Genomic DNA, 72,089 nt, shown 5'->3' with positions numbered 1-72,089 from the left:
GGCTAATGCTGCTACAGCGATTCTTACAAAGCTCTGAATGTCATCGTTTGTTGAATTTATAATGTAAAGATCAGCAGCAAACCCAAAGCGCAACGCCTACGCACTGGAACTCAGAAGTCATAAGTAACTCTGTGCATAATCAACTGAGTGATATCCATCAAGGAGTCCATTCATTAATTTTCATAATAACGCGCGGCTGAGTTAGCCTGCGGGAGTGGCTAATTAGTTCTCTATCAGTATCTGAACACAAATGAACCATGGCATGGTTTTTAAAGCAGCAGTGAAGAGCTGAGATGCAAACTTTCATCGGCACCTGTCACTCTTTCCTGAGCGGCACGGTGGATCGCAGTGACGTCAGTTTGTCTCAGCCCAGCGGCTGTGGAGTTTGGGACGTGGGGGGGGGCGGGGTGGGATGAGATTCTGTTGCTAAATTAGAACGTGCTTTCCTTTAGCGCATTAATAATACATGATGCAAAGGCGCGTGTGAATTATTGAGGAGGTGGTAACGAGCTGGGCCAGGTGCCGCGTTTCAAAGGTAAAGAGGGTGAGAACTCACATTCAGAAGCATCTTCGGATCCGCAGGCATTTGGACGGTTTCTGTGATGCAGCCAGATTTCTGGAAAACAAAACAGAGCGATAATAAGGTTAATAAGAGAACACTTCTTTCATTTTCAGAAGAAAAATGATTCTTCTACGTGCAAAAAACCCCCAAATGGCATTAGGATGCTAGGATATTTTGGGTGGTTGCCTGGGTATTGCTGTATGGTTGCTAAGTGTTCTGGGCTTTTCCCTGGTGGTTGCTATATGGTTTCTAAGAGTCTTAGACTTTGCATGTTGCTATGTGGTTGCTGAGGTGTTTTGGGTGGTTGCTATGGTGTTCTGAGTGGCTGCCTGGTTGATAAGGTGTTCTGAATGATTGACATGCAGTTGTTTGGGTGGACACTGACACTGGCATTTTTTATATGTAGTTTTTGTGGTTGCTTGGGTGTTCAGAGTGTTTTTGAACGTACATATTCAATTCAATTCAATACAATTTTATTTCTAAAGCATATTTAAATTCAACCTTTGTTGGCCAAAGTGCTGTACAAAGTAGAAAAATTTAATACAGTAAGGTAACAGCAAGTAAACACATACACAATACGGAGAATTAGAAGCATTAGAAAAAATATGCGTTTTTAACCTGGATTTGAATTCGGTGGTTCTGCCAAGTAGTACCAGGTTATTCCATAGCTTAGGACCAGCTACTGCGAAGGCTCTGTTTCCCCTACATTACAGGCGGGACCGTGGTATTCACTGAAGATGGCCATCTTGGGATCTGAGTGACCTAGGCGGAGAGAGTACATCGCAGAGATACCCACGGGCTAAGTTGTTAAGAGCAGAATTTTGAAATCTATTCGATACCGGATGGTAGCCAGTCCAATGTACATAAAATTGGTGTGATATGGTCTCGTTTGTGAGTACCCGTGAGTAGGCGGGCAGCAGCGTTTTGGACCATTTGAAGAAGAGATATGGAAGACAGAGGTAACCCAACATACAAATAGTTACAATACTCAAGTCGTGTAGAAATAAAAGCATGAATAGCGGTTTCGAAGCCTTTCTTGGTTAGGAAAGATTTGACTTTGGCTAAACGACGAAGATGATAAAAACTGGTACTAACTATTATTGTGATTTGTCTGTCTAATTTGCGAAAATAATAATGGTACTAAAATTGATCCCTGGGGTACACCACGAGCAAGTTGATCCACCAAGGATGAAAAAGCACCTTGGGTAATGGAAAAACTTGACAGGAAGGATTAAAACCATTTCAAAACTGTGCCAGATAAGCCAATCGAACATTCAAGTCAGGATAAAAGAATCTTGTGGTCTACAAAGCCAAAGGCTGAACTCAAGTCTAACAACTCTAAAGCCATGGTTTCACCAGCGTCGGTGGTCAATAAAACATCATAAAAAAATTCAAGAGCGCAGACTCAGTGCTGTGCAATGTTTTAAAACCAGATTTAAAAATGTCAGAGATGGAGTTGCTTTGCGAATTATTTTGCAACTGATTGAAACTGCTTTTTCAAGAATTTTGGATAGGAACGGCAAATTGGAGATGGGTCTATAGTTTGCATAATTGGCTGCGTCAAGTGAGTTTTTTTTTTAGAACTGGAGTCACAGTGATGAGTTTAAAGCAGGCTGGGACTGTTCCTGTCAACAGAGAATTATTAATAATACATAAAATGTCTGGACCGAGTTTCAAAGATCTATTTTAAAAAGTGTGGTGGAAGGATGTCATGGGGAGAAAAAGTGGGTTTTAATTTTAACACTTTTTCTTTACATGTCTGAATAGAAATTGGCGTAAATTCGCTCCACTGTGAGCGGGAAAAAGAGAGATCAGATACAGATTGTAGCGAGGTAAACATTTGCGTTCGAGTAGTATTGATTTTGTTGGAGAAGAAATGTAGAATTTTTCACACTCTGAAAAAGAGCAAGCAGAAGACGACTTAACAGAAGAATTAAGAACAGAGTCAATAGTTGAGAATAACGTTCTAGAGCTATGGGAGTTTGTTAGAATAAAATCAGATAAGAATTCATGCTTAACGGTCCTGACAGCCCTACGAAAATTCCATAAGGAAACATTCAACATTTCAAATGAAATGTGAAGCCTGTCTTTCTTCCATCTACGTTCAAGCCGTCGACATCGCTGTTGTAGTAAGATCGGATATCGTCATTGACCCAGGGCTGTGACTTGTTTCGACGATGAACGAGCTTTCGAGGTGCAGTAAGAGCCAAGATTTCTGAACATTTGCTATTGAAAGACTGAATCTGCTCATCAACATCTGGATATGATGAAGCAAGATCAGAAACAGGTTAATATTCATCCCCAATCACATTTCGGAGAAGACGTGATTAGATGTGAGAAGTCAATGAGCGAGGCCACATATGTGATTGCTAAGCTGTTCTGAGTGTTTTTTTTTTATTTTGTCATGCAGTTTTTAAGATGTTCTGAGTGAAAGTATAATGAACAAACTGTATAATTAATAACATTTAAACATGTGACGACTTGAACCAATCAGACATTTATCTAAATAAACAGGATAACAGTCTCAGGCTCTCCTCTTGAACACATTGTCAGTGAGACTAAAGAATCACAAACAGCATTAGCAAATGCGTGGTTTACAGAAATAAGTCCTGGAGAGTCTCAGTCACAATCTCCATTCAGTTTAAATGGTTCATTTTTCTTCTAGCTGCTGAAATCAAACGTCTCAATTAGGGAAACGGTTCACGTGGAGTTCAGGTCTGTCTCTCGGGCTCCTGAAGCTTGTTTGGGCCAGAGGCCAAATAACATCGCTAACACCAGCGAACCCCAGAGGAGCGGAAATAAACCCGCTTCAATCCACCAGCAAATCATTAAAATCTTGATAAAACACACCTAATTGTGTGCTTTAATTCAAGGACGGTTTCCCTCCACTTCGTCTGATGTGCTCAGATATTTCAGAGAAACCAAAGCAGGTCAAGATGATACTAACAAAAAGAATGATAGCTGGTTGATTAAAGAAAGAAACAAGAAAAAAGCGCTTTGAAAACCAATAAAGGACCGTCCTTCATCTCATAATGATGGTTACATCATGTCTGGTTGTATTTTTTAGTCTTGAAAGTAATTCGTTTGACTCAAGCAGCTCTAAAACATCAAGAGAAACTCTTCCGTTAACATTAAGTATGAAAGCTGGCGGCCTTTTCCTTTGGAAATTCGTCAGATCATGAGGTAAATGTTGATGTTGCACGTGTCGCATGAGTCTGAGACTTTATACCAGATTCTAGGCTTGTGTTTTTGTCAGTGGTCAGTTTTTTTTCAGTTCAAAGACGTCTTTGAAATCTTCTGCGTGCGTTATTAGCATTAGCGCTTGTTTGTAGTGCAGTACCAAAACAAAGGAAGAGATACCAGTGTTTTCTTCTCGTTAATAAAGCATTTGGGCATGTAATTAAAGATTAAATGTGTTGATGTGGCTCTGCTGATGCCAAGTTTGATAAGATCATGTTGTGCTAGCAGAAGAAAATGTTTCACTCTACATTGCTCTGCAATTTGAAATCTTAATTAAGAAACACACACATACAAAAATGTGTATAATATATGTATAAGAATATGTATGTGTTAAATAATTAATTTTAATAATTTTAAATTGTATTTTTAAAATGATGCCTTTTGCATCCATAATAATATTTATTAAATTAGTAATATAAATAAAATAAGTACACAATTCACAAAAAATAGATGTATTTCATTAAAATATTGAACGGGTCTTCCCTGTGTTGAGTTCTCTGTCCTGTGTGGTTGTCTCCTTGGTTCTTGAATAAACTCCATCGAAGCGTTCTCCATCGAGAGTCCTTGACAATTACTAACATTAACATCAATAAAATATTGTATTGTTATTTATTGAATAATTAATTAATTATTTTAATTTGAAATTATAATCACACAAGTTTCCAAAAATACACATTATCGTGTGATTATTTAAACCACATTTTCTAATATAATTGGAGGACTGGTTAGCACATAATTTATCCCCTGATGTACACACGTTGGCCTACAGGCATTGATCGATATCAGCACTTCGGCGCCTTCAGGAATGCCAAATGGCCCTTTTGTTACTCAAGATAGGTTTGGGACAGTCTTTGATTATTTTTGACCATACAAAGTCCCCCCTTGGCACCGTTGGCCACACCTAAACAGACAGAAGGTGACACAGTCCATGTAAACATGCGTACTGTACTGTGCAGATCATCTTCAGTCTTCTGGTCCAGACTTGTTGCAGTTGGAGCTGGTCAATCTTTGTTGTCCCTTCTGTGTGAGAGATATTTCTCAGATGGTGTTGTACCCTTCATAGATATTCAAATCGTCCATCGAATGCTTCACACCTCCACAGGAGCAGGCACCAAAGTGGGGTAGAACCCCAATGTTCCTCTTCCTATGGCAGAACACAGGATGTGTACTTGTGCAGCTGGGACCCTGTTATTTTAAAAGAGCATATGGCACAACAAACTGCTAAGATATTAAAGAAATGTGTCATTGGTCATAGGTGTGATGTGGAAACAATATCCTTTTTGTGATGTGCTAGCAGGATGCAGCCTACTTTAAGATATTTAATCGCACTGTATTCTCTGAGTAAGACTGGGACTGGTAAATTTGTGAATTAAATCAGTATTGCTGAAGTAAATCAGTTACATAAAAAATACAACTGAAAAATCCTAAGCATTGCTTTTTGGCTCATTTGAGATAATAATTTGACTGAACGACCATCCAGCATCATTTTAATTACATGTGACTGGGTTTGTGATTATTCAGCATGTTTTACCCACCTGATTTGACCAATTAGGCCAGTCGTGATGATTAAAATCACAAAGACCTGAGAGAAAACATCACAAGGTCACGTTCAGTACAGCACTATATTTGATTCTCCTCCTTTAATGCTTCTGAGTGGAAAAAAAATCAAAGCTGAAGCTACTTTTGTGCACTTTACACCTCTCAAAATGAAAAAGAAGAGCATTTGAGAATAAATTGCTCTCTTTGTCTGAGCTTTATTGTTGTTTCTGTGTTTTGTGCCGCTCATAATTGTGTTTTTCTTTGCTTTGGGCCTCAGAAAGCAGTGCAGCACTCCAGATTTGACTGTTTAATTCAACAGCTCGCAATATAACACAATGCAGGCGAGATTTTGTCTCCATAACAGACGTGATTTTACCCCAGAGAGTTGCGTTATTGAAATACATAACGATAAAATTACAGTGCAAATATAATTCTGTTCAGTTTAGCGTTAGCATTGGCAGATGTGCTACAGCGCAGATGTGCGGCGGCCGTGTCAATAAAACTCTGTGCTCACTGGAACGACTCCCACAGTGAAGTTAATTATTCCTTGTTTGAATATCTGTGGGAAAAAAGCAAGAGAATAAAAGTTTTAATTAAAATCTCTCTCACTCGCCCATTAGCATTACCTCCCTGCTGACAAAAACAGCTAAAGGTGGTTAGTGGCTGGCCTAGCCTGGCCTAGCTGAGCTGTTTTCATCATTCAAGAGAGATTTCAGCTGCTGGTTAAACTGGGAGAACAACTCAGGTAAACTAGCTAAAACCAGCTAAAACTAGCAAACCTTTTACCAGGGAATACTTAACTTCAGTCTAACTCAAAATTAGTCTATTACCCCTGACATGAAACATTAAACAACTTACGAAGTATATTTTATATATGCAAACATTACAAGTGCTTCAAAGAAAAGTGCAAAAACCTACAGTATGTTAATAAAAACATTGCTTATCACTGATTTAAAAGTCTGTTTTAAATTATTTTACAAGATGTTTTTTTTTATATTTCTTTTCATTTTCTTGTTGCTTAAAAATGGCAATTTTAGAATTTCACATGCTTTTATTGTATATTTTCATATGTATAAAACATCAATAAAATATAATTTATATGTCTAAACTATTTATATAATATTTATATGCATTTTATAATTTGTATATAACAAAATAATTATAAAAGCTAATAATAAAAATAAAATGTATATACACACAACATTAAATTAATGTTAATATAATATAACAAAACTTTTATTATAAGTTTATTAACATTCATTTTAGAATAGATACATTTTGTCTTTTCATGAAATCTGTGCTATAGATACACACAATAATTCGACATTTTCATAACACAACTTGTATATATAATATGAAAGGATAGTAAACATGTATAACTACACACATATAAGAAATTACACACTTCACTTTTAAGTAAACACTGTTGTTTGTGCTAGTGTGAAACTTTAATTATGAAAACTACATGCAGCTTTAATAGCCTCGGTTTTCCCGCGAGTTTTTAAACGTAACGGCTGTAACGGCTGAACGCGCGCTCCTCTTCTCCTCATCAACACCTTCCCTGCTCCGTGATCCGCCGTTCTCCGCTGGCGGGATGATAGAAAGGTCCAATATCTCAAACGAGCCCACTCATAACACCGGACGGCCCGCTGGAGAGAGATCCTGTCCGTGTGTTTCTGCTTTATTGCCGTTATTCGGTAGTAATTCAGCACGCCTCAGACACCCGAGAAATCCTATTAGAGGTGAGAGGAAAACAATAATGTTTTGTCGCTAGGATCCGGGGCTGCTGCTTATTTGGTTTGTGTTGATGTGACAAACTACAGGCTGACATTATCCCGCGCTTCAGGACATTTCAGCATCTTAATGCCGTGTTATGCCGCTATTAATGGAGCATATATGCCGCTGAGGCCCATGTTCCTACACTATAATGCTAATACGCCTAAATAAATCATAGAAAGTTCATTTACAGCGCTGTATTTTCCCGCTCTGCCTCCGTACAAGAAGCAGACTTTACGAGTCTTTTCAAACCACTGCAATTTGTCTATTAAAGACTAATGAGATTACGGCAGGTTTTGTCTATCAAAGGCGGCTAATTGCGTAATGCTGGTGACTCAGCGCGCGCTGCTTTCACGCGGTCTTTGCTTCAATTAAGTGTTTTTAAGAGGCGCGTCGTCAAAGAGTCTGTCGACTTCAGGAGCCAAGAGATTTCAAATTAATGTAATTACACACCACCTCAAAGAATGAAACGACAGAATGTGAAGTTCAGGCTTATTAAACATTACAGCCAAGCATGTGATGGGGATATATACGAAAAGAGAAAAGTTTTACCATAATGCTCTTTATTTGTGAATCTATCATTTTCAGCACTGTTAATGAATTGTGAATTTAATTAGCTAGTATTGTATTTTATATGTTATAAATTATGTTGTGTACACACAAATATAAATAAACTATATATATATATATATATATATATATATATATATATATATATATATATACATACAGTATAATATATTTTAATAAGCTTAATTTATATACAATTTAGCAATTTGTCACATTTATATATATATATATATATATATATATATATATCAAATTTAAGATAATATATGGAAACCCATTTGATGCTGTGTACACACAAATATAAATAAACTATATATATATATATATATATATATATATATATATATATATATATATATATATATATATATATGTATGTATGTATGTAATATAAATTTTAATAAGTTTAATGTATGTACAATTTATAATTTTTTCCATATATATATATATATATATATATATATATATATATATATATATATATACAGTATTGTTCAAAATAATAGCAGTACAATGTGACTAACCAGAATAATCAAGGTTTTTCGTATATTTTTTTATTGTTACGTGGCAAACAAGTTACCAGTAGGTTCAGTAGATTCTCAGAAAACAAATGAGACCCAGCATTCATGATATGCACGCTCTTAAGGCTGTGCAATTGGGCAGTTAGTTGAATTAGTTGAAAGGGGTGTGTTCAAAAAAATAGCAGTGTGGCATTCAATCACTGAGGTCATCAATTTTGTGAAGAAACAGGTGTGAATCAAGTGGCCCCTATTTAAGGATGAAGCCAACACTTGTTGAACATGCATTTGAAAGCTGAGGAAAATGGGTCGTTCAAGACATTGTTCAGAAGAACAGCGTACTTTGATTAAAAAGTTGATTAGAGAGGGGAAAACCTATAAAGAGGTGCAAAAAATGATAGGCTGTTCAGCTAAAATGATCTCCAATGCCTTAAAATGGAGAGCAAAACCAGAGAGACGTGGAAGAAAACGGAAGACAACCATCAAAATGGATAGAAGAATAACCAGAATGGCAAAGGCTCAGCCAATGATCACCTCCAGGATGATCAAAGACAGTCTGGAGTTACCTGTAAGTACTGTGACAGTTAGAAGACGTCTGTGTGAAGCTAATCTATTTTCAAGAATCCCCCGCAAAGTCCCTCTGTTAAAAAAAAGGCATGTGCAGAAGAGGTTACAATTTGCCAAAGAACACATCAACTGGCCTAAAGAGAAATGGAGGAACATTTTGTGGACTGATGAGAGTAAAATTGTTCTTTTTGGGTCCAAGGGCCACAGGCAGTTTGTGAGACGACCCCCAAACTCTGAATTCAAGCCACAGTACACAGTGAAGACAGTGAAGCATGGAGGTGCAAGCATCATGATATGGGCATGTTTCTCCTACTATGGTGTTGGGCCTATTTATCGCATACCAGGGATCATGGATCAGTTTGCATATGTTAAAATACTTGAAGAGGTCATGTTGCCCTATGCTGAAGAGGACATGCCCTTGAAATGGTTGTTTCAACAAGACAATGACCCAAAACACACTAGTAAACGGGCAAAGTCTTGGTTCCAAACCAACAAAATTAATGTTATGGAGTGGCCAGCCCAATCTCCAGACCTTAATCCAATTGAGAACTTGTGGGGTGATATCAAAAATGCTGTTTCTGAAGCAAAACCAAGAAATGTGAATGAATTGTGGAATGTTGTTAAAGAATCATGGAGTGGAATAACAGCTGAGAGGTGCCACAAGTTGGTTGACTCCATGCCACACAGATGTCAAGCAGTTTTAAAAAACTGTGGTCATACAACTAAATATTAGTTTAGTGATTCACAGGATTGCTAAATCCCAGAAAAAAAAAAAAATGTTTGTACAAAATAGTTTTGAGTTTGTACAGTCAAAGGTAGACACTGCTATTTTTTTGAACACACCCCTTTCAACTAATTGCCCAATTGCACAGCCTTAAGAGCGTGCATATCATGAATGCTGGGTCTTGTTTGTTTTCTGACAATCTACTGAACCTACTGGTAATTTGTTTGCCACGTAGCAATAAAAAATATACTAAAAACCTTGATTATTCTGGTTAGTCACATTGTACTGCTATTATTTTGAACAATACTGTATATATATATATATATAATATAAATTGATAAATGTTATATTTTACTTTAAACATTTTAAATGATTAAAAAAATACTGAATTATATATTTCTGTCTTAATAGTAGTTTATGGTCATATCTTATAAGTATGTTTTGATTTACATTTATTATATGAAATGGACTAGTATTTTATATATGATTAAATAATGAAATGCATATATTAAATTGTATTAAATTAAGTCATAAGTTAAGTCATGCTAATTCGACTGCATAAAAACACGAACAAATACCATTTCCTGTATGCAAACAAACATTTTTAAGTATCAAATTATCAATATTCATAGGAATATTTCTCATTTATTTCTCATATTTCTCACCCTTATGTTGGTCAAAATCCATCTTTCTTTCTTTGGGGCACAGAAGGAGATGTACAACGAAATACACAGTCAAACTGAGGAAATGAGGAAGCTCTCCAGTGACAAAAAGGGATATTTTTGGTCTGTTTTGTCCTTTAACACAATTTAAATGTTTTATTTTTTGATTTATAAATATATATATATATATATATATATATATATATATATATATATATAAAATGAAGTATTTCAGTGTATTTGGGTGAGTAATTACTCTGCATTCATTCATGAAACTTTGTATGTAGTATCTTAATGTAGATCTCAATCATCTCCTGCATATTTTAAAGCTTCTTTGCATTTACAATGATGATTGGTCTCGTGCTATTTATAACCAGCAGTCTTTAAAATCTCAGCCAGACAAAAGCATTGAATCAGACACAATGCATCATAAGCATGTTGAAGAAACAAGGTCACATGTATTATTTTTTTTTACTGTAGAAGCTCTGAAATATGTTTGACCACAATTGAATCAGTGACTGCATTTAATCTAGTTCATGCGTCTGTGTGTTCAGACCCAGTCCAAGGCACAAAACGTCTACAGCGATTGAAAGAAAAAGAAATCAATGTTTCCCTTCATAAATAAGTCAGACGGACCATTATGCTAATGCTCCTGGTTCGACCTTTGAGAACAAGAGCAGCAAAAGAAGCTCCTGAGCTCTTCATGTGTCTTCAGCTGGAGCTGCAGTTCACACAAATACACCAACTGGTACAGATTTGTTTATTTATATATATTTTTATTAGTATTATAATTTTTTAAAATATAGATTTACATTTTATTATTCATATATTATAATATTATATTATATATTATATTGTGTTATTCGTATACAAAAAACAATTGTCGTCGCTTCATAACGTTACGGTTGAATCACTGATGGCAGATGGACTACTCTAAAGTCTTTCATACTTTTTGGACCTTGACAGTATTATTTTACTTGGCAGTCAATGGGACAGTCACAAGCCTCCCGGTATTCATCCCAAATATCTTCAATTGTGTTCTGAAGACTAGCATACGTTTTATGGGTTTGGAATGACACAATTTTCGTTTTGGCGCGGAGTAACCCTTTAAACCAACTATTTATTCATTCATTGTTTGATGCATTCATTCATTACATTTGGGAAAGACCGTTATTATTAAAACATTTTAAATATTATAATTGAAGTATTTATTTACCTACACTATTAAAGAAATAACCTAAGAAAAAGAAAAATGTTTTCCCCACACTGAATTTCCAGCAAAAATAACAATTTCATCAAAAACACTGCTGTGATATGAAATATTCATACTGTGATATAGATTTTGGTCATACTACTCACATCTAGCTCAGGCATTCCTGTATTTCTTCAGAAACAGACACACACACACACACACAACCATCAAATGCATGTGAATAGGGCAACAGTAGCACTGGCTCTGTAGGAAAGCGCTCTAAAATGCTGCTGTGAAATAAGAGGTCAGGGTTTCATCAGAAAGCACAGGAACAAAAAGATGATCTCTGGCCTCAGGTTTCCACCTCCTTCACAGCGAGTGAATAAAACCAGCTTGCAAAGACCAGCACTACCACCGTGGCCCACAATGCACTGGGTCACTCACGCGCGCTAACAGCAGATTAGCATGAATAGCTTCTAAAAGTTCCACACACCACAAATAACCAGACTTTCTGCTGATATCTACCAATATATGGGTTTGAATGATTCGTTTTAGCTTAATTTTAGCCTGTTTTTAAGGAAAAATATTTATGAGTTGACTGTTAGAGAGAAAAACTTAGAATGAAAAGCACATTAGGACTGGTTAAATATAGTTAAATTGGTAAAACGAGCACAGTCTGGTCAAAACTCAACAGGAAAACAGCTCTACAAGCGAAGACTGGCGGCTTGATTGTTTTTAATTATGCAGTGTTTAGTCAGGATGCTGCGCTTTCGTAGCTTAATGAGCTGTTGTAATTGCCTTGGCAGGGGGATAAATTTAGAAAAGTAAAAACAACTTCAAAGGTAACTTGGCAAGAGTGATAATGAGAGTGTAGGGACGCACAATCAGGAGAGACGCTTCAGCCAGATATCTAATAGGTGAACATCAAAGGCAGACACGTCCAACTATGGGACACGCAACGGATGCCCATTTTATTATTATACGCCCATAGTTGGTTTAACGTTCGGAGGAAATGGAATTCTGTTAGAACTTTGCGTAATTCCCACAGACGGATTCTTTCGGAAGCAAAGGGACTATTATTGTCATTGCGAAGTACTAACCCCTTATTCATAAAATGGGCAATCCCATTATGCACTTCAACAATATAATAACAATATAATTTAAAATTGACTCAAAACCTTTATTATGTTCTGTATTTTTAATTTTATGAGAATTGCAATTGAAATCAATATACCGAACAAAATAATTTCTGTGCACAATTACTATTATTATTTTTTTGTAAAACATTTCTTTTGAAAAACGGTCACATTGTGAGAACGTTTTTGTAATGGCATGCCAACTACAAAATATATATATATTTTTGTTTGCAGAAATTTCAATTACGTTTGCATAATTTTTTTAAGCTTTCAAAATGGCTGTCATTTAGAGCTTCCCGTCCTTTCTCCGCTCAAATGGTTGTCTTCACATGACGAGTGTCCTCAAAGCAGTGTCGGGCATCGATTTTGCGCAGTGCAGAATATGCTGTTGGGACGGTATGTGATATATATCAGATAAGCGCTTATCTAATGCGTGTCCACTACCCTGATAAGAGCGCAGAGGCTTCAGAGAGCCACATAACGGACGGGTCGATACCTAAACAGCTCCGACTGCACAGCACTCTACACGACTAAACCCATCAATAAATAGATGTGTCAACTTAAGCTCTGGCTAAAAATGACAATATAAGAAAGATCAAGGCAGGATAGTGGAAGGATGGGGTTGAACGGATGTGAGGAAGAGGACAAATAAACTGCAAGGAAATGTCAATGTTGACTAAAAAAACGTGGGGAAAATAAATATCTGAAACAATTCATATCATAATTATTGTTATGAGATCTTTAGAATGTATTATTTATTACTTTAAAATGTATTTTATTTGAAAACAAATTAATGCATTAATTAATGCTTTAAGACATAAATTTAATGTTTTGCATAAACATTTCCTGCATTATTACCATCAATATTTAGTACATAAATATACTTAAAATATTGTAATATTTTTTTAAGATTAAAAAGAAAAATATTTTGTATTAATATATCCTGCAATGTAATATTATTTGCATAAATACAGTACATTTACATTTTTTGTAATGAAAAATACGTGCAAATAATGTTACAGTGGAGGACTTTTATGGAAGATTTTTTAAGGCCTAAAATATTATTTTCCTTTAAAAAAAAAAAATTGTTTATGCGTAACATTATATTTCTTGTCTTAAAAAATAGTATTAATTCAGTTTTTATTTTTTAATAAAGTTGAAAAAAATTAAATTCATGAAATGTTCATGAAAATAACGTCACAAAAAATAGCTCCTGCCAAAAACATGTTTTGTTTTCTTTGTGCAAATGATAATTTATTATTCTCTATTTTCATTTTGAATTACATGTGAATAAAATGTAGTCCCATTTATACTTGAAGCACAGAAAGCAGAGATCCAGACATCTCTTGGCAGTCGTCACGCTTCATCGCACTCCTGTTCAACACCGTGTCCTCACATAAGATCAGTGCACCTACAGCTCAAAGATCCACAGCGGTTTGTTACGGTCAGCTGCAAACATTCACACATACTGTAACGCCGGCCGGCCTGCGGTGCACCCTTCAGTCCTCCTGGCGTGAGTATCGACCACTGCTGGACACCAGGACCGCCCCGTTCCACCCTCTTGTGCTCCAGGCAGGAGTCTGGTACCCATCCGCTCGTCTGCACGCGATTCAGGATGGCAGATTAAGTGCTTCACTTGTCCTCGCGGCCAGTTAATATGGCAGGCTGGATTTAGCTGATGCTTCTGCGAGAATAAAAGAACAGTTAGTTCTGGTGAGGCTGAAAAAAACATGTTTTACAAACATAATTTATCATTTAATGTGATTCTATCGCAATAAAATCATATTTGTATATAAAATTCACATTATATTAAAAATACATGATTAGGTTCAAAAATTTAAGATTTGAAAAATAATAATTTATATATATATATATATATATATATATATATATATATATATATATATATATATATATATATATATATATGAAATCGTCACATTTTACATCAACGATGAGCATGTGAAATCTGATTGGATAATATTAATTTTACTGTTGTGTATAAAAAAAAACTAATACAGTTATTTATAAAAAAGACGTTTAAAGGCAATACAACTGACTTTACTGTAATGTACTTTACAATTTAAATAATATATTTATAAAATTGTAATCGCACAATAATGGGAATTTAGGGGAAATTGTAATGAAAATTGTCACACAAAATAACCAACTACCCAAAAGCGACGAAAATATCCTCAACAAAATCAATATTTAAATAATATATTATGATTGACATTATATATTACATATATAATAACTAATCTACTGATAACTAACCTAAACATTATAGCTAATCCTAAAAAAGCAATTATAGCTAATAGTTAAAAAACTATTTAGTCCTAAATGTACATATTTGAGAACCTGATTGATTTTGAAGTGGACTTCACGAAAATGAAAACACTACAAAAGTCTCTACAAAAGAACAGCGGGTAAATGTTGTGCGGGTGATGTTAGCGTTAAAGCCTCTGAGGAGTGCGATTCAGTTTTGTTACGATCCAGTTAAGAGGAGCCAGAGAGCAGGTCAAACAAAAAGCAAACACATGGATGGAAGCATTTGTTTGGACTCCTTCAGGACGTCTTGACAGCCGAGGCCAGAGAGACTTCATCAGCCTGACAGCTCGGCTCTAGCGGAGAAGCAGCTAATTGCTGTGGGACTAACGTGCTTTCTGTATCTATCAAAACAGACCAGCCCACCCCACCACCGCCAGCATCACGCCCCAACATGGGTCTCCTCCACCGCACTCACAAACAACCTTCAAAACAAACACTGCTTTTACTTGGCTAGACCTCGCTAGTCACGCAAAACTAGCGTGCTAGCTCCAAAACCTAAGCATGAACCACTCAGGTCTCTGAATTGAGAGAAAGGTACAGAATCGTCTATGCTAAGTAAGATATCAAGGCGTTAAGCAGCCTTAGTTAAACTTTCTAAAATTACTAAAATGTTTCACTTGCGTGACCGTAGCGGCTCTCACTTGAAAATAGTACAACTTTTGCGCAACTAGTTATCAAAGCACAACAACAAAATGGTATAAATACATCTCGGATTCAAATAGTGCCATTTTTGAGCCATTTCATTTGTATAATTCCTTAGAATGAACTGGTTAATAATTATTCTTTTGATTCCTTTTGATTTAATTGTAAGGATATTTTTATAGCTAATTTCTGCTAATGCTACATTTTCAGTTGCGTTAAACTGCTAGCAACACGTTCTCACTCCCAACTCCTCACATATTGATGCTTGGTCAGGACTCCTTGGCGTTGGTACCCCTTTAGCATCGTTTTCAGTCAAACAGAGATATCCTTTTAGTGTAATTTTTCGATGTGCAGAGCCCTCCTTTGTTTTCAGTCGTTTGTCTTAACGTAATGGTTTTCATTTTTTCATTTTATATAAATGTGTACTTTCTTTAGAGCACCCTACCCTAAACCTACCCTACCCACTTCTGACACTTCTTCTCACAGGTATTTATTGCATCTACCGACAACTAATAAGCAGTTTAAAAGCATGACAAACAAGCCTAATTACATTACAAGTCTTCTATGGCCATACAATATCTTTATGCAAAGAAAAGAGTAAAACATTAGGTTTTAAATGCTGAAAAGTATCCCACTCCGTTAACGCATGACACAGTCGTTCAAAACCCAATAGCATTTCACCACCAAGGCTGACGCAATTTTTATAAATTATAACTAGTTGTATCTGGGTGGTATATCTCGTGTTTATTGACAAATGGTAGGTTTAGGGGCAGGGGTTTGGATTACATGCTCATAAATGAGTAAATAATGTAAATAATATAAACTAAACTGTTGTGTCACCCCAACATGTATGCAATATTATTACCCAATATCTAATTTAATTATGATGTCAGAATTCCCAGACCCTTTTGCCTCTGCACGCTGACGCCAACGGTTTCTTATTTAAAGCAATGGAGGACTCTGCACGTTGAGAAATGATGCTAAAGGTGTATCCTGTGCGTCAAAAATATATTTCATTCTGAGTAACTTAACCTGGGAATCCACAGTTTCAAATTTGCTAATAAACAGGCACTATATTAGTCATATTTCGCAGTTCGTGAATCTCCTTTCCTCATTTTCTTTCCAAGCCTTCCCGGAGATCTGCGGCTCCGCAAATCAAAGGATTACCCTGTAATTGAATTTTGAGTGCTTCAAAAGAAATACCTCTAGGAAATAAACTCGGGATGCTGATGACAAAGAGTGGACGAGAGATGGACAGCAAATAGAGCGGGCCTGTTCGCTCTCATTCAGAAAGGAGCCCACGCAACAGACTGTGGCGTACAGACTCAGCGTGGCGCATGTGCCTGTCAGACCGGGAAACACACACTCTTCCTTTATTAAAAAATACGCTCCCCTGCTGGTGCGCCAACAGACCTCCGTGATCTCACTTCATATGACAGGCTCTCCATCAGCTCCTCCGAACGAGAGACATCCGTCTTTGTTAGGAGGCCATGGCAAATGCTTCTCGGCTACCCGAAACCGCATTTGTTTGAAGCGAACGTGGGGTGAGAGCAATATTATGAGCGATATTATTCGGCAAAATTGAAGACTTTAAAGTCATTTTTCTGGGAATTGTTCATCCGAAATGAAAATCCTGTCATGGTTTACTCGCACTCATGTCATTCCAAACACGCGCGACTTACGGGGAGCTAGGGGAAAAAAAGATGTTTTGAAGCATGTTCACGCTGCTCTACCATGAACATAAATATAATCAAAAGCATGTCATTCAATTAGTTAAACAGTAATATTACAGACTAAATAGGCTGAGAATCATGAAACGCTCAATTGTTGGCGCCGATAGCCTTACGGCAGCATGCCGACATATTTTTTTCGCGACAACATTGTGCTACAGGTGTCCCAAGTTCGAATCCCAGCTCCAGGATCTTTCCCGAACCCCCCCACTTTGTTTCCTGTCACTTCTATGTGGCCCTTTACTAATATACTATAAAAAAGTCAAACCAAAAACTCACCATTAATTCAGTGCACAAATCAGATGACACTTTACCACACGTAGTTCAATCTGACCGATTGAAAACTTGAGTATTTTGGTGATTAAGTCATTTTTATCTCTCACGCCTTAAAGCCCATGCGCAAAGGTCATCATCTGCGCATTAATTACAATAATCACACCGCTAAAACATCAGTATATTTCAGTTCCACCAGAGCTACGCCATAACTCCAGCGATCATCTTTATTCATTTTCTTCTGCTCCCAATTTAGACTAATTAAACCACGCAACATGCAGAAACGAAGGACAACAGCATGATTTATCATTCGTTATGACTTTCTGATAGATCCGTCATCTGCGTTCATCTGAGATAAGTGCGCTCGTTGAATATTAATGAGGGCTAATGACACAACGCTCTCGTTTCTGAAAGTGTTTCAGATGGAGAACCTGAGAGATTTCATTCAGACGATGCTTTTGAAGCTATGAAAGCCACAACAACTGTGCTATGATTTTCACAGAGATTTGTTTTCAGGTCTTACACACTAACTGATGAATTTTAGCTTTTGATCAAATTTGACGAGGTAAAACCTTCTAATCTCTTGTTTATTTATCTTGTTTATGCATTGGAGAAAAATCTAATTATCTTTGCCTATTATTTTACTTCAAATATTCCAGTTGTATCCAACTCATTTATAATGTCATTTAAATCAGCCTCGCCAAAAACTACTGTGTGTTAAAGTAAATCAAAAGATTTTATTATAAGGCATCATTTGGTGATATTAATTTTCTTCGAGCTAAATAGATATTTTCTTATGAAAGTGGAGGACTGAGATATTCATAATAATAATCTAAAAACCAATTAATATATACAAATAATATTTTTAGTTTAATTATGAGTTTCATTGGACAAATAATAATAATCATCATCTCCAAATAAATAAAAAGCAAACAAAATATTTGATCTGTATAATAATAATAATAATATCAAACTAAATCCAAAATCTTATAAAGGTTAGTTATAGCGAGATAATTAGTTTAATAATATTTTTTTCAAAATAAAATTACAAATAAACAAATATTTTAGTTTAATTATAAGATTAGAGTAATAATAATAATAATAAGAATGATATCAGACTAAATCCATAAAATAAATAATACAATTTTTAAAGCAAGTTTGGTTTAATAATAATAATAATTAAGTTTAATAATAATAATCATATAATAAAAAAATGAAATAAAATGTTATTTTACTTTTTTTATTTCAATAATTGAGTAATTGAGATTATTATTAGTATTATTATTTTAGTATTACTTATATAATTCAGATTTTGATTTAAGTGTTAGAGTTAAATTATGAGTTTAATGGAACATTAGAGAAAAAATAATAACGAAATAAAACCAAGCGAAAACAAAAACTCAAAATAAAAATAGTACTATCAATAATAATAATAATACTACATCTTAATTGTGAGTTTGCAGTCTGAATTCAGAGATCGAAGGACCAGACACTAAAAGCACTATACAGAAAGCCCTATAAATCCCCAATATGTTCTTCTTTAATAAGTGAAACAAGGTTCTGATTGGTCGTCACCCTCAAGCCCCGCCCACTGATCTGCAGAGCCCTGATAAGCCCTGGCCTGCCCTCACAGCTCTGTATCTACAGCCATCTCTGCTGTCCTGATGTATTCTCGAAACAAACCCGTTCCTCTGGAGCCGATACGATCAGAAAGGAATCAGCCAGATGGAGTAGATACCTGCTGAAGTAAGAAGCCCGGGACACTCGCCAGATCCGACCTCCGTCAAACTAAAAAGAGTGTTTTCTCATTCCCGGTAATGCCGTCTCCCCCCTCTCTCTCTCCTTGGCTTTATTTATCAACTCAAATCCAGAGGAACGGTGGCGTTTCGAGACAGGAGGTCAGGTGCTGTCTTGTCCTCACTGATACTAACTTCTGATTGGTCGCTGGCGTCGCTGGCAGGGGCTCGGGGGGAGATCAGATGGGCCGCACTGATTTCAAGACTCAGAGAATTGCTCTCAAGTCACTACATCAAACCCTTTTTTCCCTGCCGAGCCTCTCGACAAAGAGCTGGAGAGGGACTGATAGAGGGGCAAGAGCCTTTTAACCCACGCCGAGCTTCCTGTCTCAGACGGACAAAAAAAAAGAGAGCTGGATCAGGGATGACGGTCTAATGCACTTTAAAAGCCATGAAGAGAAGGGCTTTGTCCTTCACGGAGAGAGACGGTGACATAAGATGCTGTCCGTAACGTGCACGAGCTACCTGAGACACAACGTTACAAAACAGGCTTCGAATAGCACCTATTTTCACCTAATGATTATATGAATTATTAAATCAACCATTAGGGGAGGTTAGCACGATAATTACTCAGGGAGCATCTGTTTTTAATCATTGGTCTATGTAAGCACGCACTATACAAACGTCTTTGACCATTTCCATGTGTCTTCCTGGTTTTTCAGCAGCTCACGCCATGAGCAACGTGATTTTGATTCTATGTCAACTTATGGGAGGTTAAAAATGCAAATCAAAACCACTGTTCTTCATTAATTATTTATGAATGTTTTATGAAACAACAGTATACAAGCTTTAACCTGTTAAATGTCACCCCGTCCCGTATACGGGACGCCTACATTGACTATACTATATTACAATCAAATGTAATGTAATCTTGACAAACTATGTATCGTTGGAAAGGTCTAAGACTCCCAAATATATATTATACCAATATTTTTTGTTAAAAATTATGTTTATTTACCCTCAGAAATCTACAGAACAAAAGGAGCTTTGACCTTTGTTTAAAAAAAAAGACTTCCTCGTTGCCTTTTTCTCTATCACATTTTAGAAATCATCAGAAGCTATATATCACTTGAAAACAAAAAATCTCAAAATTCATCCTTCAAAACCCATTTTAAAATCAGACATTGCATTACCATGTAAATGGTACATCAAAATCATGTTACAAAATGTTTTCAGTCATGAATTATAAAAATTTAGGTTTGTATCATGCACATTCAAGTCTATCTTCAAAAACGTGAGTGACAGTTAACAGGTTAAACAAATAAAATACATTTTATTTTTAATATTTATTAAAGTTGATTTCATAAAATATATATTTTAACTCAGATATAAATACAAATATTTAATAATTATATATTCGTGCATAAAAAAAAGCATAATAGTTTGGAACAAATAAAATATATAATTTGGCATTTTCTTTTAAATATTGAATAAGAATCGATTTAAAAATATAGATGAATGATAATAGTACATTTTCTATAAATAATAATAAATTAACATATAAAACATACTAGCTTACTAGTTTAGAACAAATAAAATACATTTTATTAAAACATTTTAACTAAATATTTTATTTAAAAAAATTTATTTAAGAAAATTTATTTTTCTTAAATTAATGAAAATGTAATTTTTTTTATATTTCATCCAATTGATTTAAAAAAACTAATTATCAAAAAATATTCCTATTACCAACCAATATTTTATTAATAGTAATCAATAACCACTACAAAAAGAAAGAGAAAAATCTATTTTCAAAACAAAATAATTGTTCTATATTTGTATACAATGGCAGTTCATGGTGATAACATCTGATAAATTCCAAAAATAACAAAAAAAATTATATATATATATATATATATATATATATATATATATATATATATATATATATATATATATATATATATATATATATATATATCAATCATAAAAGGGGTCAATATTACCTGTGTGCTATTTTTCACATCTTCTGAAGCCATACATTTCTTGTCCTTTTTAGGGCTCAACAGACCAAGATTGCATAAATTCCTTCTCGTTTTGTACAGAATGAAAACAACAGACGGTTCTAGAACAGAACATGGGGACCGACAAATAAAGACAAAAGCTTTATTTAAGAGCAAATTGTTCCTTTAAAAGGAAATATAAAAGTTTTTTCCCAGGATTTACTTCACATTCTCAGTGAACGTGGCATTTAAATCAGACAGAGGACGAACGGAGCCATTAATTGGATTGTAAACATTTGGAGGCGGGCTTGCAGACACACCGCTTAAGCTAATGCTAAGCGTCCAGCCGCATGAGCTCCCTTTTCACATCAGGCCTCTGGAAGGCAACTTAATTGCTGACTCCAAATGTTAATTGGATTTCATTATGTGTAATTTGGGTAGTTTCAGCTGAGGGAATCGCTAATAAAGACCGACAGTGAGCGGCATTGAAAAGTCGGGAGTGATTATTTGTTGCTTTGTGAGATTGTCAGGCACTAACCATCTTAAAAAACATCTTTCAAAAAATTCACTCAGAAATAATAAACAAATGAAAACAAGACAGAAAAACAATAACTTAAAAATTAAAGTGCTGATGCCAAAAGAAAACTTCATGATTAACTCGAAATAAGCCGCCTGTTGTTTATTAGCGCTGCGATTAATTCCCTGCTATTACTTTTGCACAGCAAATACAACATTCTGCAGCCACATTTGTCCTGCATATTTTGTGCTCCAGAAATGAATGATGCCTCAAATCATGTGGCTATTAAATTGTTTTGGAGTTTTAAAGTTTTATTCAAGTGTGCTATTAAACAGGTGAAACAATCTCACGGAGTCATGAAAAGATAAACACTAACCATATCTGGAAACCAGAACATAAGAGGGATTTGAGGAAGATGACTGACCAGTAGTATCACTAAGTAACCCAGAACACCCTGAAACCGACTAAAACACCCTAGTATCCACTACTGTAGAAACTGCCCAGAACACCCTAGTATCCACCCCAGAAAACACCCAAAACACCCTAGTATCCACTACTGTAGAAACTGCCCAGAACACCCTAGTATCCACCCCAGAACACCACATAAACCACCCAAAACACCCTAGCATCCACTACAGTAGAAACTGCCCAAAACACCCTGGTATCCACCCCAGAACACCACAGAAACCACCCAAAACTCCCTAGTGTCCACTGCTGTAGAAACTGCCCAGAATACCCTAGTATCCACCCCAGAACACCACAGAAACCACCCAAAACACCCTAGTATCCACTACTGTAGAAACTGCCCAGAACACCCTAGTATCCACCCCAGAAACCACCCAAAACACCCTAGCATTCACTACTGTAGAAACTGCCCAGAACACCCTAGTATCCACTACAGTAGAAACTGCCCAGAACACCCTAGTAACCACCCCAGAACACCACATAAACCACCCAAAACACCCTAGCATCCACTACAGTAGAAACTGCCCAAAACACCCTGGTATCCACCCCAAAACACCACAGAAACCACCCAAAACACCCTAGTATCCACTACTGTAGAAACTGCCCAGAACACCCTAGTATCCACCCCAGAAACCACCCAAAACACCCTAGTATCCACTACTGTAGAAACTGCCCAGAACACCCTAGTATCCACCCCAGAAACCACCCAAAACACCCTAGCATCCACTACTGTAGAAACTGCCCAGAACACCCTAGTATCCACCCCAGAATCCACCCAAAACACCCTAGCATCCACTACAGTAGAAACTGCCCAGAACACCCTAGTAACCACCCCAGAACACCACATAAACCACCCAAAACACTCTAGCATCCACTACAGTAGAAACTGCCCAAAACACCCTAGTATCCACCCCAGAACCCACCCAAAACACCCTAGTGTCCACTGCTGTAGAAACTGCCCAGAATACCCTAGTATCCACCCCAGAAGACCACAGAAACCACCCAAAATACCCTAGCATCCACTACTGTAGAAACTGCCCAGAACACCCTAGTATCCACAACAGAAACCACCCAGAACACCCTAGCATCCAATACTGTAGAAACTGCCCAGAACACCCTAGTATCCACCCCAGAAACCACGCAAAACACCCTAGCATTCACTAGAGTAGAAACTGCCCATAACACCCTAGTATCCACCCCAGAACACCACAGAAACCACCCAAAACACCCTAGCATCCATTACTGTAGAAACTGCCCTATACTGCTACTCTAGTTATCACCCTGAAAGCCACTCATAACACCCTGGAAACCACCTACTGTAATGATCACCTAGAACACTCTAGTAACCACTCAGAACACCTTAGTAACTAACCAGACACACTGTAGTGATCACAGCTTAGAAACCACCCAGGACATCCTAGCGACCACCCATAAAATATCTAAAACCACCCAGAACAGCCTAGTAACTAACCAGAAACCAGCCATTGTAGTGATCACCCAGATTACCCTAGAAACTACCCAGAACACCCTAGTAAATACCTAAAATATCATAGTTACTGCCCAGAACAACATAGAAACCAGTCAGAGAACCCTAGTAATTGCCCAAAACACCCTAGTAACCACTTAGAGCACCCTTGTAACTCCCCAGAATAACTACTTACTCTAGTAACTGCACAGAACAGATTTGTAACCTCCCAGAACACTCTAAAAGCATCCTAGTAAACACTCAAAACACCATAGCAATTAATCAGAAACCACCTACTGTAGTGATCACCTAGAACAGGGTTTTAGGGCATGCACCCATCACATTTGTCTACTTTCACCCCCCCCCCCCCCCTTTACTGTTTACGTTCACCTAAAACAACCAACTGTGCTTACAAGGATACTTGTGAAGACAGCCACTGGTATTCTCCTGCTGTCTGAGACTATCTGTTTGTGCACTTCAGATGTGTGTGCGGTGCGCACAGTTAACACTTTATCAAAGGTGCATGCATAACGCATTGAGATGTCTTGTGCTTAAATGGCTTAAAATGACTTTGTTTAGACTGACAAGACTTAAAAAACGTGAGAATGAAAAACTTTTTTAGGAAGCAGCACTGGCCTGACCATAAAGAAAATTCTGGGGGGCTAAGCTTATAGATGGGGGGCTGAAACCCACCTAAAAAAAGGTTTAGAACTGCACCTGGTATAGCGTGCATAATTATACTAAAACAAATGAATAACCAGAAACCCCCTACTGTGGTGATCGCCCAGAACACCCTACAAACTAACCAGAAACCCCCTACTGTAGTGATCGCCCAGAACACCCTCCAACCTAACCAGAAACCCCTTACTATAGTGATCACCCAGAACACCCTACAAACTAACCAGAAACCCCCTACTGTGGTGATCGCCCAGAACACCCTACAAACTAACCAGAAACCCCCTACTGTGGTGATCGCCCAGAACACCCTACAAACTTACCAGAAACCCCCTACTGTGGTGATCGCCCAGAACACCCTATAAACTAACCAGAAACCCTTTACTGTCGTGATCGCCCAGAACACCCTACAAACTAACCAGAAACCCCTTACTATAGTGATCACCCAGAACACCCTACAAACTAACCAGAAACCCCCTACTGTGGTGATCGCCCAGAACACCCTACAAACTAACCAGAAACCCTTTACTGTCGTGATCGCCCAGAACACCCTACAAACTAACCAGAAACCCCTTACTATAGTGATCACCCAGAACACCCTACAAACTAACCAGAAACCCTTTACTGTCGTGATCGCCCAGAACACCCTACAAACTAACCAGAAACCCCTTACTATAGTGATCACCCAGAACACCCTACAAACTAACCAGAAACCCCCTACTGTGGTGATCGCCCAGAACACCCTACAAACTAACCAGAAACCCCCTACTGTGGTGATCGCCCAGAACACCCTACAAACTTACCAGAAACCCCCTACTGTGGTGATCGCCCAGAACACCCTACAAACTAACCAGAAACCCCCTACTGTAGTGATCGCCCAGAACACCCTCCAACCTAACCAGAAACCCCTTACTATAGTGATCACCCAGAACACCCTACAAACTAACCAGAAACCCCCTACTGTGGTGATCGCCCAGAACACCCTACAAACTAACCAGAAACCCCCTACTGTGGTGATCGCCCAGAACACCCTACAAACTAACCAGAAACCCCCTACTGTGGTGATCGCCCAGAACACCCTACAAACTAACCAGAAACCCCCTACTGTGGTGATCGCCCAGAACACCCTACAAACTAACCAGAAACCCCCTACTGTAGTGATCGCCCAGAACACCCTACAAACTAACCAGAAACCTCCCACTGTAGTGATCGCCCAGAACACCCTACAAACTAACCAGAAACCCCCTACTGTAGTGATCGCCCAGAACACCCTACAAACTAACCAGAAACCCCCTACTGTGGTGATCGCCCAGAACACCCTACACCCTACAAACTAACCAGAAACCCCCTACTGTCGTGATCGCCCAGAACACCCTACAAACTAACCAGAAACCCTTTACTGTCGTGATCACCCAGAACACCCTACAAACTAACCAGAAACCCCTTACTGTCGTGATCGCCCAGAACACCCTACAAACTAACCAGAAACCCCTTACTGTCGAGATCGCCCAGAACACCCTACAAACTAACCAGAAACCCCCTACTGTGGTGATCGCCCAGAACACCCTACAAACTAACCAGAAACCCCCTACTGTGGTGATCGCCCAGAACACCCTACAAACTTACCAGAAACCCCCTACTGTGGTGATCGCCCAGAACACCCTACAAACTAACCAGAAACCCCCTACTGTAGTGATCGCCCAGAACACCCTCCAACCTAACCAGAAACCCCTTACTATAGTGATCACCCAGAACACCCTACAAACTAACCAGAAACCCCCTACTGTGGTGATCGCCCAGAACACCCTACAAACTTACCAGAAACCCCCTACTGTGGTGATCGCCCAGAACACTCTACAAACTAACCAGAAACCCCCTACTGTGGTGATCGCCCAGAACACCCTACAAACTAACCAGAAACCCCCCTACTGTGGTGATCGCCCAGAACACCCTACAAACTAACCAGAAACCCCCTACTGTGGTGATCGCCCAGAACACCCTACAAACTAACCAGAAACCCCCTACTGTGGTGATCGCCCAGAACACCCTACAAACTAACCAGAAACCCCCTACTGTAGTGATCGCCCAGAACACCCTACAAACTAACCAGAAACCTCCCACTGTAGTGATCGCCCAGAACACCCTACAAACTAACCAGAAACCCCCTACTGTAGTGATCGCCCAGAACACCCTACAAACTAACCAGAAACCCCCTACTGTGGTGATCGCCCAGAACACCCTACACCCTACAAACTAACCAGAAACCCCCTACTGTCGTGATCGCCCAGAACACCCTACAAACTAACCAGAAACCCTTTACTGTCGTGATCACCCAGAACACCCTACAAACTAACCAGAAACCCCTTACTGTCGTGATCGCCCAGAACACCCTACAAACTAACCAGAAACCCCTTACTGTCGTGATCGCCCAGAACACCCTACAAACTAACCAGAAACCCCCTACTGTGGTGATCGCCCAGAACACCCTACAAACTAATCAGAAACCCCCTACTGTGGTGATCGCCCAGAACACCCTACAAACTAACCAGAAACCCCCTACTGTGGTGATCGCCCAGAACACCCTACAAACTAACCAGAAACCCCCTACTGTGGTGATCGCCCAGAACACCCTACAAACTAACCAGAAACCCCCTACTGTAGTGATCGCCCAGAACACCCTACAAACTAACCAGAAACCCCCTACTGTAGTGATCGCCCAGAACACCCTACAAACTAACCAGAAACCCCCTACTGTAGTGATCGCCCAGAACACCCTACAAACTAACCAGAAACCCCCTACTGTAGTGATCGCCCAGAACACCCTACAAACTAACCAGAAACCCCCTACTGTAGTGATCGCCCAGAACACCCTACAAACTAACCAGAAACCTCCTACTGTAGTGATCGCCCAGAACACCCTACAAACTAACCAGAAACCTCCTACTGTAGTGATCGCCCAGAACACCCTACAAACTAACCAGAAACCTCCTACTGTAGTGATCGCCCAGAACACCCTACAAACTAACCAGAAACCTCCTACTGTAGTGATCGCCCAGAACACCCTACAAACTAACCAGAAACCCCCTACTGTAGTGATCGCCCAGAACACCCTACAAACTAACCAGAAACCCCCTACTGTAGTGATCGCCCAGAACACCCTACAAACTAACCAGAAACCTCCTACTGTAGTGATCGCCCAGAACACCCTACAAACTAACCAGAAACCTCCTACTGTAGTGATCGCCCAGAACACCCTACAAACTAACCAGAAACCTCCTACTGTAGTGATCGCCCAGAACACCCTACAAACTAACCAGAAACCCCCTACTGTAGTGATCGCCCAGAACACCCTACAAACTAACCAGAAACCTCCTACTGTAGTGATCGCCCAGAACACCCTACAAACTAACCAGAAACCCCCTACTGTAGTGATCGCCCAGAACACCCTACAAACTAACCAGAAACCCCCTACTGTGGTGATCGCCCAGAACACCCTACACCCTACAAACTAACCAGAAACCCCCTACTGTCGTGATCGCCCAGAACACCCTACAAACTAACCAGAAACCCTTTACTGTCGTGATCACCCAGAACACCCTACAAACTAACCAGAAACCCCTTACTGTCGTGATCGCCCAGAACACCCTACAAACTAACCAGAAACCCTTTACTGTCGTGATCGCCCAGAACACCCTACAAACTAACCAGAAACCCCCTACTGTGGTGATCGCCCAGAACACCCTACAAACTAATCAGAAACCCCTTACTGTGGTGATCGCCCAGAACACCCTACAAACTAACCAGAAACCCCCTACTGTGGTGATCGCCCAGAACACCCTACAAACTAACCAGAAACCCCCTACTGTGGTGATCGCCCAGAACACCCTACAAACTAACCAGAAACCCCCTACTGTAGTGATCGCCCAGAACACCCTACAAACTAACCAGAAACCTCCTACTGTAGTGATCGCCCAGAACACCCTACAAACTAACCAGAAACCCCCTACTGTAGTGATCGCCCAGAACACCCTACAAACTAACCAGAAACCTCCTACTGTAGTGATCGCCCAGAACACCCTACAAACTAACCAGAAACCTCCTACTGTAGTGATCGCCCAGAACACCCTACAAACTAACCAGAAACCTCCTACTGTAGTGATCGCCCAGAACACCCTACAAACTAACCAGAAACCTCCTACTGTAGTGATCGCCCAGAACACCCTACAAACTAACCAGAAACCTCCTACTGTAGTGATCGCCCAGAACACCCTACAAACTAACCAGAAACCTCCTACTGTAGTGATCGCCCAGAACACCCTACAAACTAACCAGAAACCTCCTACTGTAGTGATCGCCCAGAACACCCTACAAACTAACCAGAAACCTCCTACTGTAGTGATCGCCCAGAACACCCTACAAACTAACCAGAAACCTCCTACTGTAGTGATCGCCCAGAACACCCTACAAACTAACCAGAAACCCCTTACTGTCGTGATCGCCCAGAACACCCCACAAACTAACCAGAAACCCCCTACTGTGGTGATCGCCCAGAACACCCTATAAACTAAACCAGAAACCTCCCAAAACAACCTAGTAACTACCTAAAGCACCATCGTACCACCCAGAACAACCCAGTAACCATCCAGAACACCCTAGCATTGCGGTGGCAAAGTTTTTCACAGACTAACATCCACAAATTCTTTAGTAAATGTATAAATATAGTGATTGTTATTATTCAGTATCGTATTTGGATACAGAGCACTTTAATATCAAAAACATATCAGTGAAATTATTCCATTTTCACTGAGCTATCAAGGTCTGACCTTTACCATGCCGACATGTAATTTAAACCTAAGAGAACATTCGTACACTCAAACGAAGCTTCAAGGAAATCGAGAGCTTGTGCAAATATCATCAGATAAAGCAGCTTATATTGCTCACAGCACTGCTGTGTGGACTTTACACACTGTAAAACACATTATATCAGGCCACACATGAGGATGGGGGATGATTGTGTGACATACAGATCATTTCAGAGCATTTCCCTCGCATAGAGCGACGCGTCCAGCTTTACTGCGACCGCATGATGTGCTTCGATGAGATCTTTCAACCAGGGGTCCGTGAGTAAAGCAGGAGGTCTGCAGTGAAGACATATAAAACATACATAAATGTAATTTACGTTAACCAGTGCTTTGATAAGCTTGAGGCCATGTCCACATGGAGATGTGTTTACCTGTATACGCTTACATTTTGTATCGTACAGGCATTTCGTACACATGGATCTGGTGAAACCGATATTTTTTAAATCCGGGTTCCAGAGTGGATAAATCTGAAAATTCCACCCTTGCGTTTTCATGTGGACAGCAAATCTGTATATTTTTTGAAACAGTGACGTCATCGGCCCATGTCTCGCCACTAGTCAGACACCGCTATGTCATGTAACAGAAAAAAAAAACATGAACAAAACACTGAACGATTTTCTTTTTATTAACTAATATTAACACAGATTAATAAAATGTACTGTTTGTTTGTATACGCGCATAAGGCTTATGCACATATTGGCAGAATTACAGCGCTACCTACTGGTGTATATATATTGGATATATGGATATATATATTTGTTTTTTATTGTTTTCCAGTATTACATCGCACCAAAAAGAAAAACAATTGTTTCATAAAGCAATTAAGTTATAATGTAAATGAGAAGGGAATCAATTTTTTTTGCGTCACGATCTGACAGTAACTTTATTAGATGTCATCACCAAAACTAATCAAACTATTTGCTTGAATTAAAAAAAAAATTACTTCAGAAACAGTAGGTTTATTAAACATTTTAGCAGTAGGTAGTTATTTTTATAACTTTGTGTTTAAAAAAATTATCCACTCTAAGTTAAGGCTGTGAACATATTATTCCGAGTCACATGCTTCAACACCTGAAAAAGAGTTTGAGAAAAATTGAAGAATCACCCATAAGCACCCTCTTTTTACATATTTTGTACTTGCTTTTCTTTACTGCTAGGTTAAAATAGTGTTAGTCACACAATATATGATGACGTTCTCTCTATTCTTATTCAGACCTCAGCACAATCCACTTCACTGGCTTCCTGACGGATCTCTGGCTTTTGTCTCCATAATAGAATTATTGTAGCTTCAATAACAGTGGAGCTGAATGCGATGAGAACTGTAGCAGCAGAGGAATTACAAAATGAATGGCAAACAAGTGCGCGAGAGCACATTCCCGTTCAGGCTCATCACCTCAATCAAAAGCCAAACGCAGGTGGAGGATAATGAAGTAAAAAAGAAAAAACGTTTTACTCTGGAGTGTCTAGTTTTACGAGTTCTCTCTCCAATCCTGTCCATGCTTTTATATATATCCTGAATATTAAAATGAACCTGGTGTGGTGAGATACATCACGGCCCCATTTACCACCGTCACACTAGGGAATTAAGTATAAAATGTGCTATAATTTATCATCTTCATAGTCTTCTGATCGTGTGTGATTCACTTCAATGTACATTTTTTTTGGTCATTTATTTAGATGAATATAGAATCCAGGACTCCGACACCAATTTTGCATCATGTTTTATTAATCATCCTATAGACTTCACAGTCTACAAAAGACCCATGTCTAGAAAATGAGATATTTCAGAAAAAAAAATAACTAGAAGAAATACCTTACATGCTACAGAAAAATACATAAAATCACATATATTTGATAAAATGGTGCATTTTCAGACTGAACATTTTAATGATGCTTTTAGTCATTTATTTATCAAGTTACACATACCTCCTGCCTCGTCCACCATTTTGTATGGTTTCCACACATAGATCATTGTCATGCATTCTGGGATTGCCTGTCCATGAAGGATGTGTATGATATGAGCCACAATAGTGTTTCATATCAACTTTTGATACAATCTTTGTGTCAAGAGCAAATTTTGCTTCTTTACAGCTAAAACTTGTTTTTTTCTTTCTTTTGTAAAGGCATGAAATTGCTCACTGCTCAAGTGAAATTCACTGTATGAATAATAAAAGCCAGTTCACACAAATTACTAATTATAATATTAGCATCCACTCCAACTTGGCAATAACGGTTTTTTTTTTTTGTTTAAATGCGCGCGCAGTTTTAAATTTAAATATTCGCGCTCTTTTTACTCAGGTGGATTCTTATTGGTTCAGTGGTTTTTAACCTTCATCGGCTGGAAAAAAAGTTTTGAAAATGATTCAAGGATAACTTTACTCTGTGTCGTTATCAGCAGCTATAGAATTAGAACTATATTAAAACTTTCTTTGGTGTAAACGGGCTATATAAGATAAACTCATAGCCGTCTGGGTCTATGATGTTATTGATGTAAGTAAACGTTTTCTTTACGTTATTTATATTCTCCATTATAAATACAAGGCCACGCAGCCCTGTGCTGCAAGAATGACTGGAATGCATGAATGTTTCAGGCGGCTTTCATGTTTCGCGCGCCGAGGACGCGGTCAGTGCGCGAGATCAGACAGCAGCTGGAGCTTCATTCTCTCTCTTCAAAGGAACCGTGTTCTAAAAATATCCACACTGTAAGTCCAGAGATCGAACGAGGACGCTCGCTATTCTGATCTTTCACACTGGCGCGCGCGTCCTGATCAGTCGGTCCCTCGGAAGACATCAGTGAGCTTTACTGCAAATAACAAAGAGAAAGAAACGACAAGGAGAAAGAGCGCTCGAGTTTATAAGTGCGCGCTGAAGCAATCTCTTCTCAGAAGCCACTGAACTCTCGCGTTTCCCGGAATGCACCTTACGGCTAAATTAAACATGAAACATCACAGTCTTGAACACTACTGCGACGTTTTCTGAAGATGGCCACATGCTAGGATCTGTGCCATGATGACAGGGTGTTGTGGTGATTGCAAGGGCGATGCTGTTTGGTTGCTAGGCTGTTATGGGTGGTTGCTAGGTGGTTTGACTTTGATACCAGGGAAGCCTCTGAATCTGTAAACAGAAATAGTGCTGGAAAAAATATTTCTTTTTTTTTTTCTTGTATTGTTAGTTGAAATACAATAAATTACAAAGCTTAATATTTAAATTATGTTGTGCATCATACAATAAAGCCCAATAAATAAACACTAATTAATCAAACTATAAAATTATTTATAATGGTATTATTTTTTTTATTTGAGTATTAAAATATGAAAACAAAATTTATATATATATATATATATATATATATATATATATATATATATATATATAAATGTACTGTTTATTATTTAGTAGTCTATACTTTTTTTAAACATTTTGATCACTATTTTAATATACTGTATATTTTATAAATCTCTCATCACCACTATTTAATTTATAATTTTAATTGCTTTTTATTGTTGTATTTTATTATTAAATGGTCTTTATTTTAATTTTAATAGTCACTATATAGAGAGAGAGAGAGAAAGAAAGCAATTAGGCAACATTTAAATCAGACTCATCATTTTCTGTTTAAGTGTGGCCACATTTGCGAAATTTCTGCGAATTTGTGTGACCAACTTGAACCACTTGTGAAATCTGCGTAAGGAAATGTTTTGCCTTAATGCAAAACTCCTGATTGCTTGGATTCCCGCTGAAATTATTGGAATTTACTAGTGAACGTTTGCCAAGCAGCAGTAAATGTGAACACACCTTTACCAGCTTTACTTAACCTCAATAAAAGTCGCACAAGATATATATTTATTTATTTATTTTTTTTTTTTACAAAATCTGCAAAACCTTTAAATACACATTGGTTTGGTGGTAAAATTAATGGATTCAGGAAGTGCCTCAAGGGTCTACATATGCCTTTTAAGTCCTAGCCGATGAGATCTAAGGTCCTGTGAATTTTTGTGCACTGTCCATGACCCATGTCCTCTCAGAGCTCTATAAAAGATGTAATTGAAAGAGACTGATGGATGAAAAAGAAGAAAATATCTACAAATAGAAGATCTGTATGTTTCTAAAGCAGTACAAGAGGTCATTACCCATCAAAAGCCTTCAACCCTGAGGCCATTATGCTAAAACTGCCTTCCACGAACTAACCATTTCCTGAATTTTTCCATGTATTCGGCAATTTTGGCCTTTGGTATCTACAGTAGGAGTAATTAGCGGAGCATTAGCTGTAGCTGACAGAAGATGCGTGGCCTCCCATTTGACCTGCAGAATAACTGATGGAATCTCGTATCAGATCCAAAGCTTGTGTCCGCCTCCAACAGCTGTACCTAACCGACCTGTTTGATCCGGTAATTGACTCGGAGGTGATAAGAGAGACAAATACAGCCGGTGGAAAGAGATGGGGTGGAGGGCTTGAGATTAGACAGATTTGATTTCCTGTAGGGCTTCATACAAAACCAGCAGGAAAAATGAACTCTGTTTGATTTGCGTGCAGTGGCTCTGCTTTAGGACCTAAAGGAATAGTTCACCTTGAAATTAAAATGTCCTCACCCTCAGGTCATTAAAGTTTTTTTCTTCAATATTTTTGGAGAAATGTAGCATTACATCACTTGCTCAGCAATGGATCCTCTGCAGTGAATGGCTGCCGTCAGAATAAGAGTCCAAACAGCTGATGTAGTCCACAAGTCCAAGTGTGATCTGGTCTGAATCAGGAGAAAAATCTGCACAGATCAAACACCATCTACAAGCCAAAACACCTCTAAACACATTTTGCTGGATTTTGAAGTGAGAGACAACAGGAGATGGACTTTTTCACTGGAGGAATCATTATTTATCGATTACAGACTTATATTTTAGTTAAAAACATCTTAATTGTGGATTACTTGTGGAATATTGTGATGTTTTTATCAGCTGTTTGGACTCTCATTCTGACGGCATCCATTCACTGCAGAGGATCCATTGGTGAGCAAGTGATTGAATGCTGCATTTCTCCAAATCTGATGTAGAAACAAACATCTTGGTTGACTTGAGGGTAAGTATATTTTCAGCAAATAAATTTTTTTGGGTGAACAACTCTAAAATCAATGGATTTACTGCGTGAACACACGTCACTAAAATTCTCCAGTCGTGACATTAGCGCAAGGAAAATTACACTCCTCAGGGATCATTTGCGATATTAATGAAGAAAAATATTTGCATGATTCCGCACCAGGCATTAGTCCAGAATAGCTCAGAGTTAATTACAGCGCGGTACTAATTGCAGAGCGCTTGACACCGCGCATTGTTTCAGGTAATGGATTCTAATTGGTCGTCTTGATGATCTCCTAACATCATCTTTCATATCTTGACACCTTTGCATGTGCTGATGAGAGAAAAAGAGTTTTACAGGTAAGGTATTAAATTACACTGTTTTTGGGGTGGGAAATGTTACATTTTAAAGCACCTCTGACAGGACGAGCCATGTTCAAATAATAACAAATTATAATAATTATATTTATCATTAACAATAATAAACCTTTTTTATCATTATAATAATGATGCAGTCCCAAGTGTGGTAAATTCAGCACAGTCTCTTGTGGCTTTACTTCAGAATAACTCTATCTAGATTACAGAGGCCCACAGAATTACTATATCAGGTGAAATATTATTAGCATGACATTTCCCTCTGCGGTTCATGGAAACCTTGGTAAAAGTAGTTGTGGAGACATTGTGTGAACAGATCATTAGTTTTTTCTTTGGCTGTGTTACTGGGTCGCAGGCTTGATTGAAGACGCCACGTCTCTAATGACCCTTGAGTGCTGCTACACTCGCATGTCTAAATTCAGAGTATTCAAAACCAGGCAGAGTGAAAAGAGAGGACAAGGCCGTCTGAGAGACGATTATCACTTGACTCCGAGCAGAAAACACTGATGAGTCTCTTCCTGCCTTTGGCTTTAAGATATCTATATACATCTATCATTCTATCTATCTATCTACCCACCAAACTTTCTACATATCTGTTGACCATCCACCTATCCATCATCCATTATTCAAACCATCATTTATCAGTCAATCTATCATCTGTTCATCCATCTACCCACCCACCCATCTTTTACCCATCAATCTTCAGTATCTATCATCGATTTAACTACCCATCAATTTATCTATCATTTGTCTATCCATCTTTCCATCCATCAATCAATGTTTATACCTATTAACATATATACTTTTCTATCCATCCATTTACCCACCCAGTTTTGATCCATCCACCCGTCTATCTATCCATCAATCTATCAATCGCATATCCATCTTTCCATCAATTCAATGTTTCCACCCATTTACATATTTATTTACCCTTCTATCTATCCATCCATCCTATCATTTTTGACCTATCAATCCATCCATCCATCCATCCATCCATCCAATGTTTCCATCCATTTACATATCCATTACATATACATTTATTGTCATCTATCATCCATCAAGCCACCTATCTTTCTACCCATCTATCCATCATCCATCCATCTACCCATTAATCTATCAATTGTCTATCGATCTCTTCATTCATTCATCAGTGTATCCACCAATCTACATATCTATTTACTCTTCTATTCATCCTTTTACCCACCAATTTTTGACCCATCAATCTATTCATTAATCCATTCATCTATCCGTCATCTGTCTGTCCATCTATCCATCCATCTTTCTAGCTTTTATTTATCTGTCTACCCATCCATTTATCTATCAATCATCTATTCACCATCCATCAATCCATCCATGTTTTTACCCATCTACATATCTATTTACTCTTCTATCTATCCATCCATCCACCCAACCCATCTTTCTACCCATCAATCTATTAATCTGTCATCTAACTCACATATAATGAAGGATGCAAGGGACTGAGAGGAGGTCTGGGGTGACATAAATTCTTGTTTGAGAGCAGTCGTCTGTACTGCCCAGCGATTGGCTCGTTCATGCGGCGTGAAATTCCCCACGAAAGGCCAGAGCTGTTGATTCCGTCCTTCACACCCTCGGCCTGCCCTCTAATTTATGACTTGCTGTTGCACCAATTAGCACCGTAGGGCCGAGCAGCACCACAGAGGTGTCCCAGTCTGCGTTAATGACTCGCTGTCTCACTGCTTCCCGCCACTGTGTCAGAGAGTGCAGAAGCGGAGATGACATTGTGCGTCGTGGGAGTCGAGAAGAACACACATGGAGAAGGATCTAAGGGACTAAGAGGAGGTTCGGGGTGCAGGCTTTTCGCTCCATCAGTGAGTCAGTTGACCTTTGACACTTCTGGTAAAGCATATGAAGTGTTATATGGAGGCAGGAGGTGATTCTGGAGGTGTGTTAGTTTTACACACACATACCTGTACAGATAAACATACATACACACGCACACACATATACACACATACATATACACACACACAGACGCATCCTTGTTTAACTAGCAATTACTAGGGCAGGTAGCTAAAAATATAAAGCACATGCTTGACACAATCTTAGAGGTGAATGTCTTTTAGTGTCTTTTGTTGTTTTTGCCGTAGTTTAATTATGATGGACTGTAGAGTGGGTTGTTCGGCTAGCATGCTTCTTATTATGAAGACTCTAATAGCCTTCCAGCCAAACATCTGCCCACTTGGGTGAATCTCATGAAGAAATACCATTATTTCTAGCAAAAAAAAAAAAATCAAAAGTTTTTATATCTTAGCCAGAAAAAGAATAAGTGTGGAACAAACATTTTGAAATTAGATTTTAATCTAAAATTACCCTAAATACATAAAAGCAATATAACATGCATTTTCTACAATAATAATAATAATTTTTAGAGTATAGACATTTTGCTAAAATGTTGAAATGCATAAAATAAAATTATGCATTATTTTTACTTGTAATATTAATACTAAAAATAATTATATTCTTCTAAATAACATTATATACATTTTACAAAAATGTAAAATATAAAATATAAAGTACAGATTTTGTGTGACTATAGTCTCCAAGGCTGAAGCTGTTCACATCTGATTAGCAGCACATCCGGCTCAGTGGACTCTAAACATTATTATTAGTCCTCTAAACAATGAAGCAGTCCAACAGTGACTGCCATCCTGCTTGTGCTGACCTCAGCCAGATGCACAGAGCCTAAGTCCCAGAACTGGACACTAGCAGCCTAATCTGAACACTGGACCGTGGTGATGGACGACGTGTCCCCGCGTCACCTCGTGTTTCTAGACAAAGTCTTCTGCATTTTTAACGAGCTGGAAATTTTATCATCTGTCATAGTAGTGTCTCTCCTCCAGGCAGTGCGCTGACGAAGTGTTTAATATCGGAAATGCAATATTAAAAAGCGCTAGGTTGGGAATTATCCATTACAGCTTAGAGGACGGGAAAACCGCCGCTGTCATGCCTGGCAAAGCCACTTAACCAGTACATTCAGAAGAGTTTTCAGGAGACACCTGCTCAGTCATAATCTGGGTCTCCAACAGAACGAGCACAGATATGAAGAGCTGAATATATGATCCAGGTGCCATAAGCAGGTTTGGGGGATCCGGTTAATGGAATAGTTTGTGTAAAATCATTTACTCGTGTACCATCAGCTTGTTTCAAACTCAGTCCAAGGACTGCAGAAAAAAGTCTGAAGAGTGAGGAAAATTAAAGTAGAAACATGTTTAAATAACATTATGCATTATATTTTTTAATAATAATTTGTGCAAGGAACATATGCAATTTTAATACTCACATTTTCCAAAATTACAAGAGCAATATTCCTTACTTTATTTATTATAATAAAATATGGATATACTTTAAATCTGAAGAAATATTTATTATAATAATCCAACTTTTAAAATTGATATAACATTAGAAAAGTGTTGCATAATTTTACAAGTGTTACATGATACATTATTTTAAAATATGATGCGTGTTTTTGTCAAAATTTTAGGTTACATCTGAATTTTTTTTATAATTAGACACTCAAAAATATTAAAATGTTAAAGCAACAAAAACATTATATTATTAGATATTAATATTAAAATGATCATTTTATAAAATACAATGCATGTTTTTGTTTGGCCTGATTTCTGTAGGCATCCTCTTTGGCCTGACGAAGATGTATGAGTTTTGCTGTAAACCATGCTCTATCATTGTTGAATGTTAAATATATGCATGCAGGACTCATACAGCATCTTCTCACAGATCTCCAACAGATCACTGGAGTATGAAGTCCCTTCCTGCTTCAAAACGCTCTGCCATCATCCCCATCCCAAAGAAACCCCAAATGACTGGCCTTTATGACTACAGACCTGTGGCTCTAATATTGGTCATCAAGTCGTTTGAAAAACTGCTTCTTACCTGAAGGACATCACTGGACCCCCTGCAAGCTGCTTACAGAGCACACAGGTCCATGGGTTCCACTGGGTACAGTATCTGTTACTTTTTTTAGGACCACCTCGGTTGAGTTTCCAAGTGACCAAGCACCATACCGTTTACAAAACGTGACGTGTAAACCCTACTGTTCATGGATCGCTAAACTTGCGACACAAACACAAAAGAAGCGCTATATTTAAATCCGCACAGCCAGCAAAGGATCGAACGCAACTGTTTTGAACGAGTGCACCTTTTTTTTTTTTTTACAACCAAAAAGTTTTGTCTGTTGAGGAAGTACAGACTTTCCTCTTATTGATAGTAGAAGAGTGGATCCATTGAGAGCTTGATTTGGCGACACGGAATGAAAATGTTTTTTTTAGGAGTCATGGTTGTAGAGGCGGCGAAACTATAATGACATGTGAATAATCCCACCCATTCTGAAGCAACACTAAACTGCAGTGGAAACACAAAGCGTGCCGGGCCGTGCCATACCATACTGAGCTGTGCCGAACTGAGTTGTACCACCCAGTGGAAAAGCACCAATACACAGTGCTGTGGGTTCAGTGGAGTCATTCAGATTCCTGGGAACCACCATCTCTCAGGACCTGAAGTGGCACAACCACATTGATGTCATTGTAAAAAAGGTCAGACAAAGTTTGTACTTCCTTCGCCAGCCGAGGAAGTTTATCCTGCCACAGGAGCTGCTGAAACCATTGCACTTCTATAGTTTGGTTTCCATCACCCTGCTTTTATTCACATTTTTAAGTATCGCATCAGAATCAAGTGATGGAGACGCTGAATAACAAATAAAATGTCTTAATTCACAAATAAGTTTTTACGATCGCTTGAGGTGGTTTTTGACTTGTGCTAAGAGGGGTTACATTAAAGTATTTCTGTATAATTGCCTCCCAGAACTGTTAAATGACTGCGTTCCCAAACTGTTAAACGAACTGCAATGCTCTACCACTTGAGCTACAGGAACCTCTCAAGAACTGTATACATCCCCCAGGCAATCTACCTTATGAACAGTTAAATGCTCCCCCATTGTGCAATAAAGATATGTGCAATAACCTTATATTTATTTGTTACCACCTGCATTCTAGAACATCCTTGCATCTCATTCTATTCTATTCCAATTTTATCATCGATAGCACAACTGTATATACATTCACCCCCCCCCCCCCAATTTATTTATTTTATCTATTTTTGTCTATTTAGATTCAAATGTGTGTATTTTTTATTCTTATCTTATTTTTTTATCGTCTGTGTGTTGTCTCCGTCTGCTGGAAGCTTGTGACACTAAAACAAATCGCTTGTATGCGCGAGCATACTAAGATATAAAACTCTTTCTGATTCTCATCATTTCAGAATGCGTTAGAAATAATAATAAAACATACAAAGTGTATTATAATTATTATTAGAACATATGATGCATATGTTATTGACATGGTTTTAGATTACAACTGAAATAAATAATAATGAATACAAATTTTCAAACTTCTAAAATTAAAATGACAAAATAAAAAAAAAGCATGCATTATTATTATTAATAAAGTAATGCATATTAAATGCATTTAATAAATTAAATAAGTTACCAAATGGTGCCAATCATCTGTAGACCCAATATTGAAGAAAAGATTCAATTAAAATTTTTTAAATTCAGTAAAAAAGTTACTCTGTGACAATCTTTTCCCTTTGCAAAGCTATGAAATTATTAGCATTGCTTTCAAAAGTGTAATGGCAGTTTGAAGCATTGTGCCAAGCTTGACGTTACTGGTAGCAAACATTATTGGTTCTTGAGTGTCATAACCAAATGCAATGCACCACTTTAAACAATATTTGATTGCAACATGAAAAAAACTACATGGAAATGTCTCCTTTTGTGTTCTACCAAACAAAAAACACAAGCATACAGGTTTAAAATGACAGATAAACTATCTATTTCTGACATTTGAAGACTCCGCTAGTCAACCTGTTAGCGTCAGACCCGCTTCAGTCAACTTCATCTTCAAGGGTTTTCTCGGGACCATAGGAGATGTCCACACATCTGTCCCCACTGATAGGCTCCAGTCCTCTCCGTCTGGACGCTAGCTGCAGCTGCCGCAAGCTGGGCTCGAGGTGTCTCCGGGCCCCTGAGGAACAGCATAGCCATTGTTTCAGGGGTCCGGCTGGCCAACACAAACGATAGCGTGACATCCCATCTGGAGCGAGCGCTCACGATTAATCGCACAGACAGTGAGCGAGAGCTCTGAGAGACCAAGATAAGACTGGATCATGGTGCCTATAGGAGCCTGAGGCGCTAACCACAAGTCAATACGAACTAACACTAATGGATTTTAGATTATTGATCATTTACTTAAAATCTTCTGAAATGGAGAATAGAAATAGAGAACTTTTTAAAGTTAAAATAAAAACGGTTAAAACAATAAAGTTAAGAAAGCGGTTAAAAAACTATAAAGTTAAAAAACAATAAATACAAAAGCAATATGCTTATGCATGTATGCAATAATATTATTATAAAATACAATGCATATGTTATTGTTTCCATCATTTTAGATTACACCTGAAATAATAATAATAATAAAGAAGCATACATTTAAAAAAAAAAAAATTGTTTTAAAATGATCTATTATTATACCACCTTTGTGGGAGGATCAGATAAATGGCAGTTTCTAAAGTTAATGCAAAACTACGACAAAAGCAAATTTCTGTGCATAATAATAAAAGTCAGTAACTGGATTGGAAACATTTTAACTTGAATTAAATTATAAATTATTAAAATATTACATGTATCCAAATTAGGTCCCATGACCAAAATAATGCATCAGAAAATTGAGATTACTATTATTATTATTACTTATAATCAAATTAATTTATTAATTTTGTTTCTCCCACAAAGCTTTAGTAAAAAACTAAAAAAAGTAGTATATAATAATAAAATATACATTTTGTTTTACTTATGTACTTACATAAATTAAATTAGAAATTTATTTGAATATTTATAAAAAAAAAGTTCAAGGTCAGTTTATTTATATTGCACATATAAAAACAGCTAGTGTATGCCAAAGTGCTGTACATAGGCTATACAAATGAAGTAAATGGAGATTAAGAGAATAAAAAGAAATGGCTTAAACAGATAATCAATACAAAAACAAAATTATGATACACAAACATACATTTCGTCCAAAAGCCAAGGAATACAGATAAGTCTTCAGGCAGGATTACAAAACAGAAAAACAGATCTAATGTCCAGAGTTATGCTGTTCCATAGTCGAGGACTGGCTACAGAAAAAGCCTTAATCCCCCTTCGATATCAAGCGTGAGCAGGGTATAGGCAAGAAGAGTTTATCAGAGGATCTGAGAGTGAGAGGATTGCTGAGGGCTGAGAAGTTCAGACAAGTAGGATGGGGCTAGATCATTTAATGCTTTATACACAAATAAAATCTTAAAATGGATCCTATGCTGCACCGCTAACCATAAAGAGATGCTAGGTCAGGAGAAATGCTTTCTCTCCTCTTAGTACCAGTCAGCAACCTTGTGCCTGCGTTCTGGACCAACTGCAAGCGATTCAGCGATGAATGCTTGAGACCCATATAAAGAGCATAGCAATAATCAAGTCTGGAAGTGATGAAGGCATGAGTTATTATCTCCAAATCCTTAAACAAGAGCACAGATTTTAATTTGGCTATTTGCCTTAGTTGAAAAAAGCTGCTCTTCACCACAGCACTTATCCATTTTTGAAAAATTCAGATCAGTGTCAAAATCAGACCTAATATTTTAGTAAAAGTATGAATGTTTGATGAAAGAAACTATAGATTAATATTGATATCCGTGACAGCACCTGGGGGTCCAAAGACAACAATCTCAGTTTTGTTCTCATTAAGTTGTAGAAAGTTTCTGCCGGTCCGGTCTTTTCATATCTTCAAAGCAATTAACAAGGTCAGAATAAGAGTGATCACAGCTAAGAGGAATGTAGATCTGAGTATCGGCAGCATAACAATGATATGAAATATTATATTTCCTCATGATCGAACCCAAGGGGGGCATAAACTAAATAAGATAGGCCCCAAGAGGGACCCCTGAGGTACCCCACAAGTGAGTGGTGCCGAAGGAGAGGACAAGTGTCCAATCATCACCTTAACTGATCTATTGGAGAGGTATGATGAGAACCAATCCAGTGCCATGCCCCCTAACGCAAACTTCATCCCTTAGTCACTTAAGAAGGGTAGCATGATCAACTGAATCAAATGCAGAAATAAGATCAAGTAGCATTACAAAAATGCAGATGTATATTGTTCGACACCTTCAGCAGTGCAGACTCAGTGCTATGATGGGCTCCGAAACCAGACTGAAATTTATCTAATGCTGCGTTTGCACCGGAATTACCCAGAAAAAATCCGGTAATAAATGGTGGTTGAAATCACAATGCTGCGTGACCTCAACCAATCAGCATGTTTTTATCACCCAAGTCCCGCCCCCAAAAGTTCAGGAAAAGTACTACCTCGCCAGCAGGGACTTTCTGAGGGGCAATTTTTTACCCTGAACTTTATTTAGTTCCTGGTTCCTGCGATGGAAACACACCGAGTACCAGGCCAAAGTCCCTAGTTCCTGGGTAAAGTTCCTGCGGTGGAAACGCGGCTTAAAATGTTGTTTTGTGAGAAAAAAAGATAACAAGACTTTCTAAAATTGTTGACAAGAATGACGATTTAGAAATAGGGCAGAATTTAAGAATGGTTGTGTCTAAATTGCACATTGTAATAGTAGACCGTATGACATCCACCTTTCTAATTAGAAGAACATGGGAGAAAAAAGTGCTTTTCTTCAATAATTTTCTTCAAATAAAGATTACATATACGTTCATTCCCTCAAAGGCAGCGAAGCTCTTCATAGAACAAAACTACTATCCGATCACAATTAGTTATCGATTAATTTGCAGTTAGTGAAGGTGAACTCAAACAACCTCACTCTGAATAACCTGAAGCCCCTGGAAGCTAAAGCACACGTCTCTAACACTCAAGAGGACAAACTCAGACATGAAACAGTCAAACAGACCTGAAGAGTGATCTGAAGTACAGGGACCTGATGCATCTCATCCCACTCAGGGAGCAAACAGATGTGTCTGAGAGGAAAAAACACCTTAACGAAGCTGCTCTTTTGCAGCGTATGAAGAGGCCTTTGCGCTAATCGAGGCTCTTTTGTTTGCTTTCCTCAGACCTCCTCACTCGCAGCGCGGGTCATTACTCGCTCGGCTGGGCAAATCTGTCTTCCTTTCAGAGTCTCGAGCGACAGCTGATTTAAGTTACCTGGAGGACCACTGACAGAAAAAGCTTCACTGATTGGAGCTTTAATTCGGCCAATTATGCAACTAATTAGTTAATTTACAGCTCAAGTGAACCACGACTCTGCAGACGGTGATCGGGCTTCGCTTTAAAACACTTTAAAACAGTCACATATTAATGTACGGGTCAATTGCACAAAACAAGTGCAGGATGCCTATTCACACATTTGTGTGTGTGTGTGTGTGTGTGGCATAGGTGAGCTAGGCGGTCACCTAGGGCTCCACCAGCTGAAGGGGCCCTAATGAGGGCTAATACTGGCACTACATTGCTACAATTTAGCGAAATTTGTGAAAATTTAACAAATTTGTGATAAAGAGAGGCATGGTCATCCTGAAATGTGACTGCCGCCCACAGTGGATCCCCCAACATCATTGGGCTAACTGATGATACCTGTATTTATATATTATATATGTCTATTTGTATTTGTGGCAGTTGATAAATCATGTTGTGAGATTTGTTCAAAAGGTGTGCGTTTTTGCGCCAATGCACTGTTAAATGATCAGGGTTTCATTTAATATTCCCATATAAACTTTAACAGCTAATGAAAAAAAAAATTTGCTAATTCGATAGATCAATACAATCTTCATTAAACTGCTTTGTCGAGTTTAATGCATACTTACCGAGGTGTCGAAATGACTCGTTAAATCACTAAATGTGACAAGAAAATGGTGTCTGTAATATATATATATATATATATATATATATATATATATATATATATATATATATATATATGTGTATATGGAGTGCCAATAGGTGTTTCGCCTATTGCGTCAAATTGTCTAGAAATGGCCCACATCTGTACCATTAATACAAGTGCTGAAATCTCATGAAATTAATATCCCAACAACAATACACAATTTATTTCATTGTAAACAACGTAAAAAAAAAATCTTCATGAATTCTTCAGTGAAATGTGACGTAAAGGTGTTCTTGAGATATTTTATACCCTTCATCCGTATGCTTCTATATATATATATGTTTGATCTAGAATGGACTAAATGTGTTTGTAGTGTTACATAATGAATGCATGTGCGTGAGCGCAGCCGCTGGAGAGATCAGTGTTATATGGCTTCCTCTCCATCCTTCTGCATAAAAAACATGAGTCTGTTGATTTTAGCGAAGCACAGCGATATTGGTGGCACGTTTGGATGCGTGCGGGCACTGGCGAGTTCAGCATAATGAATGCGTAACTCTGAATTAGCATGCCGCGTTACGCCGATGTTATGAGCAGGTCACAGAGAAGGACCACTTCATAAATAAACATCCAAGCACTGTTTCCATGGCAGCCGCTTTCTCCAACCATTCACATCAATTTGGAAGTCATCAAAAATAATTCTGCCATAAAATATTCAATTGCAATGCTAGTTAAATGGCAATTTATCAATCTGAAGGATGTACAATTTCAGTCAGCACAAAATTGCGGAGTGAGGAAACAAAAATAGAAAACGGATGTAAGAAGGCAAGTTAAAGACAAGGTTACAAGGTTAAACTTGTCTGAATGCATCCGGTTTTCCGTCTAATAGGAGCTGAGCACCTAGAATTTGCATTACTCTCAACTAAATCACCATTTTGAAGGGATTTATTCACATTTCGCCAAATTGCATTCTGGGATAACAATTCGTAATTCTACTGCACATACATGTATAGCAGATTTGCAATTGCAGATCAGCCAATTCCTGTCATAAAACACAGATTAAAAGTTTATTAAACAATAGTCTTCCAGCCTGTTTTTCAGAGGAGTTTCGGATGTTTTTCCACAGAGAATGCATTACGCACTTGAATTGCCTTCTATTTTAGCGATGCCGTACAAAATCAAAAATTGCAAGTAAAGGTCATGAATAATTAAAATTTTACTAAAGAAAGAAATGGTATTTTCTCATAAACTGTATAATAATTCAGTTTGCATTCTGGGATTGCATTATGCACAAGAATACCCTAATGTTACCAAATGTATACAATATTGACAAATACAATTTTTTAATGCATTTTTTACGAGGTGCCAAATTCATAAGAATCTGTACAAAAGACTGCCTCTAAGTGTACGAACTTATACAAATTAACCAACTCATTAAATATGCATGAATTTGTCATGAGATAGTATTGAAATAAAAGGAACATTTTAAAGTAAGATTGACTGAAATAGTATTTTCTTGTAAAATGGTCTCGAAAAACTTTGGAAAAAATACGAAAAAATGTAATGTAGATAAAAACCATTTTTGTTTTGGGGCCTTAAAAACTAGCCAAAAATAAGACAGAATCAGACAGATATTGCGTCAAAAGCCTCTGTGTCTCCAGCATTTGGAGCAGAGTTTGAATCTCTGACAGAAAGAATGAAAGAACAAGTTCGTCCGATCATGTCAAAGCCCTCATAAAACCACCCTCAGGCTGCTTTTCAATAATCCATTACTGCGTGCATAACTTTCGAGAGCCTAAAAAGGCACTTCAGACTTGCCCATCAATGCAAAAGAGCGAGAGAGAACGTGAGAGACCATTTACATTGAAAACCCAAGAAGTGCTTTCCCTCACTGAAACCACTGCTGAATGCAGAACAGCCAGATGAGCTCTGTCAAATAACAACGTGTTGAATCCATATCAAAGTCACCTACATCCAAAAAAAACATTGTGTGATGACGTGTATTTGAAGATCATCAAGAACGGCCAATCTGAAAGTGAAGAAACTTACTTGATAAGGGAGATTTATTGTGGCCCTAAAGTAAAGAGATGCAATCCCACAATCCCTCTTTCTACACATTGATCTACAGGGGTTTTCACAGTCCATCACACTCCCAGCAGCTCCTGAAGTATATTAAACAGAAAAAGAAGTGGAATATGACATATACTTGGTAGAATAGCAAAAAATAGCACAAGTTTGACATGTTGCATAAGACATTTGGTGCGTAACCATCAATATTTCAGTACATTTTGGCTGGTTAACACATGCAAGACTATCTTACATTTGAAACCCATTTTTAATTAAAATTAAAGGCTCTTTAGAGGTTGTGCTAGTGCTTTTCCAAGGACAAGGTGCCAGCGGCCAATTTGGAATCGTTTTTACACAATATAAAAAGACTGGGCATATAACACATCGTAGTGTCTAAACTGTATCTGGGTTCCATCAACCTTCTGAAATTCTGACATTTCGCCTAGCAAAATTGCTCATAATGAGCTAACGGGCCGAGGCGAACTAAACGCATTCCATTTCAAAAGCACTGGCAGGCTGAAGCTTTTCAACCTCATTCACTCTGTCACAGGACGGACTTAATTACGCCGCTCTTGGAGCCACATGTCAAGCCGATGTGCCTGCAGGGTGCTGATCCAGGCTCTTCGCTCGCTGTGGGGAAACACGCTCTGACACGCCGGGTGGGTTGAAGCGGCTCGTGTGGCCGGCGGCTTTCACACCTGTGAAGGAGCATGGGAACACGGGAAGCTGAAAGTGACCTTCATACTGGGCCAAACAAAAGACTGGAACGACTGACTGAGGTGAGGTGAGGTTATTACGGTTGAGGAGTCATTTATGGAGATAATAGAAGCTATAGAGAACATTTACCTGTCTTGAGCCACTAAATGCCCATTCACAACAAGAATGATAGCTAAAGCGATAACTATAATGATAATATTTTACGCTTGTTAAGCATAATGCATCACCGTTTCTGGGTCCGAATGCTCTGTCAGATCCAAAAAGCAAACAACAAACAGGGCTAATATACACTCTAATTGACCATTTATCTTGATATCGATATTTAAATTTAAATATCTAGAGAAATATTTTAGATATTTAAATACTCTATTGGTATAACTACCAATATCCAGTGACTACTAAACTGTCCCAAGCTATAATTGAGGTAATAATTGGTAAGTTAACATCTAAGGTAGCCCACTATTTAAAACCTTTCGTGCACAGTTCAGTTGGATGGTAAAATTTACCCTCGTCAACTTTGCTGTTATGATTTTTGTGTTCATGCATTTCTCTCATTTGCTCTTTTTACAATAACGGTCACTTTTTATTTAATAAAATCAGATGCAATAATAGTTTCTCAAATATTTACAGTGGTTCTCAAACTTTTTTTTCACCGGGCCGCACTATAGTCCAAGCGACCAGACCATCATTTGGCTATGCAGGACACTACAGACCATCAGCTGTGCAGGATTGTGGCATCTTCCAATAGGTTACAATGGGGAATGATGTCAAGCTGACCCTTACAGTATATCAGATGGCTTTCTGTGAGAATTACGATGCATTCAAAAAATCGTGATGCATTGTTTTATCATCCCAGCCCTACATTTGGTCAAACTATGATCAGTGTAGCACAACCATGGTTAATTTGTGGTTACCACGGTTCAACTGTTAACCATTTCTTGATGAGCAATATTCACCTAGGAACCATAAACCACAATAACTCCTCCAGTACGTTAACATGGGAAACCTGAGGTAGGCAAAGGACGCTCTTTAATATGCTCCTGTCTGTCCTCGAGCCAGTCAAACAGGTTCCATTACTCCTCCGACAGCCCTATGTATGAAATATAAAAGCTTTAATGCAGCGATTTGCCTGCGAACAGAAAAGCAGCCCTGAATGCTGAGTTAAAGAAAGACGTGATAGTTAATGGCGGATCTGAAAGTGGAGTGTGACCTACTTCAGCTCCAGACACTAATACTGAAAAAATACACCGACACTTTCATAAAACATCATTATGCGAACTTTCAGATGGAGATGGTGTAAATGTAGTTAACACACACCTTGTCAGTGGCGATCTAGTACCTTATGGGCCTCCCGCTGCTCGAGATGATAGCTGAGAAAACACACATCCGTCTCAAATTAGCATAATAGTGTGTAATTTATGATTACCTTCCCAAACAATCACATTTGATCTAATATACAAGACCTTACCTGTCAATGTAGTGTAAAAACATCCTCTTCTGTTTATATCCACATTATTATACCGGCCTTCTGGGAAATATAATTTTAGACCAAGTGTCCAAAAAAATGTTCCAGCTCATAAACATCCCAAAAATGGCATATATTTTATTTCGACCCCGCCTGGGAAATAATTGCGCAACACATTGTTCAACTGTTGACACAAACGTCCCGGTGAGTCTCTAATGACCGAGCTTGGGTCTAGTTTATCTCCAGCTGCCTGAGGTCACATGCCAGGTAATGTTGGCCCTCGTCTCGATAACAACCTGGAGTGTCACTGACTAGCTATCTTCAGCATTTGTTGACACTAGCATCTTGCCAAATTAATCCCACATTGGTGATGTGTCGTGCCAAGATTGGGAATTTGTTAAATTGGTGTTCAACCATCAACTTTGGACACAGTGTCTGTTCAAAACCTAGTGAGCTGTCTTGCTGTACCGCCTACATAGGCAGCAACCTTGAGTTGTTGCATTAAGAACACAAAACATGAACGCCATAGCGTTAGCATGTTGCTAAGCTAATGATACAATACTTCAATGAGCATAAAAATACACAGAAAACCAAAAATGGGGAAAATAGTGAAATGTTTTTGTTTTTTTTATTGGTTTGGTTTTATTGGTTTATTGGCTTTTTATGGAAAACTTGAACTAGAGATGGGTCAACCAACTAGTTATTTAGTTATGTTTACTAGTTCTCTCTCTCTCTCTTTCCCATTCTGGCTTTAATGTTCATAGTAGGGTAGCAATTCAGATACTTTTCATAAACGGGTTGTGCTTTAGCATGCTAAACATAACAGCTACAAATTTCCAGCCTTCAGCAATATATTTAAAGACAGTTACTGGCAATTTAAAAATACAAAATTGACATCTTTCAGTGTTATGTCATCCTGCAACCAAACACAATTGGTTCCTTAAGACTGACTAGCCAGCTTTGAATCTCAAGCTTGAACCTCCACATTTTTGGTCACTCAGTAGCATGGCGTATTATATTCCTGTAGGTCAAGCGTGAATTGGGGATGTTTGTTCCTCCTGTGGATGCTCTTTGGTAATGGCGTAAGCCCCAGTAGCCTGGGGTTCCCGCAGAGCTGGGCTCTCACTGTTTCATCAGAATCAGGAGAAATCAAAGCTTTGGGGACGTTGTTGTCAGAATGGCCGCGGTCTACTGATCCGTGTGCTTTGATGTGCACAGACGCTTGGGTTTCCATGTTGTGGACAGCCTCACCTCTGGGCCGGGTGGATGCGTTTGAAGTAGAATATGTGAGATTGAACAGAGGTATTGTCAGTCCAAAAATATATGAAGTATAAAAACAACCATTGAGATTTCCATGGACATATATTTTTGAGCCCCATTCAAAAAAATGGTTTGTTTTGGCGAACGATTGGAATAAAATGGACTGCAATCAAACGCTAGATCTCCAGTGCTTTTGCTTTGAGAAAATCATCACAACACCTGGACATGAAAAATTCCAGGAATAAGAACAAACTTTTCTATTTCTGATAAAAAAATAAAAAAAAGCGATAGAAGAGAAAAACATTTGTCTTAAAATTGCCAAATTTTTTATATATTTGGTATATACATATGTGTGTGTGTGTGTATATATATATATATATATATATATATATATATATATATATATATATATATATATATATATATATATACACACACATCCAGTACTGTGCAAAAGTCTTAGACCACTGGGATTTTCACCAACGTAAAAAATTGTTTTAAGTCAGTTATTTCTGTGTTTTGCTGTAGTGTGTCAGTAGGAAATATCAGTTTGCATTTCCAAACATTATTTTTTGCTATTAATTGCAATAATGCAATGAGATTTTTTTTTGCACAAGGAGTCTGACAGCAGCCAGTGCTCCACACAGAGATCTGATCTCATTATCATCAGTCTGTCTGGAATAACATGAAGAAACAGAACAAATTGAGACAGACTCAATCCAGAAGAACTGCAATGTCTCCACAAAAAAGTACAAAAAAGCTAAAAGAGAAACAGCATACGTATGTACTGTGTAGCTACTTGGGGTGTATATATATATATATATGTATGTATATATATATATATATATATATATATATATATATATATATATATATATATATATATATATATATATATATGAAGTGAAGTGAAAGTGACGTACAGCCAAGTATGGTGACCCATACATACTCAGAAAAAAACCCAGAAAAAAAGTTATGAAAGTTTTTAAATCTTGTAAATTTAAAGCTACACTGTTTTGTTTTTTAAAGTTTACCTGCTATTGTGTTACTGAAAATGTAATTAGCAAAAAGAAAAGAAAAAAAAAAACTGCTGACTGAAGGTTTTTAGATGTTCTGACTTGCATGTTTTGCTCCAACATAAAACAAGTCATTGTAGAAAAACTTGTAAAAATGTAACCGTTTGTTTAATAAAAGCAATGTAAGCTAACTCTAGCTACTATTCCATTAATCAATCGTAATTCAATTCATGCAACTACTTGGAACATTGCTAATTTTAGTTAACTGCTCCCCTACACTGATTGCATGGTACTTTCTTGTTAGTAAGGCTATCTTTCATGATGAGGTATAGGGAACTCCTTTTCATGGATTACAGCCCAAAAAAGACCAGCCATCGTTGCCCCCAAATGTCTTCTTGCTCCAGATCTCTTAATATGAAAAAAAGACGCGTATAGGCCAGTTAAATGAAGCTGGTGTAAATCACAACAAGGAAAAGCCTAACAGAGATGCCGATGCATTACCCAAATAGCTCAATGACTCAACATAATTCTCCAAAGAGACCCTCCGTTGATGGCATGTGGGAGGGAGGAGGCTTCATTGGCGGTGCTCCGTCACACTTGCCGAAACTATCAAATGAGTTAGCTTAATGAGCGCCGCGGAGAGTGAAAGCTGTAGCGGGATGGTAGAAAGCAGCCGAGTGGAGTGGAGGGTAGATTCATTCACAAAATGAAAAGCTCTCGCACTAAATTAAATTACTGCTGGAATGGAATTATGGGGGAGGTGTACTCTGCACCGGAGCACCGTTGGAAAGCAATACCGCTAAAAGCCTTTCAGTGGATTAATGTGAGCCCACACCTCCCCCATCGCATTGTGATTTCCTGCCTCTTGGTTTGTCATCTATCCAGGTGCTTATAAATGACAGTGTCCCGTTTGTTTTTTGTTGAATGCCAACAAGAGATTTCTGGATCCAAAATTGTGCTGGTGAAGCGGTTTAGAAATTTACAAAGCTGAAAGATATTCGCAGTGTAGTTTGACTTTAACGTCTCTTTTCAAAACTGGGAGGGATGTTGTAAATTTACAAAAACTGCACAGCCCTGTTGAAAAAAAAACAGCATGTGCTGGTAAGGTATGTTTTCAAGCTGGGATGCTGGTTTGAGCTGCTTTAAGCTGGTCCTTTGCTGGTTTATGCTGGTCCTTTGCTGGTTTACGCTGGTCCTTTGCTGGTTTACGCTGGCAGCATATGTAAACAGTGTAAACCAGCAAAGGACCAGCGAAAACCAGCTGAGGACCAGCGTAAACCAGCGAAGGACCATCATAAACCAGCAAAGAACCAGCAAAAACCAGCTAAGGACCAACGTAAACCAGTGAAGGACCATCATAAACCAGCTAAGGACCAGCGTAAACAAGCAAAGGACCATCATAAACCAGCTAAGGACCAGCGTAAACAAGCAAAGGACCAGCGTAAACCAGCAAAGGACCAGCCTAAACCAGTGAAGGACCATCATAAACCAGCTAAGGACCAGCGTAAACAAGCAAAGGACCAGCGTAAACCAGCAAAGGACCAGCGTAAACCAGTGAAGGACCATCATAAACCAGCTAAGGACCAGCGTAAACCAGCAAAGGACCAGCGTAAACCAGCAAAGGACCAGCGTAAACCAGCGAAGGACCAGCGTAAACCAGCGAAGGACCATCATAAACCAGCTAAGGACCAGCGTAAACCAGCAAAGGACCAGTGCAGCGTAAACAAGCAAAGGACCAGCGTAAACCAGCAAAGGACCAGCGTAAACCAGTGAAGGACCATCATAAACCAGCTAAGGACCAGCGTAAACCAGCAAAGGACCAGCGTAAACCAGCAAAGGACCAGCGTAAACCAGCAAAGGACCAGTGTAAACCAGCGAAGGACCAGCGTAAACCAGCGAAGGACCATCATAAACCAGCTAAGGACCAGCGTAAACCAGCAAAGGACCAGCGTAAACCAGCAAAGGACCAGTGTAAACCAGTGAAGGACCATCATAAACCAGCTAAGGACCAGCGTAAACCAGCAAAGGACCAGCTTAAACCAGCAAAGGACCAGCGTAAACCAGCGAAGGACCAGCGTAAACCAGCTAAGGACCAGCGTAAACCAGCAAAGGACCAGCGTAAACCAGCAAAGGACCAGCGTAAACCAGTGAAGGACCAGCGTAAACCAGTGAAGGACCAGTGTAAACCAGCAAAGGACCAGCTTAAACCAGCGAAGGACCAGTGTAAACCAGCAAAGGACCAGTGTAAACCAGCAAAAGACCAGCGTAAAGCAGCAAAGGACCAGCGTAAACCAGCAAAGGACCAGCGTAAACCAGTGAAGGACCAGTGTTAAACCAGCAAAGGACCAGCTTAAACCAGCGAAGGACCAGTGTAAACCAGCAAAGGACCAGTGTAAACCAGCAAAAGACCAGCGTAAAGCAGCAAAGGACCAGCGTAAACCAGCAAAGGACCAGTGTAAACCAGTGAAGGACCAGTGTAAACCAGCAAAAGACCAGCGTAAACCAGCAAAGGACCAGCGTAAACCAGCAAAAGACCAGCGTAAACCAGCAAAGGACCATCTTAAACCAGCAAAAGACCAGCGTAAACCAGCAAAGGACCATCTTAAACCAGCAAAAGACCAGCGTAAACCAGCAAAAGACCAGCGTAAACCAGCAAAGGACCAGCGTAAACCAGCAAAAGACCAGTGTAAACCAGCAAAGGACCATCTTAAACCAGCAAAAGACCAGCGTAAACCAGCAAAGGACCATCTTAAACCAGCAAAGGACCAGCGTAAACCAGCTCAGACCAGCATCCCAGCTTGAAAACATACCTAACCAGCACATGCTGTTTTTTTTTTCAACAGGGAGCCTAAATGTAAAAGTTTTCTGAAAAACTAAGTAGTCACAACTTTTAGTTAGTTACTTACTAATAATGGTTATTCTACGAATATGTTCTCCAACGTTTTCTTGATAAAAATCACTTTTTAATATAAAAAAAGTCATTGATAAGAAAAAGGTTAAGTTTGTAAATCCTTACAATGTAAAACAAATACTCAAAACAAATGCTATAAACAAATGCTGTTGCAATTCAGAAAAGTATGTAACGGCACAACTTTTTGTTATTTACTCACCAACACTTTTTAAGTTCTTTGCAGTTTTTTTACAACTTTTTAGATATTCTCACTTGCTTAATCTTTAAAATTTAAATGTACAAGTTACTACAATTTAACTGCTGCCCTACTTAAAAATGATAACAACAAAAAGTTCCTCGCTGCAAGAAGATTTTCACATATCTTTACATATCTATCTAGTGTAAAAGAAGTGTAAAGTTTGTAAATCTTTAGTAAAAAGTACTATTTTGAAAAAATATACCATTTCAAGCACTCTTTTGGAGATAATTTAACAACTGAAATGATCTGTGAAGTTGCTCTAGTTACTCAACAGCGCTGGTTTCTACATTATTATGTCTTTCATAAAAAACGTTGCGGTGCTACAGCAAAGTGGAATACTTAAGAAAAATAACTGTAGATGGTTACTCACCAGCACTTGTTCTGCAGTCCTTCATTGTGACTCAGACTTTGTGACTCACTCACCTCTGAAAGTTTCAACATCTAAAACTCACAGGATTTCAAGAAAGCCTGTGAAGCTGAGGAACTTAAATAAACCCAATCACTGTGGCTGCCAATAGTTCAACATCAAAAGTGTTGGCATGCTTATAGTGAAGAAAGGTTTGTCTGCAGTCATCTTTTCTTTAATAAGCAAAACGAACACAGTAGAGTTTTTTGAGACCACACAATCCAGGGACAAGGCAATTCAAGGATTGATTCTTGCTTAACTGCAGTGAACAATGAGGGTAATTTCAAATCTGAAGGTAAAAATATCCTGCCTTTGTGTGTGCGTGTTTGTTTATGTAGCGCATGCAGAGCATTTGATGCAATAAACACGAAGCGCAGTGTTCCCACTCAATGCAAATCACACCTTTAGCATGGTCTTCACTTTTACAACCGAAAAGCGTTTTGCTCCAATGCTCATATAAATTGCACTTAACCTGAGTCAGGCAGGGAAAACGGGTGACAAACAGCATTGGGAAGTACATTGTTCATGGCAGCTCGCTCAGAATAGAGCACTGCAGTGAAGATGGTTTGGCAGAGCTCGTCAGAATGACCTAAACACATCAGACTAATGGTCACTCTGACGTCCTGACATTGACGGATCGCTCTCGTTCTTCAACCACAGACACGTGCACCGTCAGTATCTCAGTCTGAATGAGCTCCACACTGCTTTTTCTGCACATGCCACTCAAATTTGTTTTAGTCTGAAAAGGAGAAACCACATTAAATGGATTAAATGAAATGGGATTCTTAGTCTGTATAATCAAACTGGATTTTGGAAGACGCAATGTGATTGAAAATGTGAGATGCCATAAGTAAATAGAGCCAAATGTTTCTTTTTTTTTTTTCTTTTTTTATCTAATCATCACTGGTACTAAACACTAAAATATGTGACCCTGGAGCACAAAACCAATCTTAAGTCATGGGGGAAGATATCTTTTAGCATTAAACATTGTATGGGTCAAATTTATAGATTTTTTTTTCAGATATTAAGTAAAGATCATGTTCCATGAAGATATTTTGTAAATTTCCTTCCATAATAATATCAAAACCTAATTTTTGATTAGTAATGTGCATTGCTTAGAATTTGTTTGAACAACTCTAAAGGCGATTTTCTCAGTATTTAGATTTTTTTGCATCCTCAGATTCCAGATTTTCAAATAGTTGTATCTCGGCCAAATGTTGTCCGATCTGAAACCATACATCAATAGAAAGCTTAGTTATTCAGCTTTCACATGATGTATAACTCTCAATTTCGAAAAATGTACACTTAATAAATAAATAAATATAGTAATTGATATTTTCTCAACACTACTGAAACTGGTACTAAATCTGAAAATATATGAATAACAATGTCTAAACAAGCGCATTTAAAGTAGACTTAACATTTGATTTGATTAATAAATAAATTGTCAAATCAGCCTGCAATTTGCAATTCTGAGAAAAATCTGAAAAAAAAGAAAAAAAATCACAATTCAATTTTATTTTTATGTTTTTATTCAGTGGCAGAAACGGGCTTCCATACATAATCACTACCAAAACTAGCAATTAATATAAAAATATATTGATAACACTGTCTAAACAAGAAAATCGGAAAGGATTTAAAATACGCTAAAAAAATGTCATCATAAGATTTTAAAATATGATTTTAAATATGGTATTTTAAAATATATCATATATGATTTATATAATGTATGATATATTTATATATTTATATATTTATATAATATATGATTTATATTAATATATATATAATATAATATATATATTAATATATATATTATATATTTATATATATATTTATATATTTATATAATATATGATTTATATTAATGTATGATTTACATTTATTATGTTGTCATCCATATGGCAACCAAAATTGGTAGTAAATACTGAAATACATTGAAATACCCATCTAAACAAGAAAATTGGATTTCAATACTTGCAAAAATCACAAAGCAAATTTCAAGTTGTGCCATATACTCCAAGCACACCAAATTTTAGCAGAAATTCACCTCTTGAGAAGACATCAAGACATTTTTAACTTGAAACCAATCCATTGCTGAGACACTGATGCAATGCTACATTACTCCAAATCGGATGAAGAAACAAACTCATCCTAATCTTTGATGACCTGAGATTGAAGACATTTTTAGAGAAAAACGAGTCAGAACAGCTGAAATTACATTAGCGTGAGAATAAAAAACCCAAAGGTTAAAGGTTAGCGTCACCTCTTCACCCGCCATTACTCTGGGACTGAAGGATGAAGGACTTTCAGTTGCTAATTATTACAATCATTGCTGCATACCCAAACTTTCCTGAATGCATCTGTGAAACTTTCTTGTGTGCGCAAGTTGGGTAATTACAGATAATTGTCGCAATCATTGTTAGTTCAGCACCTGCATTATTTGAGAGGAGCATTTCAACGTCTCAAATAATGTTTTGGAGATGGAAGGGGGTGGGGGATAGATTAAATATACGTTGTGATACTTCGTCACTGTCTTCCGTACCTGGCATAATTACATGGCGAATCCAGCGACAAGAATCATCACGCCAAATGAAGGCTTTGTAATCGCTACTCCAATCATAAGCAACATAATTGCTCTGACAATCAGGGTGCCACTTTTCGGAGGCATGGGAAATGCTCAACGAGAGGGAAAAAGGCCTAGCGTGACAGCTTGCATGAAATTTAAGCTCTTTTCTGGGCTTTCGTGTAACGAGTTTGAGTTAAATTGCTCTAAATTATGGGCTTCCAAATGCTATTTGATTATATTGCATGTTACGTAACTTCGGGGCTGTGTGAAAACAAATATTTGTAAACTTAATTATGGCTAATGTTTCTTTGAAATGTCTCTCCGGTTAAAAGTGCAACACGGCGAGTCAGTGCGATCGTTCCCGGCGGATTGAACCTGTACCTGCCATCTGTTTCCCACATGACGTCAGAGACTCGGGGTTTCATTCTACAAAGCTTTCCATGTAATGCTAACATCTACTGTCTGATCTTATTGTTTCTTCCCACTGGGGTGCTTTTTAAAACCAATAAGAAATGGCAATGAACTTTGTGAGTGAAAGAACATAGAACAAAAAATAAGTCAGTGACTCAATTGTGTCCATTATGAATCTGAAACATTGGCTCACAAAAAGACATTTACTGATAAAGTAAATATAAATGTAATATATATATATAAGATTTGAATAGTAAATATACATTTATAATCAGAAACAAAACAAAATGAAAATTATCCCTCCGAAACTAACAACAATAAAAAAATTATAAAAAATTGAAAAAACAAATAATTTAACTGCTCTTCAATAGAGGTATATAATATATAAATAATAATAATACTAACAAAAATAATAATAAAAAACTGTAAATGTGTAATATAATCGTATAAATGAGTGTTAAATTATTATTGCTAAAAAAAAACGAACAAAAATACAATAAAAAGTAAATAAATTATTAAATTATTGGTTAATGTATTTATATTATTATTATTATTATTATAAAGTAGCTATCAGTTTTATAATCATAAAATAAAAAGTGTAAAGAAAAATATATGGCACAAAACAAATAACAATATACATAAATTATTTAATTAGTAGTCAATTTTGTTATATAATGTATGAAATAATAATTATAATAAAATAGTAGCTATAAGTTTTAAAACATAATCAAATAATAATAATAATAATAATAATAATAATAATAAACGGCTTGGCTCCAAACCTAGCCAGAAATAGAATAAAAATACTAAATAAATTATTTAATTATTGCTTTGCATAATATATTAAAATATAATAATAAAAATATTATCATTTTAAATAATAAAAAAAAAGATTGTAGCAAAAATATATTTATGGCTTCAAAACTAATAAAAATTGAATATTGAATGAATTATTGCTTAATATAGTTATATAATAATAGAAAATAAAAAATAAATCATGACATTTTTATTTAAGCAGAAAAACATGAACAATTTAAATTAATACATTTAACAAAAATTTAAAATAAAGATTGATTGAAATAAAAATAATGATTATATGATGTGTTAAATCATATATCATGATTGTTTTATATATTATAGTTATATATTACATAAAGCATAAAAAAATACCAATAAAAATTATAATAACTGGATTGAAGAGATGGCAAGTGAAACCTGTAGAATCCACCTTTACTGAACCTGTAAAAGATGAACATTTAGTTTAACTTTTTAATTTATCAGTTAATTAAAGGGGCGAATATCCACTTTTACATGGTGTTTGGACATAAATGTGTGCTGCCAGTGTATACACAACCACCCTACAATGATAAAAACCCACCCACTCCTTTTTAATCCCCATTAAACTAAATCAGTCTCAGTAGGCAAACTGATGAAATAAATCAAACATGCAAACACCAAACCCATAATTCCCCTGCTAATCGTCTACCTGGCGTTTGCCGCAGGCCTGCAGTCATGTGAGATGATTGTGGTTCGGTTTAGCAGATGTGTCCCTGTCCCCTTCCACACAGGCTCCCGGGTGACGTCCGCAGACAAGCTAGGCTAATAAGGGCCCATCAGTGGCGATTACAGACGGCTCTTCCAGCCAAGATCCCCTGCAGTCTCCCGCTGGCGTCCCGGAGCTCACTCTGCAGAGTCTCGCGCAAACAGAGATGAGTGAGATACAGCTGGAGACACGCCACGATAAAACGCACCTCAGATGCAGGGTAAGAGCGTCTGCCAAACCCATGAATGTTCATTTCAGCATTGTGTGGTTTTACCCATCAGCCACTGCGGTATACAGATTCAATCTAAAGAGAAGAATGACAGTAAAACATGCGTGAAAATCCAGTTAGCCTTTTTAGAGTAAGTAAAACAAACTAAGCTAATATCAGCTAAGCAGCTGTAACTGATTAGTAACTGTAAAGGTTAGCTTGTACTGCTAGCTAGCAAATGTGTGAGTGAGCTTATCTCATTTCTTCATATCCTAAACGTATTGTCATCTCAACTAAGCTAACTGATTAGCTTAGCATTTATAGTTAGCTTGTACTGCCAGCTAGCAAATGTGTGAGTGAGTTTATCTCATTTCTTCATATCCTAAACGTATTGTCATCTCAAATATGCTAACTGATTAGCTTAGCAATTATAGTTAGCTTGTACTGCCAGCTAGCAAATGTGTGAGTGAGCTTATCTCATTTCTTCATATCCTAAACATATTGTCATCTCAACTAAGCTAACTGATTAGCTTAGCATTTATAGTTAGCTTGTACTGCTAGCTAGCAAATGTGTGAGGAATCTTATCTCATTTCTTCCCATCCTAAACACCTCAACTAAGCTAAATGATTAGCTTAGCATTAATAGTTATACTGGATCGTGTTGGATAGCTGCTAAAGCTAACAACAACATGAACCAAAGCAGTAGGCAATGCACTAGCCAAGGTGTGAGGAAGTTGGCTTAGCGAAATCATGTGCGCGGTGTCATTTCCATCTGAACTGTGATGTTGGTATGCTAGCAGCACTGCAGTGTCAGTGTGAGGGTGAAATACTGTGATTTAACTGTGTCAGTGTGACTGTCTGGAGGTAGCGCTCTGAAAAACTGACCATCTGCAGGTTTTACATAAAGTTCTGCTTCTCCACAGTTACGCCTGGTTTTAATTAGACACGAGAGAGTCGAAGGAAGCACTGGGAAGGAGAAGATCCAAAAAAGACTGATGCACATTCGCAATCTACAATGTATAATATGTTACGGCTAACCTATAGAGCTTAGCAATACTATAACAACTAACCTACATTTCACTGCTTGTTGTATGTCATAAAACTTGAATCTAATCTGTTAACCTATTTGATCTTAGTTTAGTTAACAATACTTTCAGGCTATTTCATATACAAAGAACTAAAGTGATGTGCATGCTGCCTTACCATGCTAGGTTGCTAGTTGCGTTTTGCAACCTAGCAGTTTGCTAGTTGGCCCGGTTGCTAGTTGGTTCAAACCAGTTTTAAATCAGCCCAAATTGATCATTCACCAGTCAATCAGCCACCAGGTCTGAAAAACAATCTTGACTGCCTTAAGTTAGCTTGTAGCTAGCTGATTTGTTGCTAGTCAAAGTTGGTCTAACATAACTCCATGCTAAGCAATAAAGCAGTTATTAGCACTTCGACTGGGCAGAAACTTTAAAGACAGCATAAAAAGACTACATGCAACATGATTAGCATTAGCAAAAATGAACAGACAGTATAGAAAGAGCTCAGCTGTAGTGAGACGGATCTTAGAAATTAATAGCAGAATGAAATGATGGGTTGAGAAGCGCCTGTAATGAAATGCAGAGGACCATGCTTGGTAATTAATTCGTCTGTTGAGCCATCACAGGTCACAAGCTAAAGTGCTAAAGCTAGTGCCGCCCAAACACCTCGTAATTACATGCTTCCTTACTTATTGGCCAACACTTATTCTTTTTAATAACTTTGAATGCAAGAAAAAAAAAACACATTGAGGTCTGCTGACACTCAATGTCATCAGCAATCTGTTTCAGGATGCGACGATAATTTATGGTTAGCATGAATGCCATGATATATTTGCCCATTTGTACAGTAAGTGTTATGGTACACATAATAACCAAGGGTTGAAGTAATAATTACAACCTTTTGAAAAAATGGTTCAGAAGTCACAGTGGCAATGCTAATGCATTCCACGGCTTTGCTACGTGGCTGAAATGTATTAGAGCTCGTTGAATGGCTGAAAAATAGCTGGGAATTTCTTTTAGGCATGTTTGCAAAAGAAAAACACGGATAACAAGCCTTTGTAAATATTTTATTGATGTATCGTATTGATTTCTTTGATCTATAACAGCGCCCTGAGCTATTACTTGCTGTTCTGCCATGCCTAATATGTGTCTTTGCGCACGTTTCTGAGGTGGAACCAGTTCAGATGTGGCCGTGGGTGATAAGAGCCCCTCTCCACCTGATGCCCATTCTCCGCTCGCTCCTCGTTCCCCTGCTCTCTGGAACCCTGGCATCGAGACCTAATCCCGCTCGCGAGGAGGCGGCATTTTGTTGAGAGCAAGCTGACATTGACCTTCAGTTTTCATCCTACCAATTTCTCTGTTCTTTCAAGGAAGCATGAATCTAATTTAGGCCTGGGAGCTTCACGGCGCTCGTCTTTGATCTTCGGCTCTCGACAAGTACAAAGAGTGAGCGAGATGTCGAAAGAGAATGGCAGAAAATCAAGGGAGAGACGGGAGGAGAGAGAGGAAATAATCCCACTTCCTAGAGCTGACAAAGCGACATGTTGAAATTGTGTACGGTATTATGATATAAAGGAAGTATCAAAGGTGAAATATTGCACCTATGTCAACATAAAATCAACATTATACTTACTTACATTCCCTAGTCAAGTTTTGGGATATATTGCACACAATGCATGTGTATTCCAACAAAAAGAGTGTGTTTTGATGACAATGATTTTGTTGTAAGCATTTATAGAAATGCAGGAAAAATTGCAGCTTTTCTTTTTGACTGACGAAGTGGAAAAGTAAAAAAAAATGTTTGGTGCACAAGCTGTACGATGTACATGTTAACAATTTAGCTTAACAGCGCAACATGCGACAAGCCATAATATGCTAAATTTACATTATGTTAAAGATAACATCACAACATGGGACAAAATTAATAATGTGTACATGCTAACACCTTAACGTGAAGTTAACTTCACAATACGCGATAAGTCATAATGTGCAAATTGTACGTTAACACCTTATCTTAAAGTTGATATCGCAACATGCACCAAGTCATAATGTGCAAATTTTATAGGTTAACACCTTAGCTTAACATAAATAAAACATTTTAAATGTTTTGAAAAAATAAAAAGGTTTATGTGGTGCTCAGTTTTTATGATATTTCTTATTAAATTTTCTTACGAATTTTGCATGCTAACATGCTTGTTTAAACAAGTTTGCACAAAAAAGTGCTACATTATTTATAAAATGTCAATTTAATATTTATAATTGCAATTTAAAAAAATTTCTTTGCATATTTTTTTTTGTCCTAATGCATGTTCTTGGTCTTTTTGCGAACAATTTATCAGTGCATGTTATTCCAACAAAAAAGTTGTAATCTTTTTGTCATAAACATTTATCAGAAAGCAATTACTTGCATCATCCGAATCTGAGATTACTTCCCTTTTCGGTTAGTGATGCCTAATAAGCACTGTAATTTAGTAGTTTGGTTAATGCAGTAATTTAATGGCAGTTAATGTTGATTTAATATTTAATAAAGGCAAAAAGAGAAGCATTACCTTCAGGAGCTGTGCTCAAGGGGGATTTTGACCTTCAGTCTTCACATCTAATCACAAATCAGCCTCTGATATCATGTTAAAGATCTTTAGTTAGATTTAGCACACTTAGGCAGTATCAGGCCATAACGAAACCCTTCGTAGAATACAAAGCACACGGCGTAATGCATTTCAGACAAACAGCCCGCCGTCCTGCCTGAGGTGGAACGAGGCCCTTTTAAAATTCAAGCCAGCATTGAGTTTTAGTGAATGATGTGCCAAGGCCTTTTGAGTCGTACGTGCGGGTGTATGAGCGTTGAGACATTTGAGATGGATTCAGTGTAGAAAACAGGAATTAATTAAATATTAAGTATAGAAATGTCTAGTGACGGTTTGAATCTCATAATTCACCAAAAAGGCCATTATTGTCGTTTTTAATTGCCATTTTCAAATTTAGCATGCTAAGATTTGTAATACAACAAACATCAGGTTAAGCAAGCTAGCATATAGTGAAAGGAAAAAGGTGGTTCAGAGTGTGACAGTTTAATTCATAAAATTCTAATAAATCAATAAATTAATTAAGTGTAGAGAATTTAAATTAATAGAACACTCAACAAATGGCATTAAATGTAACAAACTGATAAAAAAGTAAAATATTTACAATAAAAGCGTAAAAAATCTGTAAAAATAACTTAAAATTTATGAAATTATTAAAAACATGTCGAACGAGTCAAAGACATTCTTAACATTTTTTTTTCTTGAGATTGTCTTGTTCTATGCTAATGCTAATATTTGTTACACACTAGCATGTTAGCTTATGCACATCCGCTTACGTAATTCAACACAATGAAAGTAATGAATAAAATTATTACCGTTATATTGTTTTTAGTTTCTTCAGCACAAATTAAAAATCTTCAATTAAAGCTTCTTAGCATTTGCTAGACTAATGTTGTCCAAATTTCTCATGCTAACATTTGTAACACGCTAATTTTGAAAAGTAAGCAAGGTAACTAATGCGATTTATCGCACCAAAAATTATAAATAAAATGAAACGATTAAAAATGTAAATGTTCATAATAAATATCAATGGGTATTTAAAGATAATTGTAAAAATACATATCATGGAAAAATAAGGGCGGTCAAAGACGTCCAAAAATAGGACATTTTATGATGTTGTAAAAATTTAAAAAAATAAAATAAATAAAGGTCACTAAGAGACTCGCATGATTCATTACCACAAAAGTCAGAAATAAAATGTAATTTAATAATTTATGATTTAAAAATAAAACCATTTTGTTGCTTTATCGCCTACCAGGCGAAATCCACAAGCATGATTGTGTAAAAACGTGAACACAACTCTCTCTTCATATGAGATTGTTTGCATGTACAATCGTTCAGTTAAGCTCTGAATCTCGGCGAGCACTGAAGAGGCCATTGTTTAGTTGTCGCCATTGTTCAGCGCCAAACCACCTACCCCATCAACATGTCATAATATAAAAGCAGTGAAGCAAAAGCTTTTATTTGGCAGGAGCACTTCCTCGTCATCCTCCTCTTTGTTTTCCTGGCACTCCCGGGTGCGTCGCTCTGCCAGACTGGACTGATATGTCTGTCAGATGGACAGGTCTGTGAGAGCCGCTGTCCCCGAGGGCCGGTGACACGCATTAAAAGGCTTTTGAAGTGGGCGTCCCCTGTCTGCACTTCACAGAGAGAGAGAGAAATCACTTCAACGCATGAAAAAACACACCTGTGGGACCCGGATGGGACATCCTGCCACTTCACACTCGAGCTGGACGACCCCCGGCGCACGGAGGCTTTCAGACACCGAGCTAAACCGCAGGCTTTTCACACCACAGCCACGGGACGCCTCGCTCTCATGAGGGAGTTTGGAGAGATTACAGCGATGAGAGGAAGAGAACATGATGTCTGAGAGCCTGGAAGTGAAGAAAGCTGCACGTCTGGTTGAGTTCGCAATGTCTTACGTGGTTTCTGTTTAAAGAAACGTGTCTACTAACAGGGAACGTTTTAATAACGTATGCAAACATTGTGTAACAATAGGGAAATTTCATTCGTGGCTCTCGATGCGTTCACGGTTTCTTACGCAGCTTCTGCCTACAAAAACGTTGAAACCAGACAAGAAACGTTCTGAAAGTGTACGTAACTGTTGCGGAAAAACGTTAGGGAAACATTTTTTTTAACGCTTCATATTTCTTGAGAGTCTGGAAGTGAAGAAGGCTGCACATAAATTCAGTGTTTCTTATGTGGCTTTTGCCTTTATGAACTGTCAACAGGAAATGTTCTGAAAACGTTGTGTTAACGTTAGGAAAACGTTCTCAAACATTCCATGAGTCTAGATGCTTAGTGAAACAACATGTCTGGATGAGTTTGTCATTTCTCATATGTTTTCTGTCCAGAGAACTGTAAGGAAACATTCTGAAAGCTTCATTTTGAGTCTGAGGAATAAATCAGACGTCTTAATGAGGAGACAGGATGAACTGTGACCGGCCGAGCAGCTCTTCTGTTAAAGGATGAAGGCATCTTCAAAAACACGTCTCATCAGCAGCACGCTAACACAGACCCCAGTCTTCACCTTCATCAGAGTTTGGTACAATTACACTCAACTGTACAATTCAGTCAATGCTAAATCACTACCATTACAATCAACGAAACATCAACCCAATTATATTAATTATAAATCAAAATATTATCATTTGTTTTATATTGATTATATTTTTTATTCTAGTATGACTATATTTTTTCTTTGTAACTATTATTTTTTCATAATGTTAACTTTATTAACTTTATTATTATTTTTTCCAAATTTTATTATAATTAAAATTAAATAAAAATATTTATTTAATATATTTAACATTATTATTATTATTATTATTGTTCTAATATTATTATTATTATTATTATCGGAATTATATATAACTAATTCTATTTAATAGATTATTTTGTTGTATTTAAGAATTTGTAATTTTATTATAATTTATTATTATTATTATTACCATGAATTAGGTTATTATGAATTAGGATTATTATATGTATTATATTATTTTATGATTGTGTTTAATTATTTGTAATTGTTTCATTTTATTCTAATTTATTGTTATAATTATATATAATTAGATTTATTGTATTACAGTATTTTATTTTATTATATCTATTTTAATTAATATAAGTTTATTCAAATTGTATTTTTGTTATACTAAGAATTGAACTATATGTTAGATCATTTAAATATTTATTTTTATGTCTAATTAAAAAGATTGATTATAACCTCTTCATTTAAATCCAAACGAGATCAGCTGTCGACAGAAGACACATGTAAAGCACCAACAGCTCAAGGCTGAAGCAGGGACTTCTCGTCTCCAGTCTGATGCAGAATCAGTTTGGGTTTCATTAAAGCCTCTCCAGCTGGATTTTATTAGTGTGTCCCGTCGAGCCGAATGTTCCTGAGCCCAGCGTCTCTCAGCAGGGCCCAACATCTCGAAATACCTGCTCTAATGAGGATATCAGGTCCACATTCACAGGCCTGAATTGCTCACCATAACGATAATAGCCACCGAGCTGTTTGCTAAAGACAATTTAATGGAAAACACTGTTTAAATGGTTTCATGTTGACTTTGAATAGATGACTTTCTGTGAACTGGAGAAAAACTCTCACAGACATGCTGCTCCAACAAGGCAAAAACACCCCAAAACTATGGGTCCGTCTTTATTTACTGACCCTCAGGTCATTCCTAAAGTGTATGACCTGTAGAAGGCAAAATGAGATATTTAGCATAATGTTCAAGCTCCACTCACTCGTCCAGACAATGGATGTTAATGAGAGATTTACAAGATTTCTTTAATATTATATTAAGTATAATTATGTATAATTGGAATATAATTTGTAACTAAATCATTATATTATTGCAATAAATTTAGAATATAATTCAAAAAATTTATAGTTAGATTTAACAAATATAGATTTAATATATATATCCATAGTTTATTAATATTTTTTATTAGTACTGAAGATTTTATAGTCCTTAAAAGACTTGTTTTGGAAAACAAATTAACATGTGTTTATGAATTTGGATACAAAATTATTGTATGTTTATGAATGAATCAAATGAAAAACAGGAATTATGTAATGTCTATACACTATCAAATTAAACAGTTAAAAAATACTTATTTCTTTTACTATATAGTCATGTTTAATAATTATAAATAATATTATAATTATATTAATTTATAACTGAGTAATGTTTCTTGATCCAATTTTTTTAAATGCAGGAATTATAAATTATATCATTTTATCAACTTAACATATGCATAATACATACATATACATATGCATAACAGATCTGCATATTATTAGACTAAAAATTTACTCAAACAACAATTAAAATATAACAATTACAAACAATTAAAATATAAATGTATATATTAATAACGCACAAATTGCAATGAAGAAATAACCAATGCAAATATTCATGAATATGCATAATAATTTGTTGATAAAACAAACAAAAAAAATCATATAATTCACAAACTTTGATCAAATGTATGCGTGCAATTTTTAATATTAATAGAGGCATCCTAAATGTCTTCACATAAAGTGCAGTGAAATTCATTTGCATATAATGGTGCATTATTTTAATTATAATATATGATTATTAAAGTCTGCACTCAATGCATTAATTTTTTATCATCAAAATTATGCATTTTATACTCTTAGCTACTTAATAAAACATCAGCATTAATAGGACTGGAAGTGTGAGTTGTATAATTGAATGCATGTGAATGTGACTGAGGTCTGACCTACAGTTTTACATGTTCTGATGGACTAAACATACATAATCAGATTCACCTCTCCATCCGTCATCAAACCCACCGTAAAACAAGCCAACGCTTCGACGCCCCATAAACCCCTGCTGTCCGACAGCTCAACACAAGCACATTACAACAATTATTTACAAACTTGTTTAGTTAGGAGTGAGTGATTACGATACGATCCGCCGTATAAACACACAATAAAGAGCTCTGGATCGAGAGGGTTGAATCTCACAATGGCAGGTTTAATAACAGACACGGGTGCGAGTATTTCATCCTGACACCAACCTAATCTGGACAATTGATTTCCCCAATTTTGTACAGGACAGATAACGAGCGACAAGGACTCTCGTAAATCTGATCCATGTGGCCCATCTGGATGGAGACCCCCCCAAACGGACAGATTTATCAATGCATCAACGCACAGCATTCTGGGAGTCTGTAATTAGTATTTTTATGGAGGCGCTAAAAGAGTCCTGCAACAGTGCGTGGCTTTTTAACGTGTGTTATCACGTCGGGCCGAGCGATAACGGTGTAGGTTTGTATTACCGTGAGTTTAGTTGCAGATTGCGTCGCAATGAAACAAACGTGAAATCAAAATAGACTAACTTCGTTTTGTTCCTGGTCTTACTACCAAAGATTTTGCAGTGTATGGAGGAAAAAATAATTAAACAATACAATAAAATTGATTTAAAATAAACATATTTGTGCATTTCCCCAAGAATTTATGCATGTTTATGTTGTAGTATTTTTCCTTTAATGTGTGCATTTATTTAGCCAAGTTATTTTTATATCTTGTGCAATTAATTATTTCTATGTATATATTAAGTTTTTTCAATTATATATTCATTTATTTGGGTATTTATTTTTGCATTTTTATGTTTGGCTGAGACACTTTAGTTTTAGTGTTATTTATATACTATAATAGTTTTTTACGTTTTTGTTTGCTATTGTTTTAGTTAGTTTAAATTTTTATTTATTTCCAGTTGGTAATTTAGTTATTTCAGTTATTCGCCAAAGCAGCATTTTTAATTTTCATTTAGTTTAAGGTTATCATCTTATATTTTATTTTCCTTTTTGAAATTCCCTTTTTAACTTGAAACACAATCGTTAAACAAATATCAAATGTAGCAAAAAAATAAACGATAAAAAAACGATAAAACAATAGGCAGATGAAAAAATATAACAAATATGTCTTATATATAATTCACTTGGAAACTTCACATTATGGAAATAATTGTGCGTTGTCTGTAAATTTTGATGTAAAGATCATGTTGATATCTTTAAGGATCTGATGTTAACATAATGTGACTGACCTTTAAAAACCTCAAATATTAGCATAAAAACATTTCTACAAGAGTGACTTTCGACTGTTGCAGAAACTAAAGTTTAAAGAAGCTAACTTTTTTAGGAAGCAAGTAAAAACTTCAAGTGAAAATGTCATAAATAGTTACTTTAAGAGCCCTTCCAGCAGTACATGATAATCTTCAGCGAATGAACTTCTAATCACACACTTGTGAAGCTTCACTGACCACGTCTGCTAGGAGAGAGTGGAGCACGACGTGTGTTTGGAGAGCTATCGGCGCTGTAACACGAGCACAGATGGAGCTGGAGATGCTGGCACGCCGATCGCCGCCCACCAGCGTGAAACCACGCACATACCGTTTAACCCTCCGCCATCCAGGCTGGAGAGCCTCGCTCATGCATTGGCCCATTCCAACGATTCGCTCCCATACTGATCGCTCTCGTTCTGGACCCGTGGATCTCTCGATGGAGCGCTTGACATAAGCTACTGCATTTCAATTAAAAAACTGTTTCGAGCTTCCATTGTTAGTCTGAAAAAACTAGAAGAAGAATGTTCTGTTTCTGGAAGAAGCATAAGTGAAAATTTAGTACGCTATTATTCCTGTAATTTTGTGCAATATTCAGATCAAGTTTAGACATGGGTCTCATTTTGATTGAGACCAGCCCTTGGCAGCCATACTTGATTGGATTGAAGTTACGAGTTTTAAGAGTTGTGTTTCCTTCACAAATTATAATTTTTTATGTTCTAATGGTTTAAAGAACCCAAAATCCCAAACATTTAAACTTTAATGAGCCTTAATTAAAACCTCTATTCATGTAATTTCGTAGAACATTTCCATTGTGATTGACGCCAACCCTTAAGATACCATATTTGATTGGACTTAAATACAATTTCAGAGTTGTGTTTGTTTCTACAAATACTTTTTTATGTTCTGGTGCTTTCGAGAACCCAACATATCAAATACTGAACAAAATAACATTTATCGAGCCTTAAAAAACTCTATTCCTGTAATTTTGTGAAATAATCCAATCACGACTGGTGTTAACCTTTGCCACGCAATATTTAATTGGACATAAATGGGATTTGAGAGTTGCGATTGCTACATTAATTTTTTTCTCATGCTTTCAAGAACCCAAAAACACCAAATATTGATAAAGAACTTTAATGAGCCTTAAAAAAAAACATATATTCCTATAATTTAGTGAAATAATCCCATCGTGATGGACGCCAACCTTTTGCATGCCAATTTGCCATAAATGAGATTTAAGAGTTGTGTTTGTTCCACCCTTAACTTTATGTTCTGGTGTTTTAAAGAACCCAACATCCCTAATATTGATTTTGAACCTTTAATTTTATGTCCCATTTAAAGGGTTGCTTCATCTTAAAACAAGAAATTAGTCACCATTTACTCACCTTCATGTTGTTTTGAACCAGTCTGATGTTCTTTCCTTTGTAAGAAACACAAAAGGTGATGTTTAACAGGGCGAACAGACTGAAATATACATAATTTTTATTTAAAATTTTGTGTAAATGATCCCATTTTGATTGATGTTAACCTTTGCCATTCCAAATTTGATTGGATGTAGAGCAAATTAAATTTGTTGGTTCCAAGAGTAACTTTTTTACATTCTGGTACTTAAAAGAACCCCAAACCCCAAATATTGTCATAAAGAAAGTTTAATTAGCCAAAAAAAAAAAACTAACTCAATGAAGAACCATTTATAGACTCTAAAACCCAATGCTAAATATTTTTTCTTCTGGAAGAAACAAAAAGAAAGAGATGTTTAGCAGAAAGACCGGACTGTATTTCCAAGAAATAATCCCATTGTGATTGAAGTCAACCCTTCGTAAACCATATTTGATTGGATGCAAATGAGATATGGGATTTACATTGGTTCCTCAAAGAACATTTTAATGATTTGGCACTTTAAAGAACCAGGAAATCCAATATCTAATGTGAAGAACCTATAATGAGCCGTAAAAACTGAGTGAAGGACCTTACAGTGACTCAAGAGTCCAATGCAAAATGGTGCTTGGAAAGAATACGCTTTATTTAAATGTACTAGTTGGATTTGAGCTTATTCATTATAGTTCAGGAGCTGAACATCTCTCTTTGTTCTTTAATTGTCAGGTAGGTGTGAAAACGCTGAATAAATGTAGTAAATGAAAGTCACTTTAAGTGAAAGCTATTCACTTACAATCTTTTGTTCAGGCATTGGTTGATGAAAACAAAGTCATGTGGTACGTAAACGAAACCTTCTCTTTCCTTTAAAAGGCACAATGGAAGTTGTCGAGACAGCTGCGTTTATTATCCAGATGACTCCATTCATCACACAGGGGATCTCAATTAGTTACTCTGGAAAATCACTGAGAGATTCAAGTAGAACAACATTCATGCAAATACAATTCACAAAGAAGAAGAGAAGAAATATAAATCAAAAACCAGTGGGAAGCATAATTAGGAACATGAAACCTGGCAAGAACATTTACATTTCATACTAAAATTAATATCTATAATAAAAAAAATGCAATTATATATTGTATAAGTAAATTAAGCCTGTTTTTATTTGTTAAATTTACTTCTAATAATAATTATAATAATAATAATTAATAGCTTAATTAAACATGCAACACAAGTGCTCAATAATATAACAAATTAGAAACAATAATAATAATAATAATAATACAAATTATACATTGCAAAAAGTTAATGAAGCTTGTTTTCCTCATGGTTATATATATATATATATATATATATATATATATATATATATATATATATATATATATATATATATATATATATATGTGACCCTATGTGTCAATTTTTCGAAATTGAGATTTATACATAATCTGAAAGCTGAATAAAAAGTTTTCTATTGATGTATGGTTTGTTATGATATGACAATATTGTCTCTTTTTGTCTTAAGCATAAAAAAAATGGAAAGAAAAATAAACATAAAATATATAGTCTCTGAAAACCAGTTTTAATATTTTATGCAATTATTTTACAATTATTATTATATTTATTAAAATATTTAAACTTGTAT

The sequence above is a fragment of the Carassius auratus genome, unplaced genomic scaffold (assembly GCF_003368295.1).
Source record: "Carassius auratus strain Wakin unplaced genomic scaffold, ASM336829v1 scaf_tig00044432, whole genome shotgun sequence".
Lineage (NCBI taxonomy): Eukaryota > Metazoa > Chordata > Actinopteri > Cypriniformes > Cyprinidae > Carassius > Carassius auratus.
The sequence above is the reverse complement of the archived record's forward strand: the minus strand, read 5'-3'. Positions refer to the sequence as shown.